The sequence below is a fragment of the Mustela nigripes genome, chromosome 7 (genome assembly GCF_022355385.1).
Source record: "Mustela nigripes isolate SB6536 chromosome 7, MUSNIG.SB6536, whole genome shotgun sequence".
NCBI classification, from domain to species: Eukaryota; Metazoa; Chordata; class Mammalia; order Carnivora; family Mustelidae; genus Mustela; species Mustela nigripes.
In genome coordinates, this window is record NC_081563.1 from 114,738,604 (window position 1) to 114,808,946 (window position 70,343).

Genomic DNA, 70,343 nt, shown 5'->3' on the forward strand with positions numbered 1-70,343 from the left:
TTATTGGCATTTGTATGTCTTCTTTGAAGAAATGTCTATTCATGTCCTTTGCCCATTCTTTTAGTTTAGTTTTAAAAGTCCTTTATATATTCTGGATATTAATCCCTTATCAAATACATGATTTTCAAAATATTTTCTCCCACATACTGTGAGTTCTCTGTCCCTACTGTTGATAATGTTCTTTGATGCACAAAAGTCAATTTTAATTAAGTCCATTTTATCTATTTGTTTTGTCACCTCTGCTTTTGGTGTGACATCTGAGCAATTATTTCCAAATCCAGTATCATGAAGCTTTTCCGCTATGTTTCCTTCTAAGAGCTCCATAGTTTCAGGTCTCACAGTTGAGTTTGTGATCTATTTTGATCATTATTGACATTGGAATATCAGTTGAGGCTGAAGAACCTCCATACTGTCTTCCACATACAAACTTGGCCCCATACAACCTTCTGTATATGGTATAAGGTAAGGGTCCAACTTTATTCTTTTGTGTGTAGATACCCAGTTTCCTCAACACCATCTGTTGAAGAGATTGTCCCTTCCCAGCTGCATGGTTGGCAGCTCTATAAAAATCATTTAACCCTTGGGGCACCTGGATGGCTCAATGGGTTAAAGCCTCTGCCTTCGGCTCAGGTCATGATCCTAGGGTCCTGGGATTGAGCCCCGCATCAGGCTCTCTGCTCAGCAGGGAACCTGCTTCCCCCTCTCTCTGCCTGCATCTCTGCCTGCTTGTGATCTGTCAAATAAATAAATAAAATCTTTAAAAAAAAAAAAATTTAACCCTAGGAGCCCTTGGGCAGCTCTTAAGTGTCCCAACTCTTGATCTGAGCTCAGTTCCTGATCTTAGGGTCATTTGACTGTGTGTGTGAGAGTATATTTAACTTTTTTAAGGTATGAAATATAGCTATAACTTTTAATGTCCTTAATCTGTTCATTTTGACATCTGTTTCTGTTGTGAGTTGGTTTTGATGGCTTGTTTTCCTCAATTTGGATCATGTTGCCTGCCACTTCATAGGTCTGCCAATCTTTGACCGGATGCCGGGCATTGTGATTTTTACCTTGATAGGTACTGGATATTTTTGTAATCCTGCAAATACTCTTGAACTTTGTTCTGTGGCAGTTACATTACTGGACATTGTGGGCAGATATCCATTTCAACCCTGATGCTTGTTCCAAGCAAGTCATGGCTTTGTGCTCCACCCCTGCCTACAACTCATTCAAGAGTGGACATGTTACCTAGTTCTGGCCAACAAGATACACATTCTGGAAAGTCTAGTTTCTGTGCAAGGTTTCCTCCATTTTAAGGGAGCCATGGGAAGTCACAATCAGCCTTCTCTGGAGTTGCCACTTCCTAAACTGACTCTTGGGGCTAGTGCCACCATCTTGGCACCAAGCTGAGGATGGAACCAACAGGAAGGATGGCAGATCAGAGAAGAAGGTCTAAGTCCTGGAAGACATCATTGAGCTGCTGAATCAAACCACCCCCAACCCCCTCTCACCTGTGGATGTTCACGCAAGGAAAAAACGAGCGTTTAAGTCAATTAAAGTTAGAATTTCTCTTAGATGCAACGGGAAGCATTGTTGCTGAGCCAGCCACCTGGTGGGCTAGAGGTGTAAATGCAGGAAGGGCACCTTGCAGGGACATTGGCCCCCTGCTAAGGAATTCTAAGTACTCCTTTAGATGAGAACCAGGCTGAGAAATGCAGGAAGCCGTGCCCAAGGCCACGAAGTGGGGAATCAAGAGCACACAGGCCTACCAGCCCTCCAGAGGGTGCCTGCTCCACCACAGCCCCATGCCCTTGAGATCCTGAGTCAGCAGTGATGGGGGGGACCAGGGGGACGGGGGCCTCAGAATTCACCCGCCCAAGTCAATGTTCAGTTCTGCTGAGCAAGGGCAAGCAGATACCAAAGACTTCCTTGAATTTCTGTGCTGAAATCATGTCCTTGGAGGAAAAAATCAAAGTCCCCCAAACTCTAATCAGGGTGGTTACAGGTAACAGCTAATTGCTCTAGTTTCGGGACAGATTTTTCTGATTGTAAAAACTTGTCCAAAGTTCCTCCCCTGGCTAACAGAACAGGGCAGAGTCCTGAGAGCAGAGGCGAGCAGCACCCTGGGGTCAGAGGCTCCTGTTGCTCTCCACCCCGGAGCAGGAAGCCCCTCCTCGCTCTGACCTCCTTCCTCCACCCTCGCGCAGGTGTAAGCCAAGCAGCCATCTCTCTGGAGGAGGGACCAGAAATGGGCACAGACACTGCCTGGAGAAGGGCTACGCTGGCCACACAGGGTTCCTATTCCCAGAGATAATCTTACACTGGCCCACCTGGAAGAGTGTCCTAAACCAGGAGCATGTAAAGTACTCACTGATTCCACAATGAGTTTCGGAAGCCCCAGGCATGCCCGGTGTTAGCTAGGTGAGGGATACTCAGCGGTGATTAGAACGAAGTCCCCACAAGGGGAGGGGAAAAGGCAGGTATGTAAGAATGTAATGTCAGATGGTTGTAAGTGCTCTTACAAAATTCAAACCACAGAAAGGGAGGGAGAGCTACAGGGCAATTTATTTATTTTAGAGAGAGAGAGAGAGAAAAAAAGAGCGAATGTGAGGGGAGGGGCAGAGGGAACAGGAGAGAAAGAATGTCCCGCAGACTGCCGGCTGTGAGCAAGGAGCCTGACGTGGGGCTGGAGCTCATGATCCTGAGATCACAAACCTGAGCCGAAATCACGAGTCAGACACTTAGCCGACTGAGTGACCCTAGCGCCACAGCAGGGTAGTTTTAAGAAGGGGTAATCAGGGAAGGCTTCCTGAAGAGGTGAAATAGTAACAGATGAGCTGAGAAACCGTAAGGAATGCATACTTGTATCTGAAGAAGAAGGTTCCAGGCAGAGGGCAGAGCAAGCAAGGTTCTGAGCCAGTTTTGAAGACCAGCAGGAGGCGGTGTCGCTGAAAAGTGACCTGGAGAAGGGGAGCCAGAGAAGGTGAAGTTAGAGACATTACAAGAGGCCAGATCATGAGGCTTTTTTTTTTTTTAAAAGATTTTATTTATTTATTTGACAGAGAGAGATCACAGTAGGAGAGAGGAAGGGAAGAGATCACAGAGAGAGGAAGGGAAGCAGGCCCCCTGCTGAGCAGAGAGCCCGATGTGGGACTCGATCCCAGGACCCTGAGATCATGACCTGAGCTGAAGGCAGCGGCTTAACCCACTGAGCCACCCAGGCGCCCCCATGAGGCTTTTTTAGGTTGTGAGGAGTGGGTTAGTTTTTCCTCTTCCATGTGATTGGAGTCTTTGGAGGGTTTAGAACTAAGGACATGACCTGACTCAGGTCTAGAGAGCCACTCTGGCTGCTGTGTCCATGTAAGCCCCTGGCGCATAGTAGGTGCTCACTAAACGTCAGTGGTTAGTATCACTGCTTTCCGCCTCATCATTGGGCTCTTGAGGTTACTGAGGGCAGAGATCAAAACAGTCATCTTGTATTCCTGGTTCCCATTCTGGAGTGGTTGCTAAAATATGTGGGTAAACAAATGAGTGACTCAGGACATGAAAGAGTGAGCAAGCAGGAGTGAGCTCTGAGGATGAGACTCCTGCCCCAGATGGGTGGCTGGGATCCATGGCTGCCACGGCCCCTTGCTGAGATAAGTCACAGAGTGAAAGAAGCATGGCGCTGGCCAGGCAGCAGAAAGATCCAGTCAGTACCCATTTTGGTAAGCGCCATCGTCCAGGGCCCAAGAACTTGCAGGCTGTGACAGGGCCCAAATGTGGCCTGCAGGAGTCTAAACGCACCTGCCAACCACCAGGTAGGTGCAGGGCAGGCAAATGACTTGGGGCACCAGTTTCTAGGGTCCCCAGGATGTTTAGAGGCTCACTCTGATTCCTTTGGGAGCATCACAAACAGGTGTTTAACACAAAAGAGAAACCCAGAGGAGGTAGCCCGGCCAGGCAGAAGTATTAAAAATTTGGGTTCTAGGCTGTACTTCGGAGGTGGCAGAAATTGTTGCAAGGAAGAGCAATCATGAAGGGCTTCCTGGAAGAGCTGCAGCCTGGGGTCAAACTGTCAACTAGAGAGCTGGAGTTGCAGACACTCCCCTCCCCTTGCCGCCAGCTACCCTGTGAGCTCTCTCCTACCCTGGAACCACATCTGATATCCCTCCCCACTATCCATGGGCTAATGCCTTGGCTTGAATATCCAGAAAATGGCCTACCCATCCAGCGTCGCCTCTTCCAAGTAGCCTATATCCAGGGTCCATGCTGTGCCCTGAACACATCAGGCATCTTTTATCCCAGTGCCTTTGGTCCTGCCATTTGCTCCCTCAGGAATTCCCTAGGGGCATTTTACCTAAATGGCTGCCTTTTCCTCAAGGCCCAGCTCCCTTGTCCCAACATCAGGGGAGTCTCCACCCTCCGATCCCCCATCACACATATTTGGGGTGAACTGTATGTCAAACTGGACTTAGTTGGGTCCCATCTCTTTGGGGTCATGGTTCTGTACCAGTTAGGCTTCTTGTCCTGGCGTCATTGTTAGCAGTGCCCCTTTCATTCCCAGATGTGCTCCAGCTGTGCAACAAATCACACAGAGACCCGTCACTGCCCAGCTGAAGGTCTCCAGTGGGAACTATGCCTTGTTCTTTGTTCTGTTGGGGCCTGGGATAATGCTGTGGGTATTATGGACACATCTGGAGAGTCATTCACTTGCACAAGTAATTTCTGAGGCATAACACGGCTAAGTAGCCAACGGATAGGTCACTGTTCTCCTGACTTGTCAGAGGAGGAAGGAGAAGAGAGGAAAACAAGACCATTTCAGAGAGTTACAGTGATATGGAGAAAATCTTGAAGGGGCGGGGAGAAGAGACAGAACGGGGTAAAGAAAGACTTTAGATAGGCAAGGTTGGGATGGCCTCTGGAGAAGTGGCATTTGACTAAAGCCTGAAAGAGGGGAGGGGGCCAGAGAGGAGAGTATCTGTAGGAAGAAAATTCTAGAAAGTGCAAAACCCCTGAGGCCAAAATGTGCTGCATTTGGAGGAGAGACGTTACTGGGGGTGAGTGAGTAAGGACATCAGTGGGCGGGGTCAGCAGGAGCCAGACAGGGGGCAAAGCCCAGGGCTGGGCTTTGTCAGCCATGTTAAAGAATAAGGACTTTTTTTTTTTTTTCCTGCCAATGGAGAGTTCTGGATGGAGGAATAATATCATCCAACTTCTTTTTTCCCCAGACTGAAAGGTTTTTATTTTTTTAACCATGCAGATAGGAGACAGTAGTGCCATGAATCTTCTTCTGATTGGACAAAACCATCCCATGGATATTTCTCTGTTTAGAAGCAGAGATCCAGCAATGCCCGCTACATCGTGGCGGCCAGGGCACAGAGTCATCAGGACCTTAGCAGATTTCTTTCTGGAGGCTATCCTCACAGAACATGCTAACAGCTCCCAGTTTTAAGTCCTACAGAACCACACAGGGCTGTATTAACAGGCCACAACAACCTGATCGCCACCACAAATGGCCACTGAAGTCCCCTAATGGCACGGCAGGGAGAAATTACATGGATGTTCTTGTAAATGTTCTCAACTAAAAGCAATAAGCAGGCCTGGACAGCTCAATGTTTCCACCGGGCAGAAACAGGGGAGGAAATGCATAGGATCTTACTTAAAAGCCGTGAAACGAAAAACAGCGTTCACTTTCCACTTTCACACCTGGACCAAGAGAACCTCTCAAGTTTCAGTGGTTGGTTAGTAATTCTTCTCATTTAAAAAACATTTTGATGAATCAAGAAAGTTCAGAAGAACCAGGGGACTCTGCTCCCTACATGCCATGGTCTCTCAGCCACTGGAAACTTCCCAGCTGCCTCTGCTTCCATTGCATTCCCCTGCAGAGAGCACCGGCCACCATGTTTCGTGTCAAGGCCTCCCCAGGTCCTGGGAAGCAAAAGACAAGGCCTTCCTCCCGAAGGAGGATCGGGGGAGGCAACTGAACTCCTCCACCTACACAGTCCCACAGTGGGGGCTGGACCTGGTAGAAGGAGAAGAAAGGAGTTGGTCTAAAAGAATACAGCACAGAACAAAGAACTAGCCCCGCCCCTGGGGGAGTGCCCTTGCTAAAGGGGGCGGAGCATGTGAAAGAGGTGGCAAAGAAGGGGGAGGCCCTCCCACGGTGTGCAGAGCAACCCTCCTTCTCTAGCGCCAAAAGGGGAAGATTCAATGAAAAAGACAGCCTGCTTAGCTGTTTTTAAGAACTTTGCTTCTTCAGTTGTTTGTTCTGAGCTGTCATTTTAAAGAAAACGAAAAAAATGTTAGGTCTGGGCAGGTGTAGACAGGTCCCACAACTGGAAACTCCCCTCCTGTACCTGCAGCCCGGCAGCCTAAAAACAGAGACTGAGGGTGCCGGTTGGGGGCCTGGATTCTGTGTGATCCCCATGACCTGGCTCAGGAAAATAGGCTTCTGGAAGGGACCCCCATCATGGCCCCTGGCTGGAGCACATGCCCAGAAATGCCAGCATGCCAGAGCTCCTAGGGAGCTGGGGGCTTTCTTGTGCCTTGCCAGGTGGTGGTTGGGGCCCTTACAGACCTGGAAGCAGGCAACAATGTTGGTGGCAGCCCTGGCAGAACTCAGGAAGGAAGGAAAATGGGTGGGTCCAGAGGTAGACGTGGACCACGAAGATGATGGTAGTGCCCATCTTTAGCACCTGCAGGTCCTTGGTAGACACCATGGCATGTAACAGATATGTGATGCATGAAACCACTTGGAAACAGAAGAGCTTGGGCATGGAGGCCACAGCCTTGGAGCAGAGTCCACTGAACGTTCAGAGGGGCCAGGGAGCCTGAAAGCTCAAGCAGATAGCAGGGTTATGTCATTGGCCTAAACACAGGTAGAAGGGAGTCTTAGGTAGGGGCCAGGTCCCAGCAAGGGGCTTAGCCAGACCGGAACCTGTGGAGCCTAGGAGGGGCCTCTGTGGGCCACCTTGCCAGGCTTCTCCTGGCTATGGGCGGCCTATCACCCAGCAGGTGGTACTGCAGGGGCTGGGGCCACAGGTCCCCTTTAATAATCTGGGCAACCTTGTCAGCGCCTGGGAGGCTGTGCTGCCAGAACCAGGTGAAGACGCTGCGGACCTGGCAAACCAGAACTGATACCACAGTCCTGAGGATCTGCGCTCATACTCTATGAGCACCTTGTTCCAGAAGTAGGGGTTGTTCCAAAAGCGAAACTTGAACTTGCATTGGGTCCTGGCGTGCCTGAGCTCCCTCAGCTCCAAATGCATCAGGTAGCAGAGCACGTCTTCATCACCACTCATGATCATGGCTGTCAACTGCAAGTGGTTCAGAAGGGCGGTGACCCAGGAGCCAGGAATATTCTGGATGACGAAACTCCTCGGGCCAGGTGCAGACGGTGGATGCGCCCAGACCTGCGCTGCAGCCACAGGTAGGCCCTGTCCGCCTGGGCACCTCTCAGCTCCCACTCGATGGCCTCCGGTGGGTGCACGGCTTGGCCTTCCAGGTTTAGGGGCCCCGGGCCCTGCTGCGCCGCGGCTCCCACCTCTGGCTCTTCCTCCCCCGCCCTCACACCCCCAGGTCCCCCAGTACTCCCCCTCCTCCGCGAGCTTCAGCTTCTCCACCCCTCCGCCTCTTCCATGAAGATGGCGCCTTGTCCCGTCGTCACTTCCTTGGCCTTCCCGCCGCCTCCCTCCCGCGAACCCCGCCCCTGGGCTCCTCAGGTCTCTGCAGCGCTGGCCCGGGGCCAGGCGGTTGCCCCGCGCCCCGGGGCAGACGGGGCAGTCCCGGGGTGGGAGGGGGGCGCCCGGGTGCCGCGGCTTTGCGGGCCCCACCGGTGAGGTCGGGCGACTGGCGCGTGGCGGCTCCAGGGCCACGGTACCCTCGCTGTGATCTCTTGCCGGAGCCTCTGGCCTGGCGGGGTTCAGGGGGCATGGGTGACACTGTGGGTCCCGCCAGAGGGGCAGCGGGGCGCGAAGTGGAGAGGCACGGTCTCCCCCCTCCTGGCCCGCTCCGTCCCTCGCGCCCCACTTCGGGGTGTGATTCGCAGGGGTGCCCCAGCCTGGCGGAGTGGCAGGGGGCTGCCCGGTGGGGATGCAACCGGGAGCGCCAGATGGAACTGGCCCGAGATTAGGAGGGCGCTGGAGGTGCCAGTGGGGTGAAATGCAGGGGTGTTACCAAGCCTGGAGCAGCTCAGAGTGAGTGCTGAGAATCAGGCACAACTCTGGTCTCGGACAGATAGAACTTTCCATCACAACCACCACACCAAGTGATTACTCTCCCGCCAAACCGCCCCCCCCTTCCCACCCCGCCTGCGGTGGGCAGTGGGCACCGGGCGGAGCCCACATTTAACTGCGGTTTGGGGGCAGCTGTAGGAAACTAGCAGCTTTGCACAGGACAAACTACTCAAACATATGCAGAAGAGGCGAACCAGCCTCAAACAAGGAGCTGCAAGTGATGGTAACTGATTGGCACATGGAGATACTGGAAATATTTATACGGAGAGAAACTTAGAGTACAAGGATCTTGGGCAAGGGAATGTCTCAAGCGCTGTGAACCTGGAGTAAACTGACACCTGTTTGTAGGAACTGTAGCCTCCTGGGCTTGCAGACCGCAAGGTGGATGTTTCTACTTGTCCTAGGCCCAGGCTTCTTTTTTCTAAGATTTTGTTTATATTTGACAGAGAGAGATCACAAGTAGGCAGAGAGGCAGATGGGCGGGGGGGGGGGGGGGGAGAGCAGACTCCCTGCTGAGCAGAGACCACCCCCCCACACCCAGTGCAGGGCTCCATCCCAGGACCCTGAGTTCATAACCTGAGCTGAAGGCAGAGGCTTAACCCACTGAGCCACCCAGGCGCCCCAACCCTGGCTGCTGCTTGCTCTATACCAGACATTTCACCTATGTGAACTCCAATCTAAATTGCAGGGAATGTGCTTGGATGGGATGAGCCGGGATGAGCCTGGATGAACCAGCCATGCAGCCCTGAGCCTGCAAACACATCTGCACTCCCATGGTCGTGCCTCCCAAACTCAGGATCTACGCAGGTCAGTACATCTAATGGCCCCTCTTCCTAGAAGTCACTGCCACCTCCTCCAGAGAGCCTTCAGCCTCTTCCTGCCCAATGAATAAGATAGCTCTGAGCCCCTGGGCCCACCATGGGGTGTACACTCCCAAGAAGCAAGAGAGCAAGGTGCGTTCCCTTGGGGCCCTGCTAGGGATCTGAAGGCATTGTGGTTGACACTGAATGTTTATGAAGTAAATTCAAGGCCAAAGAGATGAAGGGCCAGCCCAGTGCCTTTGTACACAAAATGCCTGTTACAGACGTTAACACTTATTGTCCCATGGACTCTTGGGCTGGATTCAGAGGTGGCTTACACTTTGTGGCTCTGGACACTGGCCCCAGACCACGGAAAAGTAAGCTCAATTTTAGCCCTGGATAGGAGGATCGCAGTACGAGTTACAGGGCCCGGGGTGGTGAGGACTACCTTTGTTAAGAGATTGGCCAAGAAGCAAAGTCAGAAGCCACGTCACTGTCTCAAGTTTGTCTACACCCAATGGGCATGCCCAGGTGTGAGCAAGGTCAGGTCCTAGCTCTGCCACTTGCCAGCTGTGCACTTTGGGCAGTGGATGGCATGTCTTTTCTTGGACAACCAGCACTCATTCCCCATCCTAACTGTAACCCCAATTTCCTTTGAGAAACGGTTCACTCCTCCTGTCTCATTCAGCCTTGTTGTCGCCGGCTGGTTTTGGGGAGAGCACAGAGCCCTATCAAAGCCAGTGAACAGGAGATGCCTAGTGGTGCTTTTGTGAATATAAGAAAGAAATAGAATTTCTTGCTCTTCCTGGTCAGCACTGTGACTGACAGGGATGGAATCATGGCAGCATTCTACTCCTACACAAAGGGAGCCACTTTGTAGAGCCTGAGGACAAAGTCATTTCTACAAAAGATAGGGTCGAGAGAGACAGGAATGCTAAAGCCAGCCATGTTTGAGTGGCTGAACCAATTCTAAAAACTGTGCTACTGTGCTACATCTGGCATTTTTCGTTATATGAAATTTCATTAAGCCACTCTGATTTTTCTGACCCTTGGGTCCAAGTTTAAGTGATAATGTGATGCCACTTACCTCAAAGACATCTCATTACGATCTTTCATTTCAAAGTCTATAGGTGCTAACGTGAAGGCCTGTTTCATCTGCCCTACACTCACCATTCCCTTGGGGGCTAGAGATGTTTGGAGTTTCTAGTTCCCCAGGCTCTCTCCAGCCCTTTCCCAATCAGACAGGTTCACAACTTCCAAACACATCATTCAGAAGTTTTTAATAAACAACTTCATTATAAAAACTTTTTTTTTGAAAATGTAATTCTGTAAAACATTGAAAAATCTACTTTAACAAAGATACGCCCTGTGCATTTTCTAATGGCACTTATATTTTACAATTAAAAACCTTGTTTTATATAAAGCCAAAAATACTCCAAGAGGTTATTCACTGTGTTTACAAAGTGCTAGAAGGTTTTTGTCTTGTATTTTTCTCTCTTTAAATAATCTGGCGTTACGAAAGAGTGGCCCCAAAGCCTTGATCACTGGGGGGGGAGGGAGGCGAATGGGAAGTGTGTTTCAAGAGTTCTAGTGCCAAGCAGGCAGAGGTGGAGGGGGCAGCTACAGAAGTGAGCTTGCATCTGAAGAAACTGAGCTGGAATACTTCTTCCAAACCCCTCCACAGAGGCACTAGATTATCACGGTGAATCTCTCTTCTGTTAGAACCAGAACACCCCTTCCCTTGCCGCAGACCCTTCTCTCCAGTGGTGAAGGTCATAGCCAATTCCTTCCACAGCAGGTTAGAGCTCCAGGAGAGGCCAGGGTGGGGTCCCAGAGGAATCTGGACTTTTCTGGCCAACACCTGCCTAAGGCAAAGTTTCTTATTACATAAATATCCTTGTTAAAAAGCAAAATATTGATCCTGTACAATATAAACTGTTAAAAAAAAAATCGTGCTTAAAAACAGCTCCTAGATAAGAGGGGAGGTAGAGGGAATGGGTAAAACAGCTACCAAAAAAAGGGGGGGGAACGGGCAGGGATTCAGACTACTAGGGGAAGTTTAGGGCAGTGGAAGAATTTCAACTTAGGACAATATCTACCAGCAAAAAAGTAATCACACCTGCTTCCCGGATTTCCATTAAATGCCATTTGTAAAAGGTGGGGTGGTTGGGGGGGGAACTCATTGGTGCTCCTTTTCCCACCTCTCCCCTTTTAAGATGTGCACAGAACCTTTGAGCTGACACAGCTGGGCAGGTCATCCCTGGCCCCCAGAAATGTACTCAGCCTGGACCAGCTATGTACAGGCTGGGAGGTGCCTGCCCCGTTCAGGGCAACTCATCGCTGACAGAAGTTGGAGGAGGTGGTAGGGAAAGGGGACATCACCCCTTTTACCTGGTCCCTGTTTGGTCTCTGCCACATGCCATGGCTCCTGTCCTGGGCAGACACCCCTTGGGCTCTCGTGGCCTCAGTAAAGGTACTGAAGTGGGTTTGGTACTGAGTGCAGGATAAGGCTATTCTTATCCTTCGAACAACCAGGCCAATAAGGCTTTTTTTTTTTTTTCCTCCTTAAATTTTGGGGAAGGGAAGTTTAAGAAACGGCTGGGTGACTATGGTCCAAAAAAAGGTGAAGGCAGATGTTCCTCTGTACCAGCAAAGTTCACAGTGATAGAGAAATTCCTTGTGTGTGGTGAGGGCACTGAAGGAAAAGAGGGGCAGGATGGAAAGGGGGGACGGGGCAAGGCCCTGGTTACAAGGCTTTAAATAGTCGCTCTGCCTGTTCTAGGAGTTTCCCAGCATCACTACTGGGGCAGAGAATTCAAGGAAGGGACAGGAAAGGACAGGCAAGAAGAGTGGACTCCTCTAAGCCTGAGACTGTCTATTCTGTGGCCGGAGGCCCACCTGCCTCTATGAACGAGGGGGGCAGAGAAGGTGGCCGGGAGCAGGTAAAGGGCTGCTGGGTCTAGTGATGAGGACCAGCGACAATAAGAAGAATGGCAGCACCGAGTCCTGCTGGGACCCTCACGTGCCATTTCCTGTAATACGAGTCCCAGTAACATGCACAGCATGTAGGAGGTGGCTGCGTACCACGGGGGACGCTTTTAAAAATAAACCTTAATTAGTCCCTGGGACTCACTGAAACTAATTTTTAGAAGCAAATCATCTAGTCTGATTCTAACCTTGCCAGACATTTTTATATCTGGTTTGTTTTGTTTTGTTTTGTTTTGTTTTAAAGGTATCCCAAGCTACCCTGCCTAAATCAAAATGTGCTTATTCACGCCACATTGCTTCCAATTAAGGACCAGGGAGCTACATTTTAAGGTTTTCACCTCAAAGAGTACTGGCCTGGGCTGAAGCAGAAGCCTGGGTCTTGGACCTGCTCAGTTCCTGATGAAAAAGCAAAGTGATTTCTAGAAGGGAGAGTAGGAGGACTGGGAGGAGGCTGAGGCAGTTCCTTGGTAGTTCGTCCTGAAACCCTCGTGGAGAAGCCAGCATGAGGCACGGCTGAGAGAGGTGCCCAGAAACTACTGGCTGCACTTGTAGGAGTTAACAGTAAAGAGGTAGAAGTGTGTTTCTGAATCAGAGTGGAGGTGTCTCATGAGGGTCCCACATCAGTGGTCCCGGAGCTGCCTCCCTCCCGTGAGTGGGAAGAGCGAAGCCCATCCAGAACTGAGAAATGAAGCAGGGATGGGGTTCGGCTGGGCAAGGGCTGCACTGTCTGGGGCAGGGAGCCCCACAAGCCAGATCACCTGTTGCAAGAAACCCTGCTAAGTATCGGGGCTAGGGGGGGGGGGGCGTAAGCAGAAGGTGGAATTTCTTTGATGGAGAGCGGAGAAGCCTATGCACAGTGACCCCGAGTCCACGGTAACTGCAAAGGAGTGGAGATAGAGGGGGCACTGTGGAGAAAAGGTTAGTATGGGAGCCAATGACATACCCACAGGTTAGGACTCAACTATCTGCCCAGCCCTAACTTCCTGAAAACTCTTCTTCCAACAATTCCACAACTTCCTGGAAAAGGGATAAATAGGAGACAAAATCAGGGCTTCACACCCTCTCCTTTGCTATCCACACCAGCTTAGAACCTGAGTCCCTCCTTCCGAGACTAATGATAACAGTTCATGATGTCTGGGGCAGGGGTCGGGGAGAGGGGGCAATGGGAGTGGGCAAAAGCAGCGGCCATGCCTTTCAGGCCTCCCCCTCCAGTTCAAGGGGAGGGGGTGGGGTCATGATGTACTTGGAGAAAAACAGAACTGCAGACCTGTGAGAAAACGGCTCCAGTCTTCTTGCCTGTCTCGCGGACACTGCCGAGGAAGGCAGGAACAGACACAGTCATGGAAGATGGCAGAGACTGAAGCAGTCCAAAGTCAGTTTATTTCCCCACAGGGGAAAAACGTGACCTCAAGTGAAGAGAAGTCAGCGAGACCCGACTCCGCCTTGTAAACAGGGCTCCAGTTAACACCAGGTACCAAATGGTTCCGGCTGGTGCCAACTGGAATGGACTGGTGGGAATGGACTCACGGCGTGTAAACAATGTTCACTGCAATCACTCTAAGGCTAACAGCTTGGCAAGGGAGGTGAATGGTGTGTCTGAGACGACTGTGTAAACGGTGCCGTTGCTGGACAACACTGACTGGAAGTGGAGGTGTCGGTACAGGAGGGACGGGGGCGGTGGGAGGAAGAGGCCCTCTCTCCTGCCCACTGGCTGGAAGCAGGTGATGGAGCCAAGTGACCCTTTCTCTGCAGCAGGGCCCGACCAACTGCTGTGGGGTCTGCAGGTTGGGACCAGGAGACGGGCTTCTTGGGCTATTTCTCTCGAGGTCATCCAAAGTGAAACCCTCTGTCTCCAAGAGACTGCCTCCTTCTCCGAAGAGAAAGCGCTTCTGACGTTTTGGCGGGGGAGAGGGCTGAGTGTGGCTCCCGATTCAGATCAAAAAAGTAAAAGTAAAAATACCTGAAGTTCTATGGTATGAGATCTTTTCATGGGGCTGGGGCTCAGGGCTCCTCCTGGAACTGATCCTGGAGCCTTGAACCCCCAAACCAAGTGCTCCATATAGATACTGGAATTTTTTCTTTTTGAACCCAGCTCTGAAAGCTCAGCTGCCTTCGTGGGGGAGGCAGACAAAGTGGGCACAGAGGCTCCCTGACGGAGCCCAAGCCTGGACCGAGGGCCTCCCTGGGGGCTACTGGAACGCCTGGTGGAAACGAGGCAGGGTGGTGGTGCTCAGGCCAGATGTGAAGACCGGAGGCAAGGAGTGCAGAGGTCCAAAGTTCAGCGGCCCCCCAGCTCCGGGGGAGTCTTGAGGCTGTGCTTGCAAACTGGTGAGCAAGGGCTGTGCCTCAGCCTGGGAGTAGCCCATGACCAGGCCTCCCGCGGGCCCCGGCGGGTTGCACGGGGGGAGGTTGAGGGGGAGAAAGCCCAGCAGGTGGGAGAAGTCCACGTTGGCGGCGCAGAGGGCCTCAGAGAGGCTGGCGGGGCTCCTGGCGAGCAGTGCCTCATCTAGGAGGGCCGCCGCCGCCGCCGCCGGCTGAGGTGAGGCGGGCTGGGGCTCAGCGGACGGGAGAGAGAGGCTTCCGGGAAGCTCTGCCAGAAAACTATCCACCTCCACTTTGGGCAATTTGTCAGGCAAGTATGAGGTAGATCCAAGCTGGTATTTTGGAGGAAGCTGAGCTGGGGAAGAGATGGGCGAGGATTCCAGTGGGTAGCTCATACCCACGGGCAGCGTGCCGTGCACCAGGGAGTGGGGCACGCCCGGGCTGGGCATGGTGGGGATGTGGGCGCCATACATGCCCACGGGCAACACGCCAGGGAAGGCCTTGGCCCCCATCACGTCCCGAGAGGCCATGCACAGCACGGGGCTCAGCTCCTCCTTCACACTGACCGTGGAGCTGCAGCTGAGTAGGCCTAACATGTCCACTGGCTCTGTCTTGATTTTGAGCAGCTCCTGTGAGTGGCTCTTCTTGACATGACGCGTCAGGTGGTCCTTGCGGCCGAACCGCTGGGCACAGTACTGGCACAGGAAGTCCTTCCGGCCCGTGTGCACCACCAAGTGCCGCCGCACATCCTTGCGAGTGTAGAACCGCCGGTCACAGTGGTCGCAGGGGTGCTTCTTCTCCTTGGCACCACCAGCTACGCGGCGTGAGTGGGCCTTCAGGTGCTCCAGCAGGGCCTGGGTACTCTCAAAGGTCTGCAGGCACACCTTACAGCTGAGGTCACCGCTGCTGGCGGCATGCATAGCCAGGTGGCGCCGGTAGCCTAGCTTTGTATTGTAATTCTTACCGCACTCAGAACAGTGAAGGGCCTCTTTGTTGGGGTCATGGGTCTGCAGGTGGTTCCGCAGATGGTCCTTGCGGTGAAACATCTTATCACAGTACATGCACTGGTGGGGTTTCTGGGCTGAGTGGGTGGCCATGTGCCTGGGGGTAGGGATGGAGGATAGAGGAGAAAAAGAAGGGAGATCACAAGGGCTGGCCACAACCGAGACATCCACTGGCAGAACTAGATACTAAAATTATGGTCGAACCATGTGATGGAATGCAATGGGGTCCCGTGCCAGTCAGTACCTAAATTCTATAGCTGTCCTCGCCCACCTGCAAAATCTCCTATGTACTGCTAGTCTTTGCAGCACTGTTAGTAGCAGTTAAGTCAGGAACGATCTAAATGTCCATCAATAGGGAACTGGCAAATAAATTATGGTAAGTTCATAAAATGACGCAACTTTAAAAAAAAAAAAAAAAAAACAAGGTCGCTTTATATGCCCTCAGGGAACAAGCTCTTAGGATATACGAAGTGGTAAAAAGCAATGGGACAGGGGCGCCTGGGTGGCTCAGTGGGTTGAGCCACTGCCTTTGGCTCAGGTCATGATCTCAGGGTTCTGGGATCGAGTCCCGCATCGGGCTCTCTGCTCAGCGGGGAGCCTGCTTCCTCCTCTCTCTCTCTGCCTGCCTCTCGGCCTACTTGTGATCTCTGTAATAAATAAATAAATAAAATCTTAAAAAAAAAAGAAAAAAAAGGCAATGGGACAGAACAGTACATGCAGAATGGTACTATACATAGGATAAAAACGGAAAATAGACAAATGTTTGTTTATATGCACTCAAAAATATTTCTGGATATACAAGAAAAAACGGAAAATAGACAAATGTTTGTTTATACGTACTCAAAAATATTTCTGGAAGGATATACAAGAAATTAACAACACTGGCTGCCTTTGCAGAGATGAGATAAGAAGCTGATGCGTATGATGGAGAATTTCCATTGTATGCCTTTTGGTATCTTGTGAATTTGTTTTGTGTGAATGTATGTTCTTTTCAAAAAATTTAAAATGGTACGATAAAAAAAAAAAAGAAATCTATCTAAACTTCCTGATCTAGAACAATCCCAAAATATAAGGGGCTGAGTCAAAAAAGGAAGTTTGGTAGTGTGTGTGTAATACAATCCCTTGTGAAAATAAAAAGGGAAGGAGTACATGTTTCAATGTCTCAGCAAGGATACACAAGAAAATAACCCCAGTGGACACCTCTGGGGAGGAAAATGGTTGCTTCCAGCATGAGGACAATTCATTTTTCACTGAATGCCCATCTGTACCATTTAAAGTGTTTGCCACATAAACCAGCAACACTTAAAAAACTGTTCCAATGGTATAGCACCTCAGTGCCCACCTTGGTTTACCTGCTCCCATCTGGAGGGACAGCAGCTCAGAGTGCAGGAGTTACAATCCAGAGCTCCACAGGACATTCAGAATCAACTCACCAAGACTTCAAGGGCCCACATTTACCAGGCCCTGTGTGAACTGTCATTTACCTTGTTCTCCACAAGAGGCCAAAGCATAGGACAGCCCTACCCACCAGTCAGTAAGCAGCAGAGGCTAAATCTGAACACGGTCCTTCTTGCAACCTGAGTTCACTTAGGTACGCCACCGCTGCCTCCGCTATAGCACCCAGTGATCCTTCCTACCTGTAAGGTAGCAAACAGCCATTACACTCATGCTATGTGTGAGTGCCCTGCCTGAGAGTTACTGTGAACCTCCTGGGACATAACTGACATGTAATGTATGAGAGGGAGGTGATAGGTGATCCACAGTCCATTTCCTTCATTTTACAAGTGAGGAAACTGAAGCCCTAAGTTTAGTAACTCACCTAAGCTCACACAGTGACTACAGTTGGAGTCCTGGCTCCTGCCCCCAGACCAGGACCTTTCCTGCAGCCTCCCATGGACACCCAGATGGTACCAAGAGGACAACCCAACTGGAGTCCACCTAAGACACAGGAACACCCAGAATCAAAGCATGATTCTTTCCTGAGGACCAGAGAACTGTCCTGAGGACAATCCTGGTCACCTACTACCCCATTACTTGTTTTAGTTCCTATCAACTGTTTTCCAGACAAAGAACTAAGGCTTCCTGTGGTCATCTTGTTCATGAATTTACTTGTTTGCTGTCTGTCCCCACTATTAAGATAGTGAACTCGAGGGCCAGCACCCTCATCTGTCTGGCTCACTGCTCGGTCCCCGGCACTGAATGCTGTGGCTGGCATATAGCAGGAGCTCAATAAATCATAGCCAGCTAGATGAACGGACGAAGGGGTGTGCATCAGGTAATCTGCCTCATTTGTAAAGGGGGCATCTTCCTGTTCTTCTGATGGAAAGGCAAGGATAAAATCTGAGCAGCTCCCCCACCCCCGCCAGGCTGCTCTGCTGTATCTGCTTTATACCAGCACTGTCACATTCCATGTCACTTTATATAGGGCTCTTGGGCTTACAAGTTTCAGATCAGCTGCTGACCCAGAGGGAAACCATGGAGTCTACAGAGACAGAAGGAATCATGTGAACAGCGGACTGGCTCAGAAGAGGCACTGCAGGACCAAAGAAGCTATGTGACCCTAGGTAAATTACTTCCCCACTCTGAGCCTCCACTTTAAAATTTACAGATTGGACCAGAGGGTCTCCTTTTCCTTCTAAAGTTCTAAGACTGAGTTATAATTTCTGGCTAAGAATCTCACCGCTAATTGACAAAGGTGGGGAAAGTAGTATTGCCAAACTGTTCAATCTGGTTTGTTCATGACTGGCTGGTATTTCCCCATCAGAGTCTAATGTCTGCCTACAAATATCAGTATTAGCTTTTAGTGAGTGACTTCAAGTGGTTGGCATTCAGGGTACACTTGTGGGTCAATTAACCTCTACTCTTCTGTCACAGATAAAGCCTCATATTCAGTGGAGTCTTTCTGGCTTTGTCCTCTGGAAACCCCACAGAAGGAATAGGTACGGGAGTGTCACCTACCTATATAGCTTGTACTTGGAGGCAAAAGCCTTGCCACAGTGCAGCTGAGGGCAGCTATACGGTCTCTGCTCTGGATGGGGGAGGCTGTGAGGCCTCAGCTTCTCCCCATTCGTGAAGGGCGTCCCCGAGATTTCACATTGGCACTTCACTTGACTCTCCGCCTCCCGGCCCCGAGGCCTGGGAACTAGTTTCCAGCCCACTTCCTCCTCCTGCTTTGCATCTTGAATCCAGGGGGGGACGCTGGTGAAAAATGTGGTCATGGCAAGACTAATGGCGAAGGGCCATGTTATTCAGAAAGCCTCCCCATCAGCTCCACACAGGCTCTCTGCTCTGTCACAGCCTCCAACGCAGCCTTCAGAAAACAATCTCTTCACCTGAAACATCAGAACACCTGGTGTTAGGGAGCCCAATACCATGAAAACATGGGCTCTGGGAGACAGATCCTGTTCTAATCCCAGCCCCTCCACCTCAGAGCCATGTGAATTTCAGCCACCTACTTACTTCCCTGAGCTATCTCCTCATTTACAAAATGGGCTTAATGATCTCCTAAATCATAAGAATGGCCTGAGGACTAAATGAAATAATGAAGAGAGAGCATTGAGCAGAAGTCTGGGCACCCAGTAAGTGCTTAATGGTAACTATTATTAGTAGTACTAACTAGGTGAATAGTAAGCAAGATAATCTGAGGAAGGAAAAGCCCTAACCTCCAACTATTCTCTTTCAACTTCACTTTTATATCCTTTCCACTAAATTTAGAGATAAGTAGCTCCTCTTCCTCTTTACCCTACCTCCCCCTCACCCACTACTTTCCACAATTCTCCTCCTCATGGAGGTGCTAAAGAGCAATAAAATGCCCAAAAGGCAACATGGAAGGAAGAAGGCTTTGCGAAGGAAGAAGGCTTTGCTTAGGAATTTTACACCCTGGAAAGTCAGCTCCAGAGCCAGATGTGTTTCTCAGTGGAGCATCAATGAGAGGTTCTGGCGGAGGAGGGAACAGAAGACTCCACATTTTCCCCTAAACCAGTACTGGTCTCATCCTACCCACCACCACCTCTCTGGGTGTCCCAAGCCAAGCTTCTTTAGCAAAGCCTGTCCAAGACCCCAGGTGCTGAGTGCCACCCCAACCCGTGCTGGCAGACCTCCATAGCACACATGCATTTCTCCATTATGAGCAGGTAGCATGCTTGCATTACAACTTCTCACCAAACTGATTCTTTGAAGGGTCAGATCACAGTTCTTTCATTTCCACACACTTACCATCTAGAAAAGGACTCTCAACTTTTAGGTGGGTGAATGAGTCACTGAATGCAAGTTGATGCAAGGTTAACTTATGCTCAGAAAGTTCGGGTTTAAATTGGGGTCGCAGCCCTTCCAAAGTGGGGAGCCAATATCTTGAAGTCTGATCCTTTCTCTTGCTGAGGCAGGGGGAGGGGAAGCGTGTGGGAAGGGGGAAAACTGGAGCAAAGATGACATAGCTTTTTTCCTGACATGAACTCAAAGGAAGAGAGGATGGGAGTTACTGTACGGACTGTCAAAAGGGGGACAACAGACCCATATTCACTCACAAACTCATCACAGATTACCAACTGCAAAGCAACTTGCTACAACAGGGGGATTCCTTTTGAAGAGGTCATGCCAAAAATCTGGTCATGAGGCTTTTCCATGTAAAGGGAGCAAAGAGGGTATCTGGGGATTGTCCATGAGAATCTGGGGAAGGCTCCAACCACACAAACAGCTGTGGGTCACAGAATGCTTGCTCAGCTCATTAGCACCTGCTGCTCACAGTGACCATTCATCCAACAGACTGGCCCTGAACGAGATGATGGGATCAGCGGGTTCATGCCCCAGAGAGCTTTGCTCATCATTAACATGAGCTACGTCCTGTTCAGGAACCATTCCTCTTGTTGAAGAAACACTGCAATATAATATGATAAACACTTCCCCATCACGAGTGGAGATTTGCCTAGAAAGATCGGCACAAAGGTGGCTGCACTATGCATGAGTCATGCGCTGGGGAGGGGTAAGCAGTACTAAAAACTAGTCCCACTTGAGCCTTCAAGTCATTGTGGTGTTATGTGCCTGCTTCACTATAAATCTCAAAGGCCTCTGACGTCTGCCTTTCATGGTTTAAGTTCTTCCTCCTTCTCAAGGGTGGAATTACCTGTTTATAATACCAGTGATTATTACGCACCTTGGAAGTGGGTAGAAAACAAGCACAAGTTTAAACATCTAGTTTGGAGGGGAATTTCCCCTACCCTCAAAGTCAAATTCTGCTTCTTACCCAAAATCATGCACCTCAGCCCCTGGAAAGTTGGGAATGGCAGCCAGAGGGAAGCAAGTCGCATCACTTTGGCCAGTGTGAGAGGGGAGCCTAGCCCTGGAAATTCCACACAACCTCAGAAAGAGAACAGGACGTCCCCCACCTCCCACACGTCCACCTCTTCTGTTCTCCTGAACAAGCACAAACAAGACACAGCAGTTTAGTACCCTGCTTCTGAAAGCGTGAGTAATGGGCTTCTAGGAAAGAGGCCAGTGGTGGCTAAGGAAAGCTCACGACGTTGTACTGACAGAACCAAAGGAAGGAAGCAGCCATGTGCTTGCCTTGATCTGGGTTTAATGGGGCTATGACTCTAAAAGGAAACAGCCAACACCCTGATCCTATTCCCCCCACCCTTTTAAAAAGGCACAGTGGAAGTCCTTACCTATAGTCACCAACAGCCTACTGGATAACCAAAGCTGCCGCTGTTACCTTAGGAACCCTTTTGGGAACCTAGTCTCTCTCCCTCTGTCCTTTGTCTGCAAACTTCTCTCCTCCAGGAAAGTTCCTGGGCCCCTCTCCTTCAGACTTCTTCCTTGGCAAAACTGAAAGAATTCTGCTTCTTTCAAAGCTGCTCTTCTGGTCTCACACTCTAACCTTAACAACTGTAGAGAAGCTGACGGAACCTGTTCCCATAAAACAAACACAATCAATCCCTCCCAGTTACTGGTATAACTCAGTATATTTTCATCCAAAGATTCCTCCTGGCGCCTGATCTGAAGAGGGAGGCAGCATGGAAAGAACCTTGGACTTGCTATCAGGAGAGCTGCCACTCACTGGCCGTGAAACCATGGGCAGGTTACTTTGTTTCTCTGAATCTCTGTTTCCTCAGTTTCTAACCTGAAGATTTATTCTCCTTACCTATAGTAGTCTCAAGGAGGATGAAGTGTCTGATCTAAAGTATGTGAGTACATGCAGTGCTGTCTCTGAGGTCTACACTGTGTCTGCCACTTTTCCGCACAGGGCCCGAGTAGTACTTCTTTTTTTCCCCTTTTAATGTTACTTCTCAGGCCTCTGAGTGCGTTTCCTTCCCTTCACAACATCTCCACAGAACGCAGCCTTCCCCTTTTCCCTCACAGTCAACCCGCAGCACATCCCCTCTAACCAGCCCCCGCTGCGCTCCCCTCCTCCACCACCACATCCTGGGCCACAGTTCTCTCACCTCAGGAATCTCTTCTATTACTAAGGCTCGGTACCCCAAACACAAATGCTTTCCGAAAACTAGAAGGCCTTCTCTGGAAGCTGAAAGGAGACAAACTGCTCCCTAGTCTATCTGTCCTGCTGTGTGCCATGATGCCTGCTGCCCTCTGACGAAACGATAGTTTTTTATGGTGTTACATCATCTCTATAGAAACTGCGTTCTTTCTCCATTATTAGCCTGTTTCCTCATCTGTAAAGCTAAAAATACTTACCTCACAGGCTTGTTGTGAGGATTATTTTAGTCAGGTATGCAAAGGGCACAGCGTAGTGCTTGGCGTGCTGTAAGTCCCCAACAAAAGGCAGCTATTATCTTTGCCTTTGTATTGAGTTGCACGTTCTTATCCCACCTTCTGCTGCGGCAGGAAATTCTCACAACCTTCCCAAAACTGTGGAGAAGCCTCCCCCACCTCCGCAGCAAGAGAAGGGTTAACCTCTAAGTGTTCTTAACTAGAGAGACCCATAGAGGATTAACAGCTCCACTTCAGTGACTACCCTAAAATAGCTTTTATCCCTCCAGCCCAAGAGCTACTTGGGGATCTGAAAAACTCAATTCAACACCTGCCGAGGAGGAAACACACCCGGGAACACACCCTGGAACGTTCCTTAGGGTGGACAGAATCTTCCCTTAAGCAGAACCCAAAATAGCAACTGGGAAATTATAAATAGACTGAGAGAAAAAAAAAAAAAAACCACACACACAAAAAAACCAGGTCTTGACCTGAGCACCAGAAACAAATCCAAATGACACACTGACTGGCTGGAAAACAGTGAGAAGGAAAGGGAGGAATGGGAAGAGCCGCCCCTCTCACTCCCTCCCTCACACACACTCCAAAGTGGTGGGAGAATTAAATTACAGGGAGGCCGGAGAGTCTCAATGACTTGCATCATTCCAAGAGACATCAAACAGGATTAACAGGGGTTGGATTTACTCTCGGGCTGCTAGTTCTTCTGTCACTATAGATGGGCCCTCTTTGCAGTCCCTTTGATTCACTCTTTCCTCCCTTCCTGCTGCCTCTCACTCCTGAGGAGGCCATGAGCAAATGGCTGCAACTCACTATAGCCCCATTTTCATTACCAGGAAACCTGGCTGGACCCCCCCCCCCACACAAAGGACTCCCCCAACAATGGAGTGGCCTCACCATGAGGGGGAGGGTTAGAAATCCAAGGCCAGTCTCTATCACAGTCCCAAACTAACAGGTGGAAAAACACACAAGCCAGAAGACAGGCTACTCTTGGAGGTGAAAGCACCAACAACTCCCCTACACCAGTTGTCCCCTTATCTTTCACGTTACAGGTGCCTTTACCCCACCAGCTGGGGCCAGAGCCTGGGACTGGATTTATAGGGAATAACCAGGTTCCTTGGGCAGCTTCTTAGACCACTCCACTGTGTGGAGGGAGAGGTTCAACTCCCCTGGAGCTGGGAGAGACAGGAGTAGATGCCTGCCAGAGAAGGGACAGAAATTCAGGGAGAAGTCTGGAGGAGGTCTCAGGGATGGGAAGGAAGGAAAAGTATGATAAAGAATTATTAGCAAGTGAACTTAGTCTCTAAGGGACCACCTCCCCCCACCCCCAAAAGAGATGGGGGACTACAAGGGCTGGAGGATTCCAGGAGTTGAAAACAGAAGTGAATTCTCTGAACTTTCAAAGTCTCAAAAAAGGGTAACCAGATAGATATCTAAGGTTTGGGAGTATGGTCACTGAGGAGGGAATTATAGATGGAGCTTACTGGGGTTCTCCAGAACCGGGTATTTGACGGAAGCCTCAAAATGGGTTGTGTGGTTCTGGAAAACGAAACAGAGAGTAAAAAGCGGAGTATTTGGAGCAGGAAAGGGGGTTATGTGGGTCCCGGTAGGCGTGTCCGAGGGGAGGGAGCAGGTGCAGCTTATCTGCGTCCCCCAGACCCCGGTCCCTCGTAAGGTCAGCAGCGCGTTATCTGGGTCTCCAGGGAACCTGGGGGTCAAGAGTAGGGGACCCTCAGGGCTGAGTCTCCAGGTCTCGGTAGGAAAGGGACCAGTGGGGTTTCTTCCGGTCCCCCGACCCAGGTATCGGATCCGCGGAGAGATTTCGTCACCATGGGGCCTATCGGGGCCCGAACTGGCGTGAAGGGGGCCCCCGGTCGGGGGTGTGGGCGACCGCGCCGCGGGGCCCGAGATGAGAGGCGCCGCCGCTCCGGGTGCCGGGTGCGCGGGCACAGCGAGACGGCCTCCCGCCCCGCTCCCCGCCGTCCCCCGGGGTCCTCGCCGGCACTCACCGCGCTCGGGGCCCCGCGCTGCGGGCCGGGCCGCGCTCGGGCTCCGCCAGGCCCGTTCAGGCCCCGGTAGTGGCGGCGGTCGGGCCATTGTGCGGTGCATTGTGGGAGCCGCGCGAGCGGGCGCTCGGGCCGTGGAGGGGGCGGTGCCGCGGGCTCTCTATGATCCCGCCCGCCTGCAGGCTAGAGCGGCCGGGGCGGCGCGCGGGCGGCGCGTGGGGACCGCCGGGAGCGGGGCGGACGCTCGCGCTCCTCCTTCTCTCCCCGCCTCCACATCGCGGCGCGCTCGGGCTCCGGAGCCGTCATGGGCGCCGCCGCGTGGGCATCGTCGCCCCTGCTGGTGCGCGTGTCTCTCCTGCTGCTGATTCTGCCGCTCCCGGGGCTGCCTGCAGGCTCCTGGGACCCGGCCGGTTACCTGCTCTACTGCCCATGCATGGGTAAGGCCTCCCGAGCCCTCTTCTCAAATGGGGAAACTGAGGCCCAGAGAGGAGAACGCCCTCTTCTGAGGCACCCACAGATATCTTGACGTATCCTGGAGAGAACCGCAGCGCGGGGCATGGCCTGCTCCTTGCCTCTCTGCCTCAGTTGCAACGGCCGTGAAGGGCCTCTGTGTCCAACCTTCCATTGGCAGATGAGGAAACCGAGGCCAGGAGAGGTTATGTGTCTTGTGCAAGGTCTAAGCCAGCCCAGAGTTCAGTAAACGGAGTTCGTGGGACAGGACTTAATGTCACTGACTCAGCCTTGGCTCTGGACGATTCTTTCATCCTTCAACAAATAGTTATAGGACCCCTGCTCTGTGCGCAGCCCTGTTTTCTTTTCTGGGGATACGGCAGTGGTAAGACAGAAAATACCATGCCCTTGTAGAACCTTCATTTTAGCTGGGAAAGACAGACAGTGGAAGATACAATGGGCAGAAGATACAGACAATAAAAGATAAAACATAAGTAAGTATACATAATGTCTTAGAAGAGGATGAACACTATGGGAAAATAAAATAGGAAAGAGTAAGGGAGGATCTAAAAGCTGCCATTCCAGATGGGATGGTGGATCGTCATTGTAAAAGTCATTCCTTAAAACCCTCCAGACTCCAGACCCTGCTGATTTGGCCCTCTGCCGGTGGTTACCACCACTCCCTCCTCCCCAGATCCCCCAGCAGCAGCCACTCTCATTCCCTCTTTATTCCTCAAACATTCTCAGGCTATTATTCCCTCTGACTGAAACACTTTCTTCCTCTTCACTCCTGCCAGGTCAACTCCTTTGCATTCTCATGTCTCAGCTTAAATGTCACCAGAAAGGGCTTTGCTGACCTCAACCCCAATCTCCACCTTACCGTTCTCTATCACCGACCTTTTTCCATTTCTTCCTTGAATTATCAGAATTTACCATTATATACTTGTTTACCACTACATACTTGTCCCTCTAGCTGGACTGTGAGTGCCTCTAAGGGAGAGACCTTATCCTTCTTGCTGAATCCTATATTCCAGCATCAAGCAGAGACCCTGGCACATTGTGGCTGCTCAGTATTTGTGGAATGAATGAATGGATGTCATGCTGGGGATAACAAAAATAATCAGACAGGGTTCTTGCTCCTGAGGTATTCACAGGCTGAAGTAAGAGCCAGTACAAAGACCAGGAAGTGGGAAAGGACATTTGAGAAAAAGTGAACTATAAATAGCTCCAATCCAAGGTGGGAGGCAGAGAAGGGGATTGAGTATAGCAGGCGGTTGGCGAAGTGATTCTGGTGAATGAGGCATTGGAGTTGCCCCTTCATGCGCAGATGAGTGGAGATAGAGGTGGAAGGGCACCCCTGGTTGAGAGAACAACAGGAGCAAAGGCACAGGGTCAGGATGGAAGGTGGGAAATGGCAAGGAACCTGGAGCGGCTGAGGCAGAAGGGTAGGGGCCTTGAGTGTCCGCCGCAGTAGGATCAGTCCAGACTTGATCCTATCTTCCCCCCAATCCTGGTTCTCCTTGGTGTCCTGGCCCTCCCCACCCCTGGCCCTGCAACCTTTCCAAATACTGCCTGCCCCATGCCCTCGATGCCCTAGGCCTCACCTCAACCACCGTATACCATCCAGGGCGCTTCGGGAACCAGGCTGATCACTTCTTGGGCTCCCTGGCTTTTGCAAAGCTGTTGAACCGCACCTTGGCTGTACCCCCTTGGATTGAGTACCAGCATCACAGGCCTCCCTTCACCAATGTGAGTACCTCCCACTGGCCTTATCCATCCTACTCCAATCCTGCTTCCTGTGGACCCCAAGGCCTTCTCTGGCCTTTACCTCCTGCTCCTCTGAACCTTCCCCAGTCACCCCGAACTCTCTGCCCTGGCTAACTGGCTAATTTATCCAGTGTCTTCTGTGTGCCAGGCATTGTTATGAGCACCGACGGAGAACTAGCTCTTTTCTCCATCATTACATTCCTATGAGGAAATGGGTTTCAAGAGGTTAGGTAACCTGCTCAAGGTCACACAGCTTGTGAATAGTAGAGCTGGAACTCAAGCCCATGTCTGTCTGACTCCAGAACCCGTGATCTAAACCTAAAGCTCTATTTCCACCCCTGGCTGGGCCCACCCTGCTCATCAGTTTGAAGGAGAAACTGAGGCATAGGTTAGTTAATACTGTGTTCAAGGCCACAAACCCAGGCAGTCTGGCTCCAGAGCTATTTCGCTCTGGAGTATCCACCATCATGGTGATACTCAACATTCTCTAATTTTTTGCTTTTTCTTTGTATCTTCCACTGACCCTCTGTGATCCCATGTCTGTCTTTGTTCACACTATATCCCCAGGGGCCTGGCAGTAGGAACTAAACTAATCTAATGCGCTGACTTTAAAATTTTTAATAAACTTGAAAAAACTACATTTTTATGTACAAAACTGTATTTCATTCTTACAGCCTTTTCTCTGGGTAGGTATTATTATTATTATTATTATTATTATGCATGCCTATATTTAGAGAGGTTTTTATCAGTTAGAGGTGAAAAGTCAGAGAACCTGAGATTGTAGTTTATCTTTGCCACTTAACTAGCCATGTAGCCTGGACAGAGTACTTGATCTCTTTGTGCCTCAGTTTTCTCATCTGTAGAAAAGGCTTCTAGTAATGGTGGCTACCTCCCATAATAAGTTAGCGATTGTAGCATGCCTTGAACTTTGTGTGCCTGTTTCTTAGAACCAGTAGTTAATCAATGCAGAGTGCTTAGGCTATAGGATGTCCTCTGTAACTGGGAGCCATTGATATGCTGATTTTTTTTTTTTTTTTTTTTTTTTTAAGATTTTGGGCGCCTGGGTGGCTCAGTGGGTTAAGCCGCTGCCTTCGGCTCAGGTCATGATCTCAGCGTCCTGGGATCGAGTCCCACATCGGGCTCTCTGCTCAGCAGGGAGCCTGCTTCCTTCTCTCTCTCTCTCTCTCTGCCTGCCTCTCAGTGTACTTGTAATTTCTCTCTGTCAAATAAATAAATAAAATCTTTAAAAAAAAAAAAAGATTTTATTTAGGGGTGCCTGGCTCAGTGGGTTAAAGCCTCTGCCTTTGGCTCAGGTCATGAACCCAGGGTCCTGGGATCCAGCCCCACATCAGGCTCTCTGCTCGGCAAGGAGCCTGCCCCCCCCGCCCCTCTCCGCCTGCCTCTCTGCCTACTTGTGATCTCTGTCTGTGAAATAAATAAAATCTTTAAAAATTTTATTTATTTATTTATTTGACAGAGATTACAAGTAGGTAGAGAGGCGGGCAGAGAGAAGGAGAAAGCAGGCTCCCTGCTGAGCAGAGAGCCCGATGCATGGCTCAATCCCAGAACCCTGAGATCATGACCTGAGCCGAAGGCAGACGCTTTAACCTACTGAGCCACCCAGGTGCCCCAATGTGCTGATTTTTTGCACTCACTATTATCGTTTAGACATTGTCTCTTTGTCTCCTTCTGCCTTGTTTTCTTTCTCTTGCCTTGCCTTCTCAGCCAAGGATCTTTCTGAGTCTCTATTTCTTGCTTTGTATGGGTTTCTCAACCTCTCCCATTAGGCTCCCCTTCCTCATTGGGACTGTTCTCACAGAGGCCACCAGGGACCTCAGAATTGCCAAATCTATAGGTCATTTCTTAGTCTTACAGCTATCCTCCCAGTGGTACCTGGGCCTGTGAGCCTCTCATCCCTACTCTCCTGTCTTCTAAGACATAGCCTGTTTCTGCTTTAGCCCTCACCAACTCAGCATTTTCTTCTTTGTGCTGGAAGTGGGGCTTCTCTCTCTCCACCCACTGTTTAAATAATGGGTGTGCCTTGAGGCGCCTGGGTGGCTCAGTCAATTAAGCGTCCAACTTTTGATTTCAGGTAAGATCATGATCTCATGGTTGTGAGATTGAGCCCCAAGTTGGGCTCTGTGCTAGGCGTGGAGTCTGCTTAAGATTCTCTCTCTCAGGGCTCCTGGGTGGCTCAGCTGGTTAAGCATCTGCCTTCAACTCAGGTCATGATCCCAGGCTCCTGAGATTGAAACCTGTGACGGGCTCTGCTCATCAGGGAGCCTGCTTCTCCCTTTCCTCTGCCTGTTGCTCCCCCTGCTTGTGCACACTCTCTCTCTGTCAAATAAATAAATTAAATTAAATTAAAAATTTCTTTCTCTCCCTCTCCTTTTGTCCCTCCTGCTACCCCCCACCCACTCCGGATATGCGCGCTCGAGCACGTGTGCGCGCGCTCTCTCTCGCTCATTCTCTCTCTCTCAAATAAACAAATAAATAAAAATAAAAAATAAATCTTCAGGGGCGCCTGGGTGGCTCAGTGGGTTAAGCTGCTGCCTTCGGCTCAGGTCATGATCTCAGGATCCTGGGATCGAGTCCCGCATCGGGCTCTCTGCTCAGCAGGGAGCCTGTTTCCTCCTCTCTCTCTCTCTGCCTGCCTCTCTGCCTACTTGTGATCTCTCTCTGTCAAATAAATAAATAAAATCTTTAAAAAAAAAAAAAATAAATAAATCTTCATGTGTCTCCTTGTTCCATTTGCTTATTAGCTATGTGACCTCAGATGAGTTATCTAGAGTCTGTCTGCCTGGGTTTCTTCGTCAGTAAACTGGAGATGGTTTATGTTCCCACCTCTTAGAATTAGATGAGCAAGTCCATGAAATGTGATGAGTACAGCACCTGGCACTAAGTCAGCACTCAATAAATATTAGTTGCTATTATTACCATCATTTTCTTTGCTGTAAATTTCTGTTGAGTCCTGTGGCTTTCACTGTTCTCTGCATATCTCCCAATCTTATCTATGGCCCAGACTCTCCTCTGATCATAAGCCTGTGTTTCTAATTCCTAAGCCCTTGAGTCTACTTGGATTTCCCAGAGATACCTCAGATTCACAAAGACAGAACTCAACTTGGCATCTTTCCCTCTCAAACCTGTGTCACTGCCTATATTTCCAGCCTTAGTTTATGTTACCTCCATTCACCTGGATACCAAGCCAGGAACCTAGAAGTCATTCTAGTTGAAAGAAGTAATCCTTTTACTCTCTACTCCATGTTCCTTTACCTGTCCTAAGCTGTCCATGCCCTCCGTCTTCACTTGGACTTAATGCTCAAAAATACACATTGAGTGAGTACTTGAACAAATAAAAGGACCATTGCAGTAACCTCCTTAGTCCTCTTCCTCCCCTAAGCTTACCATCCATTTGTTCTGTCCTCTTCCACTGGACTGGTCTTTCTAAAAGTCAGATCTCTTATTATTTCTGTTTAAAATCCTTCAGCAAGAGGTGCTTGGGGTGCAGTTGGTTAAGCATCTGACTCTTGCTTTCAGCTCATGAGATTGAGTCCTGTATAAGGCTCTATGCTCAACTTGGAGTCGGCTTGAGGTCCTCTCTCTCCCTCTGTCTCTTCTGCTCGTGTTCTCTCTTTCTCTTCCTAAAAAGTAAATAAATAAATCTTAAAAAAAAAATTAATAGGGGCGCCTGGGCGGCTCAGTGGGTTAAGCTTCTGCCTTCGGCTCAGGTCATGGTCTCTGGGTCCTGGGATTGAGCCCCACATCGGGCTCTCTGCTTGGCGGGGAGCCTGCTTCCCCCCCACCCCCCGCCTACCTCTGCCTACTTGTGATCTCTCTGTTAAATAAATAAATAAAATCTTTTAAAAATTTAATAAAATTCCTCAGCTAATAGATTTCCCAAATTCTGTTTGTTGAAATGCCAATGGCCATGAAGGAGGGGGGCAATGGTTAAATCAGTTTGGGAAATTATAGTCTCAATTTCCCATCCTCCAAAATTGGTGATTCAGAATACACATTAGCATATGGAGAAGTCCTGTAGTAAAGAAATCAGTGTAAAAAGGTAAAAAAAAAAAAAAGTCAGCGTAACACAGCATTTCCCAGGTCTGTTTAACTCCAGAACCTCTGCATTGCAGAACTCTTTATCCCCATGAACTAGTGGAATTTGCTTGGGAACCCTGACCTATAGGATAAAGTCTGAATTTTTATTCCATGGTACTTATTTATTTAAGATTTTATTTATTTATTTGTCAGAGAGGGAGAGAGAGAGAGCACAAGCAGGAGAGAGGCAGGCAGAGGCAAAGAGAGATGCCACCTTCCCGCTGAGCAAGGAGCCCGATGTGGGACTTGATCCCCAGGACCCTGGGATCATGACCTGAGCCAAAGGCAACTGTTTAACCCACTGAGCCACACAGGCGTCTCTATTCCATGGTGTTCTAAGAATTTTTTTTTTTAATCCAGAAAACTATAGGGATTAATATAATCACCATCCATGTACCCACCACTAGATGTGATCATCATTTAACATTTTTTCTTCTTTGCTTCATCTTTCTTTTTTTTTTTTAATAAAAGAAATAAAATATTATAGATGAAGTTGTGAAAAGCTAAAGTCTCACGTGGCTCCCAAGGCTACTCCCACCCCCTCCTCCCAGCCCCAGAGGCAGCCCTTGTTGTGAACTTAATGTCTTTAGTGTGACTTCTTTTGAGGTCTGTCTTGTGCTTCTGCTGTGGCATTGAGCGTTCCTGTACCCATCTCCCAGCGCAGAGTAGAAGAGCTGCAGGGAAAATACACAGAGGTAGAAGGAACATTTTAAATTCTTGGTAGATGCTGCAAGATCACATTCCAAAGTGATTGTTCCAGAATGTTCATTTCAACTACCAGCCATATGTAGCAGCCTGTTTCCCCGCTTCCTTTCTAACAATTAAAGTTAAGCTTTTAAATCTTTGCTGGTCTAATAAGTGAGAAGTGTTCTTGTAACGGTGACTTGCATTTTTCTAATGACTAGTGAGTTTGTACATCTTTTTTTTTTTTTTTTTTTAAAGATTTTATTTATTATTTATTTGACAGAGAGAGAAATCACAAGTAGGCGGAGAGTCAGGCAGAGAGAGAGAGAAGCAGGCTCCCGCTGAGCAAAGAGCCCGATGCGGGGCTCGATCCCAGGACACTGAGATCATGACCTGAGCCGAAGGCAGCGGCTTAATCCACTGAGCCACCCAGGCGCCCCTGTACATCTTTTTAATGTATTGGCTATATGGGTTTTCTTTGCTATGAGTTGTTCACTTCTGTCCTTTGCTCAGGTTTTCCCTTAACATTGTTTGTCTTTTTTTCATCTAGATCAGCAAGCGTTTTTGAACATAAGAGATGTCAACTATTGCTTCGTTAGTTTGCAGATCATTTCTCCCAGGCTTTTTTTCTCTTCTAGCTTTGGTGTCCTTTTCCAGAAGCTTTTCCATTGGCTTATAGCCTGAGCTCTCTGGGTCTTGGAGTGTATGCTTTTAAAGAATGTCTTTAAAAGAGTCAGTAGGATACTAAGGAGATGCCTCTCCTTTTGTACCTTTTCTTGTAGCTCCATGTGTCCTACCAGAAGTACTTCAAGCTGGAGCCCCTCCAGGCTTACCATCGCATTATCAGCCTGGAGGACTTCATGGAGAAGCTGGCACCCACTCACTGGCCCCCTGAGAGGCGGGTGGCATACTGCTTTGAGGTGGCAGCCCAGCGAAGCCCCGATAAGAAGACATGCCCCATGAAGGTAGGTCTGGGGGACCTTCTCTGCCTGTCCTATGCCCTCTAGGCCCCTGAGACACTGTGGCAGCACTATGTGGGGAAAGGCACTAGAAGGGCTTGGAGTAGAAAGACAGAGATTTAAGTCCCATTGCTGACATTCGTCATCATTGTCAATTAGCGCAGAGGATCTTGATTCCACTGAGCCTTTATTTCTACCTGCGAAATAAAGACAACAATCCCTGCTCCGTCTCATTCATAAATGTCATGAGGGCCAGCTACAAAAGTGCTTATAAACTGTAAAATGCCACAGGAGTAATAATAACTAATACTTTTTTTTCCAGACTGGGAGAGAAAGTGAGGGGAGGGGCAGGGGGAGAGGGAAGGAAGAGGGAATCTTTTTTTTTTTTTTTTTTTAAGATTTTTTTTATTTATCTGACAGACAGAGATCACAAGTAGGCAGAGAGGCAGACAGAGAGAGAGGAGGAAGCAGGCTCCCTGCTGAGCAGAGAGCCTGATGTGGGGCTCGATCCCAGGACCCTGAGATCATGACCTGAGCCAAAGGCAGCGGCTTAACCCACTGAACCACCCAGGCGCCCCAGGAAGAGGGAATCTTAAGCAGCCTCCATGCCTAGCACAGAGCCCAACTTGGGGCTCAGTCTCATAATCGTGAGATCATGACCTGAGCCCAAATCAAGAGTCGCACGCTTAACCGACTGAGACACCCAGGCATCCTTCTATGGGACTTACTACATGCCGGGTGCTATGCTAAGAGCTTTACACATATTAACCCACTTAATCTTCAAACTGTTCTATGAGGGAAGTACCATTAATATCCCCATTTTATAGAGAGGACAGAGTACAACATAGAGTTTCAATATTTTGCCCAAGGTCACATAGCAAATAAGCTTGGATTCAACCCTAGGTAATTTGGCTCCATTATCTACCCTCTTAACTTGTATACTTTCCCACCTTTCAGCAGGTAAATAAGAAACAGTCATGTTTTATGAGGAGAAATTTGTAATTTTCTGCCACTTTGGGAATAAAACAATCCCCAGTGTGTCTTTCAGTGCTTACACTGAAGTCTAGGGAGGATAGTTGAAAGAGCCATGAAATTTGAGAACGGAGGCTTGGCTTGTAGCCATGACACTGTCCTCACTTGCTGTGTGACCTTGGACAAGGGTCTTAGCCTGTCTGGGGCCTGGTTTCCATTTTGAAAATAAGGGCATTGTGTTAGCTGGTCCTGAAAGTCTCTAAAGGTCTAGTCCAAGATCTAAAGCCCAAATTCAAGATCCATTTCCTTCCTCTACCCAGACCAGTGCTGCAGGGTCAGTGGGATGCGGCATGTCAGTAGAAGAGACTCTGTCAGGCACTGCGAAGAACATTTGAAGGAAACCAGACTGGAGGCTGAGCTGCTCTCCTCAGTCCACAGCTCAGGATTTTTAAAGTGACATTCCTATTGGGCCATCCTATGAGGTGTTTCAACTGAAGTCTAGTCGACCAGGGTTCCCCCACCCACAATTCCTTGGCCCCATCCCCAGAAAGCTTTCCCTCCTTCTCAGTAAGTCCTTGATCTCTCTCTTTCTGCAGGAAGGAAATCCCTTTGGCCCATTTTGGGATCAGTTTCATGTGAGTTTCAACAAGTCTGAGCTTTTTTCTGGCATTTCCTTCAGTGCCTCCTACAAAGACCAGTGGATCCAGAGGTACTTGGAGGGGACAATGTTGCTGGGTTTAGGGGAGGGGCACGGGGCCCCTGAGAAGGCAGCACCTTCCTGGCCATCTCCTCGCACCGCTCTCCCCCTGCGCCACACCCTGATGTTTGAGAACAAAGGTACAGCCATTCTGTCTGTTGAACTTAGGATCCTGTGTGATCTTTTCCCATCTCAACGCCTGACACGGTTAGACGTTGACCTGCCACAAGGTTGAGCAAGAGTTTATCGGCCGATAAAGGATGTCATAAAAAGAATATGGTGCAGTCACATGGGTCTCGATTTCCTCCTCTAGGCGTGAGAATCACTCCCCTGTTACCTTCTTCTTCACAAGGTGAAAATTGGAAGTAGCTTCTTGAGAAAAGCCACTTCGGGTATAGACTGAGAAGTGATGTCATCCTGATAATAATTGGATGTGCTTTATTAATTGCACTCCAGTGAGCCCTATTAAAAAAAATAGGTTAGCAGGGCACAGGCACAGGCTGTGAAATATTTATAGGGCGTCTGTCACATATGAGACATAGTGCTCAAAGGCCAGAGGTGATACATAAAAATGAGGAAGATCCAGCTTCAGCCTTCAGGGAGCCACAGGCTAGTTATAATGATGCTAACGAACAGAGTGCTTTCGCCTTGATGCTATAGCCTGGCAAGAACGAACATGGGCTTGAAAGTCAGACTTGGGTTCAGGGCTGTGAGGAACGTAGGAATTCATACGTGGTCATAGATAGGCTTGGAGTTCTATAGACCAGGAGTAGACTGAGGTAGAGAAAGGAGTCTGTGCTTAGGATCAGACAGATCTGGGCTCGGACTCAGCCCTGTCCCTCTCTCTCTCAGGAGACCCTGAACAGCCTCTCCAGCTGTCTGGCCTGAATCTCCTCGTGGTTAACTGGAAGGAGCCCTGTGGCATCTGCCTCCTAGGGCATAGAGCGCATGGTTCATAGTAGGGGGCCAATGAATATTAGCTGTTAATACGATTATTCACATGCTTTATTTCATATAAAGAAAGACTTTGAGAAACTCCATGAAGTGGGTCTTGTGATTGATTTCCATTTGGCAGGTGAGGAAATAGTTCAGTGAGGTAAGAAAACTTGCCCAGGGTCATCCAGCTGTTGAGAGGGCGTCTGCAGGCCAAATGTAACTCTTTAATGTGTAATAAAACTGCTGTTTATTTAGTGCCTACTGTGTACCAAACACCGTTCTAAGCTTTCATTTCACTACGTAAGTCTTCTAAGGTGATAACTCACTGGATCCTTCCACAAGTCTGTGCAACAGGAGTTACTATTGTCTGTGCTTTACATGTAGGGAAATTGAAGCAAAGAGGAGTGAAGTCTCTTGCCCAAGGTCACATAGCTTGAAGTGGCAAAGCTAGGATTTGAACCCAGGCAGTCTGATTCTGGAGCACCCATTCTTTTTTTTTGAAGATTTTTTAATTTTTATTTTTATTTTTTTAATTTTTTTATAGAGCTCACAAGTAGGCAGAGAGGCAGGCAGAGAGAGAGAGAGAGGAGGAAGCAGGCTCCCTGCTGAGCAGAGAGCCCCTGCTGGGCTTGATCCCAGGGCCCTGGGATCATGACCTGAGCCAAAGGCAGAGGCTTTAACCCACTGAGCCACCCAGGTGTCCCAGGAGCACCCATTCTTAATCACCTTGGACAGTAGCTGTGCCAGTAACAGCTGCCAATTCCCCTTTGGGATTCCTGAGCTAATTCGGGAGCTACTGAGGATACTCAGTCAAGGCAGGTTCTACTCGTCCCTGTGGCTGATATCAGATGGGCATGTCCGTTTGATCACCTCCTTGTTTTCAGAAGCTGTGGTGCCTGCCATGAAGGAAGTAAACAGGTGATGTGTGATTGGAGGATTGAGACCTTGTTTCGGTCAGCTCAGGCTGCTATAACAAAATAGCACAGCCTGAAGGCTCAATCAACACGCTTATTTCTCATGCATCTGGAGGCTGGGAAGTCCGAGATCAGGGTGCCACCATGGTTGGATTCTGGTGATTTTTGCTTCCTGCCTCTATGCCGTGCCCTCACATGTTGGAGAGAGAGTAGGCTCACTTACAAAGCACTAATCTCATCATGGAGGCTCTACCCTTATGACTTCAACTAAACTTTATTACCTCCCAAATGCCTTACCTCCTAATATCATCGCTTTGGGGATTGGGACCTCAAGTATGAATCGGAGGGGTGGGGCGGGGGTGGGACACAAACATTCGGTCCATGGGAGACCTGAAGAGAAGGAGCCATCTGTGGGAAAAACTGGAGGGAAGGGTAGTTCTTCCTGGTGGAGACATGGAGCACAGACGCTCTGGAACAGGCTTGGTGTGGTGGAGGGGCCGACAGAAGGCCAGTGTGGCTGGTGTAGAGTGAGCGAGGAGGAGTGTGGGGACCGTTCCATCGTCTGTTACTGCATAATAAGCCAGTTGGGAGCAGTTCCCCAGCAGCGGGCAGTTATTTCCAAGTTGCCTAGGTTGGCGGTGCTCAGTGAGGCAGTCCTTCCGGTTTTTGGTTCTCCCTCTTTCCGGAATCCCAACTGTGCCATTTCCAACCATGTTAAACATCTCATTTCTTGGTATAAATATCCTTTAGAACCACAGATTTGGTGGGAGACTTTAAAATTTTTGATAAAGAAGAGAATTACAGGGGCTCCTAGGTGGCTCAGTTGGTTGGGTGACTGCCTTAGGCTCAGGTTATGGAACCCAGGGTCCTGGGATCGAGTCCCACAGTGGGGCTCCCAGCTCCATGGGGAGTCTGCTTCTCCCTCTGACCCTCTCCTCTCTCATGCTCTCTCTCATTCTCTCTCAGATAAATAAATCTTTAAAAAAAAAAAAAAGGATTACATTTACTCGTAATCCATTCCCCCCCTTCAAAAAACACTCTTAGCAGCTTGATGTATGTACTTCCATCCTCCACGTACTTTTATACACATCTGTACACCTGTACAGATTAGCTTAATGTGAAACTACTGGGTTTGGTTCATGATCGAGTATTACTTAACTGTCTCTTGTGAGGAGGAATTAATATCAATATTTACCAGATTAGAAAATACTGCTGGCAGGTTCAGTTCTAAACATAAACACAAGATTTCAAAAAGTGGTTACCGGTGTGTGTGTGTGTGTGTGTGATTTTGTTATTTTTGTGACCACTGTTTTAAGCGTACATTCAGTCCCATTAAGGACTGTGCCATGTTGTGTGCAGCTGTCACCACCTTCCATCTCCAGAACGTTTTCATCACTCCAGACAGAAGGTTTGTACCCACTAAATGGCTTCTCCCCGCTCTCCCACACCCCCCACCCCATCCCTCTATTCAACTTTTCTGTCTCTGATTTCTGTCTCTGCCTATTCTAGGTCTCATACAAGTGGAGGGATATGATATTTGTCTTTTTGTGTCCAGCTTATTTCACTTAGCATACTATTTTCCGGTCTTATCTGCATTGTGCTGTGTATCAAAATTTTAGTCCTTCTGAGGCTGAATAGTTCATTATGTGCACAGACCACATTTTGTTTAGCTGTTCATCTGTTGATGCACGCTTGGGTTAGCTGGGCACTTCTTGCTTTTGGTCTGATGTGGTCGCAGTCAGCTGTCAGCAGAGGCTGGAGTCCAGAAGCCCAGCTGGGCTGCATGTCCAAGAGAGCTCGCTCATAGCTAGCCGGTAATGCTGGCTGTCCTCCGGGAGCTCAGCTGGGGCAGTTGTTTGATGTGAGTACACTCGGCCTCTCCATGTGGCTTGGACTTCTGACAGCATATCAGCCAAGTTCTGAGAGGGTACAACCAGGGAGTGAATGTTTCCAGAGATGGGAAGTAGACGCTGCTGGCCCCTAGAACCTGGGCCTGGTGACTGGGACAGAGTCACTTCTGCTTCATACAGTTGGGAGGAACATAGAGCCCACCTAACGAGGGGAGATTTGAAGAATTAATCTTTTACACAGATGCAGAGCTTGGAGAAGTGGCAGGGGTCAGACCACATGGGGCTCTGTAGGCCCTGTAGGCCCTGATAAGCAGCCTGAGTGCTTTGTGGGAGGGAGCTGGAGATCGAATATATTCTAAACATTTTCTAAGATAGTGGACACTCGCTTGTTGTAGAAAGGTGTCCTCTGGGGGCAGGGGTATGGGTGTAGGGAGAATGGCATTAGAAAGGGCCAGGTTCTTCCCTGGCTTACTGTGGGACGAGGTATATTGCTTCCCTTCTCTGGCCAGCGTTCCAACTCTAAAATGAAGAGGGTGACCAAGGTCTGTGGTTTCTGTACTGTTCCTCAGTTCTTGAGAAGGGCCTCTGGTGCCATGAGGCTGGCAACGCAGGGCCAGCTAGGAGGGGCTCAGGTTCCTTCCCACCACCTTTAACCAGTAATCCTCTTGTATGTCAACAAAATGTTTGGATGGCCACAGGTCTATGTATATCAGCTTACTCTAAGCCACATGTTACAGGAAACCCCAAATAGTAGCAGATTAAGAAGATAGAAATGTATTGTTTTCTTAAGGAGGAGAAGTACTGGGTCTGCAACCCGCTCCTGGATGGCAGCTCCATTGTGTGGTCAGGGCTCAGGCCCCCCCCCCCCCCCCCCCCCCCCCCAGCCATGTGGTCAGGGCTCAGGCCCCCTCCCCCCCAGCCGTCCCAGTACCAGCTTTTATCTTCAGTGTCCTCTCACAGAGCCGATGAAACTTGAGCCATTACAACCTTGCCCCAGGCGGCTGGAAGGAAAAAAGGGCAGAAGAGGGGCACAGCCTCCCCTTTTTAAGGAACCTTTCTAGAAGTCCCATATAACCCTCTTGCATCTCGTTTACTAGTTCCTAAACACGTGGTCGCCATACCTTAACTGCGAGAGGTACATAGAAATCTCTTTCTTTGGGGGCTGCCATGTGTCCAGCTAATTCAAGGAGAAGGGGATAAAGAGGTATTTCTTCCCCACTTAGGTGACTTCTAAGAATACTTCTAGTTCTGCTGCTTCTGAGTCTGTGAATACCCCAGCGGAGGTTTAATTCGGTAGATACTGATCACACATCAAATGTTGAAAGGCCATGGGCCGTCATACTGAACCATTTTCGTGGCATGAAGTTAGCTGGTATTTGGAGCTCTTAGGAAATCCTGACGATCGCCATCATCATTGTCCTACTACATGAAACCCACTGCAAGTCTTTAGAAATTCAACTTCATGCTTTACAGACTTGGACATGTTGACCGTGTTCGCTTCTCTCGAAGTTCTCCATTTTGCACGAGTAAGCACAGCAGCGCTGCAGGGGGTACGCCCCTTTCTTCACACCCAGCCCAAACACCTCGTTCTATAGACACCTCTCAACCTTCCAAGGCCAGCTGCCACTCTCACGCCCTGGCTCCTACGGGAGGGCTCCCTGTCCCACTTCTCCTTTGTTGCCTTCGGCCCACTGATGCGCTCCACAGCCATCTCCCCTGCTCCACTGCCAGCCCTTATCGTTACGGAGCTCCCAGGCTGCAGGCTTCCTCCCATAAACAAGTGACATGTAATTAGCAGGGCTGGGACCAGACTGAGACCTGAGGAGCCATTCCTGCAAAGAGTGGGAGAGAAAGGTAGTCCTTCCTGATAGGGCCACTGCGACAAGGGCCTGCCTCCTTCATGTCCCTGCATCCTTCGCACTCAGTGTGGTGTTCATGCGCTGCCCCACACGTGTGCTCTGCTCTGTGCGCATGAGCAGATGCTGTGCGTAGAGAAACAGCTGGGCAGAGGCATCTCAGGAGTTGAGGGGTGGAGGGGAAGAACCCCAGATGTTCACTGCACCCAGCAGCAAGGGCATATGCCTTTTTCAGCTGGACAGTGATCCGGCTAAGGGCCTGACCTAGGGCGCTCAGGGGCGGATGGAGCTGCTGAGGCTTTCTTTCCAAACAACACCCTTAGCACTCCCTTTCTTTCCAAACAGCCAGCACTCTCCTCTCTCATTGGGTGTAAATGAACACATCAGTCTGGGCCTCCTGATGCTCATCAGGTCTGAGCTTATGTCCCAGTGGGGCAGCCACGTACTGATCCGGATATAGGGAGACGGGATAGACATTCCGAATCTAGAATTCTCCACAGGCTGCAGGTTCTCTCCAAGAGGTCAGAGAGCGCACAGTTCCTAATGTGTCCTAGTGGTTGCACCGCCTGGGGGATCACAAACTCTGGCTTTCTCCTTTCAAAATCTTCTGAGGTGACATTGGAAAGGAGTTTGGCTGAGGGCCCAGTGGTAGGTGTTCAGCTCATATGCGCTGCCTCTTCTGCTGACCCCTGACAACCTGGCCTGGTGTTTCTGGTAAGACCCATGAATCCTTCTCATTCCCTCAACCATTCATTCTAAAAGTATTAATTGTACCCATTGTGTGTTGAGACCTGTGCTAGAGGCTACAGATCAGAAACAGAGCGTGCATACTCTGCTTTTGAGGGTCTCACTGATGGCAGTGGGGGAGTTGAGAGTGAGGGACGTAGTTAAGAACAGCATGGGTGCCTGGGTGGCTCAGTGGGTTAAGCCACTGCCTTCGGCTCAGGTCATGATCTCAGGGTCCTGGGATCGAGTCCCACATCGGGCTCTCTGCTCAGCAGGGGCCTGCTTCCCTCTCTCTCTCTCTGCCTGCCTCTCCATCTACTTGTGATTTCTCTCTGTCAAATAAATAAATAAAATCTTAAAAAAAAAAAAAAAAGAACAGCAGCTTCCAGAGCAGACTGCCTGGTTTCACATCCCAGCTCCACCAATTCCTGGTTGCATGACCTTTCTGTGCCTCCATTTCCTCATCTGTAAAAGAATAACAATAGTGCTTACCTCACCGGGCTCCTGTGAGAACCAAATGCGTTCACACACATAAAGCAAGCAGAACATTGCCGGTCACGTAATAAGGCTCAATATGTGATTCCCATACGTGTACGTATAAGATTATTGTAATGAAACAAGTGTCGTGCAGAGCCAGGATGTCAGCGAGCACTTGCTTGTTGCTTCCTTGACACAAGCCCTGAACCAGTGTGTGTGTGAGCTGTGGTGAGTGGAACGGCCCAGGCCCCTACCCTTGTGGGCTGAGGGTGGAGCAGGGGAGATGGCTGTGGAGCGCATCAGTGGGCAGAAGGCAGCAAAGGAGAAGTGGGACAGGGAGCCCTCCCGTAGGAGCTGGGGCTTGGGAGTGGCAGCTGGCCTTGGAGGGTTGAGAGGTGTCTGTAGAACGAAGTGTTTGGGCTGGGTGTGAAGAAAGGGGTGTGCCCGCTGCAGCGCTGCTATGCTTACTTGTGCAAAATGGAAAACTTAGAAGCTAACATGGTCAACGTGTCCAAGTCTGCAAAGCATGAAGTTGAATTTCTAAAGACTTGCAGTGGGTTTCGTGCAGTAGGACAGCGATGGTGATAGTGCTAGTCAGAATTTCTTAAGAGCTTTCTATGTGCCCAGTACTGTTCAAAAGTCTTTGCCTGATTAATCCATATAATCTTCTCAAGAGTCCTGCGCATCAGGAGCTATTATTAGCTCTGTTACACAGATAAGGGAACTGCCGCACAGAATGGGTACGTCACCTGTCCAAGTTACCAGGTGCCATAGTCAACACGAGCACAAGGCCATCTGGTTCGGTAGCCTGGGTCCGTACCATTACGGTGTGTGAAAAGCACACAGAATAATACCTTTTTGTGTAATTAGTAAAAGTGTAGTCATGCATAAAGCCACCCTATCTTCTGGGAGGAGGAAGTAAAGGAGGGAAAGATGACAAGACAGACCTTTTATTTCAGTGTCTTTTTTTTTTTTTTTTAAATCTGAGACCTAGCAAAATATTAATATCTGCTAATTTGTGTCATAGGTAGGTGGGTTGTAAAGTTATTGTATTTTTCTGTATGCTTTGAGATATTTAATAGCTTTTCATTGAAATTTTTATTGAGGTAATTGTAGATTCACATGTTGTAAGAAATAATACAAAGACAAAAAAAAAGAAAGAAAAAAAAGGAAGGAAAGAGGGAAGAAAGGAAGGGAAAAAGAAGGAAGGAAAGAAAGGAAACAAAGAAATTCCCAGGTACCCTTTACCCTGTTTTGCCCAGTGCTGGCATTTTGCGAAACTGTAGTACAGCATCACAACCAGAATGTTGACACTGATACAATCTACCCATCGTATTCAGATTGTCCTAGTTTTACTTGTACTTACTTCTGCATGTGCACGTACACGTGTGTGTAGGTCTGTTCAATTTTACGCACATGTAGGCATGTGTAACCACCACAGTCAAAATACCCAAACAGTTCTGACTTCATGAGGATTCTCTGTGACCAATATATGACTACACCCATGTCCTGAACCACGCACGCGCACACACCACAGGCGCACACACCCCCGTAACCACTAACCTCTTCTCCACTTCTGTCCTCTTCTCCATTATGTCCTTTCAGAAATGCTACATAAATGCAATCACGCAGTATGTAAGATTGAGGGCTTGGCCTCCCCCACTCTGCATAGCTCCCTTGAGGGCCATCCCACATTGTCACCTGTCTCAGTGGTTTGTTCCTTGCTACTGCCTTGTCACATTCCATGCAGGGCTGCACCACAGTTTGGTTAGCTAGTCACTTCTTAGAGAAGTTGACTCCAAACAGCTTAGAGCTGTTTCCATTTTGGGGCTATCATGAGCAAAGCTGCTATGAACGTTTGTCTGCTGGTTCATGTGTGAATATGGGTTTTCATTTGTTTGGGATAAATGCCCAAGAGGACAATTGCCGGGGCATATGGTAACTGCATTCTAGTTTTACAAGAAACTACCAAACCGTTTTCCAGAGTGGCTGTGCTGATTTCACAATTTTAAGAAAAGGTCTTTGACTGACAGAGGGAAGGCAGTCCAGGTCAAGGCAGCAAGCATACAGAGATCTGGAGCTTGAAAGTGTGTTCAAGTTGACGGAACCATCAGGATGTTTCGTGTTGCTAGGACAGACTCTGGATTTAGCTGAAAAGGGAGCACAGGCTCTCTCCTCACTCATTCGCTCAACAAATATTCACTGAGCTCTGACATGTGCCAGACATTGCCCTAGGCTCATAGAGGTTCTGCCTTCAGAAGACTGTGTCCTACAGAAAAGACGGGGGAAGATAATTGCAAAGTGCATAGTGTGCAAGGGGGAAGGAGAGCCTTCGGGGGGTATGGCAGGCGCGTCCGCAGATGGCAGGTACTTTTCATGAGGGCAGTGACCATGCCTGTCTTGCTCTCACCTGGGCCCCAGCACACAGTAGGCAGTCTACCAATATATGTTAAATGTTGAGCGAATGTCCTCACCCAGTGTGTACACATTCCCTGTGAGCCTGATCTGTCCACGGCCCTCTGGAAGCTGTGGCATGTCCCAGTCCTGCCATGTAGGTAAAAGGGCAGAGGCGCAGTCCAGACACCCCACCCCAGAGTGAATTACCACCATAGACTGGAAACCAGCATGACATACAAAAGGTTGGAATGCTCTACTGTAAATTTTTAATTGTTAAGCAAGCAAAGAGGGTTGTAAATTCCGTGCGGCGGGACAGTATTGTATGTGGTGCCTGTTGTCGCTGCCACCACTCCTTATCAGCCTGTTGGGATTTCTCAGCCTCTCGAGCTTCTTGCACGTTAGAGGGGCCCCTCTGCAGGATCTGTGGGGCATGGCGCAACACCATCCTTTGTCCTGTGGGGGCTGCGGCCAGGCTGTCTGTGTGTCCTCTGTCTGACTTCCCCTCATTCTGTCTCATGCTTAGATTTTCTGCAAAGGAACATCCAGTGCTGGCCCTGCCAGGAGCCCCGGCCCAGTTCCCTGTCCTGGAGGAGCACAGGCCACTCCAGAAGTACATGGTGTGGTCAGACGAGATGGTGAGGACAGGAGAGGCCCACATCCGCACCCACCTCGTCCGACCCTACGTGGGCATTCATCTGCGCATTGGCTCTGACTGGGTAATTTCTCCCTTCCTCTCAGGGCTGGCTTGGACGTGTCCCCAATTAGGGCCCATGCCTGTGGGTGTTGAACCCTGAACCCACTGCACCAAGTCCCAGCCAGGACAGAGAGGTCTCCCTCAGCCAAGTCCACAGGGCTATGTTCCACGATCCCGCCTTAGACATATCAGAAATGTGGCTCCAAAGTGCTTGCTTGCCAGCCCTCATTTTAACAATTGCCATTTTCGTCCTTATTTTGCAGATGGATAAATAAACATCAGACTAGACTCCCAAGTCAGGCAGCCAGCCAGAGAGAGACCCACAGCCCAGGAGTCCTGTGGTCCAGCTCAGTGTTTAGCCAGTAGACTCTTTGTTGAAAAACAGGCTCTGGAGATTGGGTGGGGCCCCCAAGAACTGAAGATGTCATCCTCCAAATTTAGAGGCTGCTTAAATGTGCAGAAACCTCATTGGATTATCTTTTGTTTAAAAATAACAGGAGAACTGTAGACCGTCTCCTTAAGTTACATAAGAAAATGTATGTATGTGTATATGTTACAAATGGTCATCATTGAAGACTTGAAAAATACTGCAAAGGATAGAAATTAGATCAAAATCCACTCAGAGTCAATCGAGGAGGTATGGTTGACCCTTGAACAACATGGGTTTAGATGGCGTGGGCCCCTGAACGTGCCGATGAGGTTTTACAGGGAGGTGCTGTACGTGGGTTTTCTTTTCCTTATGACTTTCATAGTAACTTTCTCTTGTTTCTAGATTTCTTTATTATAAGAATACAGTATGTGATACATGTAACATATAAAATATGTGTTTATCAACTCTTTATGTTACCAGTAAGGCTTTTGGTCTACAGTGGGCTGTTAGTAGCTAAGTTTGGGGGAAGTCAAAAATTATACATAGGGTTTTGACTGCACGGGAGTAGGGGATGGCAGCCCCTAGGCCCTGTGTCGTTCAAGGGTCAACTGTAGTCACACATTTTTGCACTTGACTCCCTCCGTGCCTGCCTTCTATAAAGAAGTATATCTGGGCCCAGAATATCTTATGAGTGGTTTCAGCTAAACCTTTAAGTTTTCCATGTAACATGCTAAGAACATAAAAAGATATAAGGTGCTATTTTTAATAAAGCTAACAGAACACTAAACCAAACTTGGATAAGGTCAGTTCAGAAGAGTAGAGCTCTTTCTCACAAACATAGATGCACAGATACAAGTAAATTCCAGTAACCTATTAAAGAGCATATGATACAAGTAAACTTCATACCTGGAATACAACGAAATTCACTATACCAGTACCCAAAGAGGAAAAATCATATAATCATCTCAGTAGAGGCCAAGAAAGCATTTGATAAATACTCATTCATGATTTTAAAAAAAAGGCAACCTCTTAACCAACTGGGAATTGAAGGGACCCACCTTAAGTTGATAAAGCCTATCTCTCCAAAACCCACAGCAAACATACACTTCATGGGAGCTATCAGAAGTGTTCCCACTAAAGTCAGAAATCAGATAAGGCTGCCCATTATCACCCCCACGGTTCAGAATCCTGCTGGAGGTCCCAGATAATACAGTAAGACGAAGAAAAAAATACTTTGTAGAAAGCCGGTATGCCACTACACAGAGATAGCCACTGTTACTGTCTTGATGTATTTCCCTCTTCCCTCAATACTTTTTTTTAAAACATAGTTGAGCTTCTATATAGCCTTTTTCCACTCAGTGGCCCTTGCTTCTGAGGTCCCGGGCCCACTGCCATCTTTAACCCTGTCCCCCTGCAACCCTGCAGAAGAATGCCTGCGCCATGCTGAAGGATGGGACTGCGGGCTCGCATTTCATGGCCTCCCCACAGTGTGTGGGCTATAGCCGCAGCACGGCTGCCCCTCTCACCGTGACCATGTGCCTCCCTGACCTGAAGGAAATCAGACGGGCTGTGAAGCTCTGGGTGGACACGCTGAACGCCCAGTCAGTCTACATCGCCACAGATTCCGAGAGTTACGTGCCCGAGATCCAAGAGCTCTTTAAAGAGAAGGTGTGTATGGCCCCAACGGGGGTGTCAGGGGAAAGGAATTGAAGAAAGCTCCAGGGTGGTCCCACCACTCCCTCTGCATGCTTCATGTCCTCCTGACTTAGATGTCCACCTCTGCTCTGGTTCCTATTCTTCCTTCAAACCCCGGCCCAAACATCTTGGCACCTTCTCTCCAGATTTCCCTGCACTCTTGTAGCTAATATGTCCCTTCTGGAACTGTCACGGGATTTTATCACATCTGCTCTGGAGGCACTGTCGAGTCTGTGTGAGGCCAGAAACACGGCCTTCTTCCCAAGAGCGGTGGCTCCTTAAAGGCAGAGTCCAAGGCTGACTCACTGTTCTGTTCCTCAGCATCTGGTGGCCTTGCCTACACCAATGTCTAGGACAGTACCTACCTTGGTAGATGCTCAGCAACTCGAATAAGCACATAAAGAGTGGGCCTTCGGGAGAAATCCAGCATAGCAGAGAGATTAAGGGCCTGGACTCTGGAGCCAGAGAACATGGGTGCTGCTCACTGTGCCGTCTTGTGCAAGTTACTTTACCTCTCTGTGCTTCTGTTCCCTCTTCTGTAAAGTGGAACCGAGAGCAGTCCTATCTCACTGGGCAGTTGTGAAGATCAGATATGAAGGAACTAAAACAGTTTCAGGACAAAACAAGTCCTCAATAATGTTAGCGATCACTGATAGTAGGAGTAAGTGACTGACGAATAAAGGGAAGGCTCTTTGTGCTTAGTAAGGGCTCAAGGAAGTGGCAAATAGTATATATTCAGTGAGTGGATGTGTTTGGTACCGTATCAGTGGAGGGTAGGTAACAAGTAAGTATGTGTCAATAAAATGACTGAATTAATGGTAAGCATTTAGTACGATTTCATGGGTGAATGAAAGCTCTAAATGCTTGCACAGACCTTAAAAGGTTTGTTTTCTAGCAGTGAGAACCCATGGCTTTATGTGAGGGGCCCTGTTCTCCCTTTACCCCAGACACAGGCTGGAAGCCCTGTCTTGGAGAAAAGGTGCTGATGCCAAGCATCCTGGCCGGCCTCCCTCCCACCCACTCTGTAGAAGACCCTCAGAGCCGGGAGCCCTCGGGGCTCCTCAAACCCAACCCCTGCATAATCTAGTTGAGGAAACCAAACTCCCGAGAAGGGATAGAATTTACCCAAGAGGTCTCAGAGCTAATTATAGTGGGCATGACACAGAGCGCGTAAGTTTCAGAGAGTAGGTGGAATTGCTCGGGGATTTTGGCCGTGATTAAACTAGTATTATTTCTTTGCTACCATCCACATAGCAAGATGATGATTTTTGTTACATCAGAAATCTCTGTGTGACAGCAAAGCACTTTCAGCCCCAGCTCTGCCCACACCCCCACCTCTGTACTAAGTTGAAGCATTTGGAGAGTCCCAGGGAGTTTTTTTGTGAGTTTTTAGAGTTGATATATTTGTTACACCTTGAGCCTCTTGCCATTTTCTCTTTCCTTTTCGTGTGCCACGTTCTTGCCTTTCCCCACTCCTCAGCCCCTTTCTCCGTGGGCTCAGAGCCTTTCGTTGCTCCTCATTTAAGCTGGGGCCCTGCCGAGCTGGAGATACTGATAAGTAAGATGTGGTCTTGTCCGGTACAGCTCCCAGTCTAGACTCAGGAAAAGAGACTTTGCGCAGAACTCTAATATATGCTGCATGAGAAGTCCAGGAGCTCACGTAGGGGCAGGGGCTCACTCATTCATTTGTCCAGTCAGTGGATGTTTATTCAGGCTGGTCCCAGCCAGCGGTGACCAGACGACTGCCACACCCCTATCCCCATTAGATGCAGGAGACCAATCTTAATCAGAGTAGAAACTACAAACTGAGATGGGTGCTCTAAAGTACAGGAAGGTGGTTCTGGGAGAATGTAGAGCATAGGACTCTGCCCTAGATCAGGGTCCACAGAGGTGAGACTGGGGCTGCAGAGTGAGGGTTAAGTAAGAATTAACCAGACAAAAAGATGAGCACTCCAAACAGAGGGAGAGTACATGCAAAGGTCCTGAGGCAGGAGGGAGCCTGGTGGGTAGTGGCGAGAATAAGAGGTGGAGAGGTGACTTGAACAGGGCTTTGTATCCCCCATTCAAGATTTGTCATCTTCATGTGAAGAGCAGCAGGGCATCATTTAAGAGTGTTTAACTTAGGCCTCCTGGATGGCTCAGTGGTTTGAGTGTCTGCCTTTGGCTCAGGTCATGAGTTCATGTCTTTCTTTGACTCAGTGAGCCCTATGTGCTTCTCCCTCTGCCTCTCCCCAGCTGCTGGACAATACTGCTGCCAGAATGCCCGACCCCAGGCCTTAATCCTTTCTGCCCCACTTTTTGTGTGTGTCACTTCCACACAGGGGAAAAAAGCTGAGGAAGGGTATGACTGCAGGCCTTGGCCAAACTGGTTAGCACCCTGGTGAAAACTTTCTGCCCTTCCTCCTGCAGGTTAAAGTGGTGAGCCTGAAGCCTGAAGTGGCCCAGATCGACCTGTACATCCTTGGCCAAGCTGACCACTTTATTGGCAACTGTGTCTCCTCCTTCACTGCCTTTGTGAAGCGGGAACGGGACCTCCAGGGGAAGCCGTCTTCTTTCTTCGGCATGGACAAGCCGCCTCAGCTGCGGGATGAGTTCTGATCCTGGCTGGAGCACATAACCGGTCTGAGCTGGTCCCACTTGCCAGGCCTCACAGCCAGCAGTGCTGCCAGCACTGATTCCCAAGATTACAAGCTCTTCTCTCCTGCCAGAGACAGAAAAGCACCCGGGACTTCTGGAGGAGAACTCCATCTCCCAGGGTACAGGACTTTCAGGCGTCTGGAGCCGGAGCATCTCTACTCCGTGTGTGCCTCCTGCTGTTTCTCCTGGGAATTTCGCACACTGGCAAAGCAGTCCAACCTCTGTCTTTTGGTCTGCCCTGCTCTGAGCAGCCTGGGGGGGCTAATCTCTTCAGTGATTTTTTTATAGAGAGAGCAACAGAGATTCTTATAGTTTTAATATGAGATCATGATTACCCAAGAACTCTCCCTCATTTTTAAAAATCAGTGAAGTTCATTAATGTAGATACCTAAAGTGACCTTGAATGAGGATGAGGCCAGGGGTGGAGTGGTTGTATTGACCCTTTTTCCAGATGACCCAAAGTAGCCCTTAGACCAGGCCAGAGCCACCCCTACTGCCTGGCCAGAGCCATTGTCAACCCATCTTCCGAGGCCATTTCCAGGGTTTTGGGGGCATGAGCGTGTATCTCCATTGTGAACACTATGCAAATGGAAGTTATTGATCAGGCTGCTGTGCAGTGCTGTGCAGACACAGTGCTGCTCACACACCACATTCCAAGCAAGGAGCAAGGGCCATTGAGTCAGACCATTGTGGTGTTGCTGTCAGAGTCTCCTCGTGATTGGCACCTGCCACAAACCTGGCTCCATCGAGATCTTGGCGTACCCAGGGGCCAGGGCTGGTTGGCCTGGCTGGATGGCCTGGCAGCATCCTTCCGAAGCCTGCCTCTCCCCTTTCATCTGTCTCCCACAGGGCCTGGTTGTAGAATTTTGCCATTAAGTTGCTATCCAAGACCTGTCCATTGAGCCTCCCTCCTGGTTCTGGAGCCCTCAGGCTGTATTCTCACCAGGGCCTGTTGGCTAAGCCTCTGACCAGGTGGGAGATGCCCCTGACCCAGAAGCCATCAGATTCCCAGTCTTCCCCTTCCCGTCCAGGGGAATCTCTGAAGCCATCAGATTCCCAGTCTTCCCCTTCCCGTCCAGGGGAATCTCTGCCAACCCCATGAGGCTTAAGGTATTAAGTTGTGAGTTTCTCTGTTTCTCAGGTGCTGGAGTTGTGATAATCTGTGACTCCCAAGACTGTGTGCTGTTTTGGCCTTGTGGTTCTAAAATTCACGTCTAACACCTGCTGGTCTCTTCCCCACCACGTGACTTTTCTTAGCCTTCAATCCTAGAAAGGTGGAGGAAACTGATGCGAGCCAGGCCCAGAGGTCCATGCAGGGCCTCCCCCTCGGGTTCCCTTTGGGAAGAAACACTGTCTCCGTCAAGGCAGAGTAGGCTAGAGGTAGCAGAGCAACAAGGATCTCAAACACTAAAGGTGGCATTTGCTGCTCAGAGCTGCTGCCCAACTGGAAATGGAGAAACTAGAGAAAGGGCTTTTGTGTTTTTGTGTTCTAAATCCTGGGTGGACTCAGAGAGATGGCTTGTCTGTCCAGACTTGTTTGCAGGCTTCATTCAGAGGTGCGGCAGCCTATGCACCCCCGCCTCCGTGGGGTCGTTAGGAAGGTCTGGCTCACTGGCTGATTTTGTTTGCTGAATTTATTTGCCCATCACAGTTTCACACTAGGCACACAGTTTAGAGTCTGGGGGCTCTAGTGGGCTGTCCAGACCACTTTCGTTAGCACTGGCAGTGATAACAGGTGTATTTCTGAGCAAGAGGGTTCAGTGGTGTAGTCAGATTCAGTTGTGTCCATAGGCGAGCACTTTGACCCAGGTGCCTCACCTATAAAAATGGTGATAAACCCGACAGGGTATTTGAAAGGCTCCCATCAGATAAAGCAGGCATAAGAGCACTTTGTAAACTGGAAAGAGCCAAAGGCACGTATATGACTGGTGATTAATTTGAGGGTCTCTTGTCGCACACCTACTCTGTGCCAGGCACTGTGCTTGTTAAATGCTTTATGGAAATTGAGTCCCAACTCCAGCCCTCGGGAGTGGAAGCTGTTACTATCCTTCTCCTTCTGCGCAAGGAAAAACTAACACTCAGAAAATTCTCATCATTTTCTCAAGGCTACATAGCTGGTGGTGTTATGCCGGCATCTGCCCTTCCAAAGCCATGACCGTTAGCTACACATTCTACCACCTCACAGGATGCACTTTACTGTGTGTGTGTGTGTGTGTGTGTGCGCGCGCGCACTGGGCTCCTGCTGTCTATGGGTTTGTCACTGCCAGGAGGTCTTGGGGAAGGAGAGATCTTGCCAGGAAAGAAAGCCCACATGAAGCTTACAGTTTTTCTGAGTAGTTATTTAGTCCACCATTCTTTGATTCAAATGACCTACTATGTGCCAGGCACTGTGCTAGGTACAAGGATTCAGCAGAGAATCAGAGCACCTTTGTTCTCAAGGGATTTGCATTGTATTAAGTATATGACACAATGAACAAAAGTATCAGGGAGGGTACTGAGTAACTGCTATGGAGAAAAATAAAGGGTATGAGTTGAGAGAGGGAGCAGTGCTGGTTTGGATGAGGAGTTCACGTTAGGCCTCTCTGAAGAGCCAGCAGGAGGAAGGAGGGGACCACTTATTCAGGTACCTGGAGGCAGCACATTCCAGGCAGAGAAAACAGCAGGTGCAAAGGTCCTGAAGTTGGAGTGTGTGAGTGAGTGAGTGAGTGAGTGAATGAAGCATGGCAAGGAAGCCAATGTGGTTGGAGTAGTCAGAGTAAGGCAGGGAACAGAGCAGTAGATCAGAGCAGGCAAGGTCCTATATCTTGGAGGGCAGTGATAAAGTCAAGATGTATTTGGAGAAATGGGAAGCCTTTGCAGGATTCTGAATGGAAAAGGGTCATGATCTGTTTATAGTTTGAAGGACACCCCCTCCCCTCAGCTGCCACATGGTAAAAAGATGGGAGGGGTAGAAGCAAGGATGCAGGCCAGATCGTGGGGCTCACACGAAGGTCATTGCGTTGAAGATAGTAGAAAGTGGGCTGATTCTGGATATATAAAATTATTTTTAAAGTTCAAACTTTTTTATTTTTTTAAGATTTTATTTTTAAGTAATCTCTACACCCAACGTGGGGCTCAAACTTACAGCCCCAAGATCAAGAGTCGGATGTTCTGACTGAGCCAGCCAGGCACCCCATTAAATTACAATCTTTTTAAAATATAGGAGTCTTTGTATAGTTTTAATCATGCAGCATAAACAGTTTAATGTCTTGTTTTTTACTTAATAGTATGTCACATTTTCCATGTTGGTATATGGCCTGAATAAATATTTTTAATGATGAGATTCCAGTGATGAGTGTCCCACAGTTAATTGTCCTATTAGGAGAACTTAGTATGTTCCCAACTTTTTCTCTATTATTATTTGAGTAATACTTTTATTTGCACTTCTTTTTTCTGTATCTAAAATGTTCATTAAGATAAATTCCCAGAAATGGATTTTAGATCATCAAAGACTTAAAGATAAAATATTATTATGGAAGAACTCAAATCTACATAAAAATTGTGAGTAATGAATTCCCGATTGAACGATCCTCAACACTTTACCAGTCTTGTTTCATTTACCATTCCATCCCCAAGTCCATGTGCTAGAGTCTTCTAAAGAAAATCTGGATAGGTTTTGAAAGATGAGCCAGTAGAATTTGCTGATCCACTGAGTGGAGGCTAGGAGGGAAACAGGGAAGTCCAGAGTGTGCTAAGGTTTGGGGCCCAAGCAAAGGGATGGAGTTGTCCCTGATTTGTGAACTCTGAAGCTGGGCCGCTGCCTCCAAGTTTTCTCAGAGGTGGTCTCCAGAGGTTCCTTGGAGAGCTGGTTGACAAGGCAGATTCCAGGGAACCGCCTCCTGAAGAATCAGAATGTTTTGTGGGTACTGCTCAGGTATCTGCATCTTTTTTTTTTTTTTTTAAAGGTTTTATTTATTTGAGGGAGAGAGAAAACGCAAGCAGGGGGAGGAGAAGAGGGAGGGACAAACAGACTCCATGCGAACCTGGGAGCCTGACGTGGGGTTCAATCTCACGACCCTGAGATCATCTCCTGAGTGGAAATCAAAAAGACCCTTAACCAGCTGAGCCCCCAAGTCACCCCCCAGGTACCTGCATCTTAAGAAGCACTTATAAGTGATTTTGATGCCCAGTGGCCCAAGACCTACTTATCTTGGAGGAGTAGGAGTAGACCTACTCAGACCAGCAGCATCAATGTCACCTGGGGCAGCTTATTAGAAAGGCAGACTCCCAGGCCCCACCCCAGACCTGGTGATTAAGAAACCCTGGGAATGTGACCCAGGAATATTTTAATCTCTCCAGGAGCTAAAGTTGGAGGAAGGATGTAGGCACTGTGATCAGACAGCAAGCATTCTTGGAGGGCCTTCTCTGCAGGCCCCTCCCTGGCAAGCCTTGAAGCTTCTACCAACCCTAGTTAGAAGGGAGCTTTAGGTACCTGGTAGTGTTCAGTTTGGTTTGTAACATTTTTTTTCCCTCTTAATTGTGTGTTGGGGGAAATGTAGAACTAGAGAGAATTTGTTTTATTGGGTTTCACTGTTTTAGGATGGGGCCGATTTTATATAAGTAAAACAATGGGAATTCCGTTTTTTAAAAATGAAGTAACTACCAATAGAGGTAGGTTATATATTAGGCAGAATTGGAGAAGCTGGTATGCAATGGAACCAAAGCTGGGAAACACTATCCTGATAAATCATAGATCCTTCAGAAACACGAAACTGGGGCGCTTGGGTGGCTCAGTGGGTTAAAGCCACTGCCTTCCGCTCAGGTCATGATCTCAGGGTCCTGGGATCGAGCCCTACATGGGGCTCTCTGCTCTGCGGGGAGCCTGCTTCCCCCTCTTTCTCTGCCTACCTCTGCCTACTTGTGATCTCTTTCTCTCTGTCAAATAAATAAATAAAATCTTTAAAAAAAAAAAAAACGGAGGGGAGAGGAAGGGAGGAAAGAAAAAAGAAGAAAGGAGAGAAGAGATAGAGTGAGGATGAAAGAGGTGAGCTCTCATTTCTGTGTTCCGATCACTTCAAAAAAGCATAGAGAATAAGAGAATAATAAGATTTCCCTGGCCTGAAATAAAGATCCCTCTTCCTCCTCAGTTTTCTCTGTTTCATTAGTGGAGTTGACAGGGCGGGGGGGGGGCGGGGGGGGAGAAAAAAAAAAACATAGCCTGAAGTCAAATCCTGCACTCTGGATTATGTTGTCAGAAAATTAATTCAAATTATAACTTGAAACCTGGTTTATTTCAAGGTTGAGATGTTTACCTTGAAATTAACATTATTTAAGGACAAGCAGGTTTGGTTTGTTTTTAAGTCTAATCCTTTATTGATCATCAGCTCAGGACACCAAGCCCAACCAGGTAAATAGCAGTATGGACAGGAACAAAAGGCATTCCCTGGAAACTGCCTCCTTCCCCAAGTACAGTGACTCAGCACAAGTGGGGAACAATGCCCACCGTGGGGGGTGGGGGGTGCAGAGAAGGAGCCTGGGAAGAGGCTCATCTCTCTCTCTGAAAATCTGTCTCTCTAAAAAATTTCACATGGATTGTTTTGGGAAGAGGGGATATTTCCCTTTTTAACAATGTGTGCGGTGTTTTCAGAGGTACAGGGCACTAGCAAAAAGAATTATCTTTTTGTTTTCTCAGCCCTGCTAACAATGCCAAAGAGGAAGTCTCAGTTCGTCGCCAGCATGTCATTAATTTCTCCACGATTTGCTAATAATCTGTCCTGGTAACAGAGAGCAGACCTCAGAGTAAGACATTAGTTAGCTTGAATTTAGCGACACTGTTTTGCTTTCATTATATTGATGCTGGAGATGCTTTTGTATTTGCGTTTTTGAATTTTTTTCATTTACAGATGTGGTTTACGCTTTCCTTCTAAGAAAGGTATTTAGTTTACAAAAAGCAAGTCGCTTTAGAGAAATACATTAAGTAAAGGATGTGGGGGGGATTGAGAAGATGAAATCTGGGAGACCTCACTCAGCCTCGCTTCTCTGCTAGGCCCTCAGAACAAGCCCCACGGGGGCTGTCAAGGCGGGAGAAACAGGTACTGAAATTACTGTAAGAGAGAAACTCTACTGTGCGTTCATACCCCACCTACCCTTCACGTCTCCACACTGTGGCCAAGGCTTTCTCTCTGCTTATATCATACTCATTAGTGTTTCGACATCTTACTCTAAGAAATTTTCCTCTCCTGAGCTGCCATAATACCTGGAAATTGTGGTCATAACCAATATGTGTCATTTACCACTTGCCAGCCTGTGTTTAAGCACTTTATATAAGCTAAACCATCTAGTTCAAATAGCCCCGTGAAGCTGGTCCTCCCAGTATCTCCATTGGACGGGTAAGAGCACTGAGGCACAGAGAGGTAAAGCAACTAGCTCAAGGTCACACAGTTTATGAGTGGCAGAGTTAGGACTTGAACCTTGGAAGTAGAAGATAAGAGCTGGGGTCCTGAACCCCTGAGCTGTGCTGCCTTATCTGAGGTTACTTATGTGAGGACATTTGCTTCTTGGTTTCCCCAGCTAGACCAGAGCTTCCCCAAAGAGCAGGGACCATGCTTGATGTATCTCCCTACACCAGCATCTGACCTGGTATGCAGCTTTGAAGAGTGCTCATTGTGTAAGGGTTGAATGAAGGAAATGCAGAGAAAGTAGTCTGAGAAGCAGGGATGACTTTTGACCTCGTGCAAGATTCACGGAGAAGGTTAGAGTTGAGTTGAATGATGGATGTGTTACCAACAGGTGCACATGCGAAAGAGGAAAGGGGATTCTGGATGGAGGAAACCATATGAGCAAAGGTACAAAGAGGAGCTCACAATGTGTCTAGTTTAGTTGGATTGGGGGAAGAGTGTGGAGAGTTCTTGAGGTTGGAACATGGCAGGTGGTGCTCAAAGGCCAGAGTGAAGAACTTGTATTGCTGGGAGCATCAGGGACCCAGTGATGCAAGGGAGTGGCACCAGCAGAGATGGGCTTTGGGGCGGTTGATGTGACTGTGGGTTTAAAATAACCTAGAGGTGGGGCGCCTGGGTGGCTCAGTGGGTTAAGCTGCTGCCTTCGGCTCAGGTCATGATCTCAGGGTCCTGGGATCAAGTCCCGCGTCGGGCTCTCTGCTCGGCAGGGAGCCTGCTTCCCTCTCTCTCTCTCTCTCTGCCTGCCTCTCCATCTACTTGTGATTTCTCTCTGTCAAATAAATAAATAAAAATCTTTATAAAAAAAATAATAATAAAATAAAATAACCTAGAGGAAAGACTATAAAGTGAAAACCAGAAAGAGAGCTGAATTTGTGGGGAGCATGAGCAGTGCCGTGCGGGGATCCAGGGATGTGGAGATGGGAGATGAAGCAGCACAGGAAGGTTTGAGCCGTGTGTGAAGGGCCTAAAATGCCAAACTGAGAGGTGTGGGTTTTATCTTGGAGAGACAGAGGAGGCTCTGAAACCTAGTGTTTGATAGATTTTAATCAGGGCTTGTCTCTGGGTCAAAGGCAAGTCAATAGGTGCTGGTGGAAGGAGGGGCTTTTCAGGGCTCACTGAAGGGGTCCCCACAGTGCCCTTTTAGGACAATGCCGAAAGGCAGAGCTCTGGCTGTATAGGCTATTCAAAAGTGAAAAAGTACAAAAGAATATACCTGTAGAATGAAAAATAAATGCCTGCTTTAGCAGACATTTACCAGAACATCTACCAGAACGTTCCCCAGAGGCAAATGCTGAATGTCTTCCAGAAATTTTTCATGCTATCTCTAGAGATACCTCCATATGTATATCCTTTAAAAAAAAAACAAAACACAAAATCATACTCTCTGGCTTTTGCTTTTTTCATATGACACACTTAGGAGTTTTTTCAATATCAGATATGCAGCTCTTTTTCATTCTTTTTATCCTCTTCCTAATATTCCACAACGTGAATGATGGACCATAAAGCAGTTAGCCTATTCTGAGATATTTAAGTTTGATGTTTTGGCCATCAGGAACAAAGCTGTCATCAACAGGCACCATTTCCCACGTGGGCAAATACACCAGCAGGGTATGTTCCTGGCAGTGGAATTTGTTGGTAAGGTGCCTTAGCTTGTCTTCACAGGATGGTCTGGGTGTCCTCACAACACGGGCTGGCTTTCCCCCAGAGTGAGTGATTCAAGAGACCAAGACAGAAGCTGCGGTGGCTTTTATGATCTGGCCTCTTCAGTCATACCCGACACTTCTGTTGCGTTTATTGGTCACACAGGCCAGCCCTCTTCCATATGATGGGGGTCCACACAACGGCAGACATATGAGTAGGTGAGGATCACTGTGGGCCATCTTGGAGTCTCACTACCACAGGTTTGGTTTTTTAAGATTTTATTTATTATTTGAGAGAGAGAAAGAGAACATGAGCAGAGGGAGGGCAGAGCAAGAGGGAGAAGCAGACTCTCAGCTGAGCAGGGAGCCCGATGTGGGGCTCCATCCCAGGACCCTGGGACCATGACCTGAGCTGAAGGTAGACACTTAACCAACTGAGCCACCCAGGCGTCTCTACCACAAGTTTTTTGTTATTTCAATTAACGTAGAGTAGAAATTCACTACTTTTTTTTTTTTTTTGATACTTAGGCCTACGAATGTTAACACATGTACATTTGCGTAACCACCACCACAAACAGGAAACAGAACAGTTCCATCACCGCTCAAAAAACCCTTGTGTTTCCCATTGTAGTGACACACTCTCCCCACCCCTAACCTGTGTTAACCACTGATCTGTCGCTATAATTTTGTCCTTTGGAGAAGGTCACCTAGATGGAATCATATAGTATGTCACCTTTTGAAATGTCTTCCTTTACTCCGAATGATGCCATTGAGACTCATCTCAGTTGTAGAGTGTCAACAGTTCATTCCTTTTTATTGCTGAGCTGTGTTCCATTGGATGGATGTACAACACTCTGTTTATTGATTTACTCACTGGAGGGGTCATTTCCAAACTGAGAGAGAGGGTGAACAGAGCTGTTCAAAGCATTCATGCACTGGCCCCTTTCTCCTGTCCTTCTGCTACTCTGATGATAGGTGTGTTAGACCTTTGGATTTTGTGCCACAGATCCTGTAGACCCTGTTTATTTATTTATTTATTTCCCAACCTTTTTTACCTCTGTTGTTCAGACTCAGCAGTTTCTACTGACCTAGCTTGGAGTTCGTAGATTCTTTCTTTCTTGTGACATCTCCATTCTGCTGTTTAGCCCTTCCAGTGAGCTTTTAAATTTTGGTTGTTGTATTTCAAATACATAGCTGGTACATATACAGATACCAAATGGAAACTTTTTAAAAAGATTTTATTCATTTATTTGACAGAGAGATAAAGATCACAAGTAGGCAGAGTGACAAGCAGAGGGAGAGGGAGAAGCAGGCTCCCCGCCAAGCAGGGAGCCCAATGCAGGGCTCAATCCTCGGACCCTGAGATCGTGACCTTAGCCGAAGGCAAGCCGCCTAACTGGCTGAGCCACCCAGGCGCCCCCCACCATGGAAATTTTAATATATATCTTCTATTTACTAAAAAACTGAAGAAAGCCCAGAGTCTTCATCCTTATTTCTTGGAGCTTTGTTTTTGTTTTGTTTTGTTTTGTTTTGTTTTAAGTAGTCTCCAGGCCCAACTTAGGGCTTGAACTCATGACCCTGAGACCAAGAGTCACATGCTCTACTGATGGAGCCAGCCAGACCCCCCTTAAAATTTACCATTTTCATTATTTTAAGTATACAGTCCAATGACAATAAATGCATTCACGCTATTGCGTACCATCACCACCATCCACCTCCAGCCTTTTTTCTTCTTTCCAAATTGAAACTCCATCCCCATCGAGCCCTGACTCCCCATCCTCTCTCCAGAGGATTTTTGCAGCGGTTCCTTTAAGGGCTTTTTCAGATCATTCCAGCATCTTGGTGTTTGCATCTTTTTCTGTCTTTTCTTGAACGAGCTGAAATTTTCCTACCTCTTCATACTGGAAGTAATTTGCCCTCGACATTTTTAACATTATGTTATGAGCTCTGGGTTGCATTTAAATCCTGTAGAGAGGGGCGCCTGGGTGGCTCAGTGGGTTAAGCCGCTCAGGTCATGATCCCAGGGTCCTGGGATCGAGCCCCTCATCGGGCTCTCTGCTAAGCGGGGAGCCTGCTTCCTCCTCTCTCTCTGCCTGCTTGTGATCTCTCTCTGTCAAATAAATAAATAAAATCTTTTTAAAAAAAATAAATAAATCCTGTAGAGAATATTGATTCTTTTGTCTTTGCAGGTAATTGGCAAAGTGGGTTCAAGCCGCAATCTCTGCCTGCCTTCTCTGGGTTGTGGTTCCAGTGTCAGTCCTCTTTTCAAACCCTGTGTGATGCCACTTGCATCTGCCCCTTGGGAGTGCCGCTCATTGGCCACAACTCAGGCAATGGTCTAGTTTGTGATTCAGTCTCTCAAAGTCTGTGGTGAGCTGCTTAGGCTAGATCCACTCTGCATACCTAGGGGGTGAGCCCAGAAATCCATAAATAATTTTGTGGGGTCACTTTCCCAAACTCCTCTCTCCTTGCCAACTCCCTGTGACTTTGTGGTTCCCTGAGGCTTCATCTACCAGACTCTAATGCATATTTCCCACAGCTACACCCACATCTGGAGCCAAAGCTCCAGTATGAGTATGGGCTTATCCCACCATCTTGGGACCATCTAACCATTCAATTAGAGCGGAAGGTTCTTCTTCCTCATAGTTTCAGGTTCCTGTCTGCCCCTGCAACTACCTCCACCACCTGGGAGGCCTGGGGGCTAGGATAAAAGAAAATGAGGAAAAGAAATGGAGATCTTCCTCACTCTCTCTGAAGGGTAGGAGACCTCATTCTTCATTCCTGTTTCTGGAGCCAGAACTAGAGAGTATCTCCTGACACTCCCTGCCCATGTGCCCATGCCCAGTCCTAGGTTCAAGGCTGCACTGACACAGCCCAGGGAACATCAGAGGAAACAACAGGTGTAAACTTACTGCTAGATTGGTGGTATTTCTTCCCTGGTCTGCCTGCTACTGTTGACTTTCCGAGGCCTGACTTAACTGCTCCATGCCTTCTGTCCAGAATTTGGAGCTACCTTCAGCATCAGAGGTAGGATGGAGGCTGTTCACCCATCTTACTGGAACTGGGAGCATGATCCCAGTTTCATCCCATCCCAGACTGATGTGATGAAACCTATAGGGTTTGAAACCTATATAGGTTTCATCACATCAGTCCCTCTGGCTGTCAAGCACATAGTGGACCGACAGGGCTAGTTGAAAGCAGGGAAACCTGTGGGATTGATAGGGGAAGATTCATAGAGATAGATTCATAGATTCATTCATTCATGACCCCTGGTTTGAGTCTTACAGATTGGCAGTTGTTTTCAGAAGGGCGGGGGGGGGGGGTGCGATAGAGCATGCCAGGCAGAGGAATCGGCATGAGCGATGTCTTAAGGGAGTTTCAGAGCAGATCGGAAGTCTGGGTTGAAGGCTTTAGGACTGAGGCAGGGCGAAGGGGGAGTACCATGGGAGAGAAGTCTGGAGAATAGGCTGGAACCACAGGCTGAGAGGTGAGTGGTTGGTTTCTGATTTCTATGGGTTGAAGAAAAAGGCCAGGTAATGTTTTCCACTAGTGTGCACAGAAAGGAAGCCCCCACCCCCAGACCTGAGACAGGATGTGGGGATGCACGTGGGTGTCAGGCCTTGGCAGGGAAAAATGGCATCTAGGCTGAAAAGGCCAATGGCTCAGTTCCTGTGGAGAAAAAAGGGCACAGTTTTATAGCAGCTGAAAGGGAATGCCACACTACTACAGGCTTTCTTGGGTCAGACGATCTGTGAGAGGGACCAAAGGCATGCCCGCTTCCATACTCAAGATAATAAATCTAACATTTCCCAAGGCCTTACTCCAAGTTAAATAGGGGTGGGGGAGAGGATGGTGGACCAGGTGAGAGTTTAGAGGTCAAAGTGACAAAGATTTACTACATCTTTTTTTTAATATTTTTTGGAAACTTGAACCACATATAGTTATATATTATTGCAATAACTATACTGTTGCAATTAACTCAGTAATTGACTAAATCCGGTGGCTTAAAACGATGAACATTTATTATTTCATGTAGTTACTGAGAGTCAGGAATCTGGGATCAGCTTTGCTGGGTGGTTCTGGCTCAGGGTCTTTCATGAAGTGGAACCAAGTTTTCGGCTGGGGTAGCACTCATGGGAAGGCTTGCCTGGGGCTGGGAGGGCTACTTCCAAGATGGCTCATGCACATGGCTGTTGATAAGAAGGTTCAGTTATTCCCCGTGTGGGCCTCTCCACAGACCTGCTCATGATACAGCAGCTGCTTTCCCCAGAACAAAAGAGAGCAAGAGACTGGGACAAAGCTGCAGTGCCTTTTAGAACCTAGTCTTAGAAGAGCACACCAACTTTTCTGCCGTATTCTACTGGTCATGCAAGACGTTGCAGGTCAGTATGGGAGAGGACAATACAAGGATTTGCATATAGTGGGACTATACAAGGATTTGCATATGGGGGGGAGGTCATTGAGGGTCACCTTGGAGCTGACTACCGCTACATGTGAATGGATCACTACCCATTCAAGTTCTTTTGTAAATTTAAAGAGATCACTGAGAGATCGTTATTGAGAAAAAAAAGCAAATTGTCTTTTTATATAATCTTACTTAAAGAAAAAAGAAACACAAAACCTATATATTTCTATTACACATACATATATAAATGTATAGAAAAAGATCTAGAAGGATCTAACAGTGTTACCTTTGGGGAGTGACATGAAATGAAATGTCACAAAATGGAAATTACCACTTTTACACATATTTTTCTTTATGGTTTGGATCATTGGTTGACTGTTCCAGTTTTCTGTTGTGGGAGAGCAAACCACCCCAAACCTAGTGCTATAAAACAACAATCTTTGTATTCTGCTCTTAGATCCTATAAGTTGGAAATTTGGATAAGACACAGCAGAACTGGTTCGTTTCTGCTCCCAAGGGGAAGACTATGACAGTGGGAGGTGAGTGACTTCATTTGTGGCACATGAGCTCAGGTAGGGCCACTGCTCAGAATACCCACAGATGCTCTTAGTGTGGCACAGATTCCTCACAGAATGGAAACTGTGCTCCTAAGAGAAAGAAAGAGAAAGGAAGCATCTGGAGAAAAGATATTTCAAGAGAACCAGACCAAGCTATGTATCTTTTATGCCCCAGTCTCAGAAGTCACATAGCATAACTTCTGCCATACTCTACTGGTTAAATCAGCCACAAGCCCACTCATGATTGAGGAAAGAGGACATAGATTTCCTCTCTCAACAAGAGGATTGCCAATAAATATGCAGTGAGGAAAAAAAAAAAAAAACCCTGCTATAGTTAGTTTTGTTATTTTTTTAAGGTTTAAAAAAAATTTTTTTTAAGATTTCATTTATTTGAGAAAGAGAGAGCATAAGCAGGGAGAGGGTCAGAGGGAGAAGAAGGTTCCCCACTGAGCAGAGAGCCCCCATGTGGGGCTCTATCCCAGGATCCTGAGATCATGACCTGAGTGGAAGGCAGATGCTCAACCGACTGAGCCACCCAGGCGCCCCCATGGTTAGTTTTATAATTTTAAAGATTTGTTTACTTATTTGAGAGAGAGAGAGCGCACACATGGGAGCAAGGAGAAGGGCAGAGGGAGAGAATCCCAGGCAGACTCCCCACTGAGTGGAGAGCCTGATGTGGGGCTTGGTTCTACAATCCTGAGATTATGTCCTGAGCCAATAGCAAGAGTTGGACACTTAACCACCTGAGCCCCCTAGAAACCCCTCGCCAGGGTTTCTAATTTTAAAATCTACTTCAGGTAAAGAGTGGGAAATAAAACTTTAGGGGGTTGCCTTTCCTGAGGCTCCCTTTCCTGGGAGGACCTAAGCACAAACTAGTGCACTAGCACAACTAGTGCTTCTAAGCACAAACCCAGACTTCTAGGTCCTTCTGTTCTTCAAGTCCTTGAGCTCAAGAATTTCAGAGAAACTGAGATAACTTAACAGTTATGACTCCTACAACTTACAAGCTGTACAGGTTATACAACTTAAAATTCTTTTTGTTGTTGTTTCTTTTCTGTTCGTGGAACCAAGCCCTTTATGTAAATATTTATTATAGATTTATCTGTTCCCCATGCCTTGTTCCAAAAAGGATTTGAGGAAGCTTATGAGAATTCATACAGCATAATCATATGATCAAAATACAGAAATAGATCAGAAACCAAGGTGAAGGGAAAGTTGAAACAGTAAGTTGAGACCAGAGGGGAAGTTGGTTTTTAACAATATATGCTGGAAAGTCTTAAGTAAATATTTGGCCCTGCGGGGATAGAAGGGACTGTATGTTATGTGACCCAATTCCCCAACTGGACCTTGAAATCCCTTTTCAACACACCTACCGACTAGCCAGCTACTCTCAGTTTGCACACCTCTGGTGATGGGGAGCTCAGGATATTCTCAAGGCAAACCCAGCTATTAGAAGGTGTGAACCCAGGAGTCATACATAAACTGAAATGCTTCCAGGAGCCAGACAGGCAATAAAAATAAATATGGTGGGTCTATGGGGGGCAGGGGAACATATGACCAAGTGGAATACACACATTGGTTGTTATCTGGGGCAAATGTAACTCCCTCCAGCTAACGACTGCCACGTGGAAATCCAGGTCCAGTATGGCCAAGTCCTCGGGTATTTCAAGAGAAGTTGGACATCCCAATGTATATGGAAAATATGGTTTTTAAATATTGGCAATTAATTCTTTATAAGACAGTAGGCCAAATGAAACACAATTGCAGACAGATGCTACCTATTGTCCACCATTTGGTGAGTCCAAAAAAGGCCAAAGTTGTGGGCTCTGAAGTTGAGTTAGCACAGACTGACTGTGGCTCTGTCCCTTACTCATTTGGTAATCACTTCAGCCTCAGTTGTCATCTGTAAAATGGGGATAATAATAGGTTCTGCCTCTTAAGCAGATAGATACGTGATAAGAAAGATGGTAAAGTCCTTACCGCAGCGTCTGGCAGATAGGAAGCGCCCAATAAATGCAGTGCTGTGAGCAAACAGGGAGGAAGGGGGGGGAGGGAGAGAGCAAGGAAGGAAGGAAAAAGAAAAGGGAAGGGAAAGAAAAGGAGAAGGGAAATTCCCTTCCCTTTCCCACCCAGGCGCCCCTGATTTAACTATTTTAATTGTTTAATTATTCACATTTTCCTCTTAGGTGCTGGAACATGCAACATATTCCTATATCCAGGTGGAGGTGATGAATGGGTAGGGACAGAGATGTGCTGTGCCTGTGTGTGTGCGTGTGTGTGTGTGTGTGTATGTGTGTGTGTGTGTATGAGGGGATCTGGGGAGAGGGCATTCCAGGCAGGGAAAACCCCCCAGAGCAAAGGCACAGAGAACCCTGTGAGGGGCGCCTGGGTGGCTCAGCGGGTTAAAGCCTCTGTCAGGTCATGATCCCACGGTCCTGCGATAGAACCCCGCATCGGGCTCCCTGCTCAGCGGGGAGCCTGCTTCCTCCTCTCTCTCTGCCTGTCTCTCTGCCTTCTTGTGATCTCTGTTTTCAAATAAATAAAATCTTAAAAAAAAAAAAAAAAGAGAGAGAGAGAGAGAGAGAGAACCCTGTGAGCTGGTGGAGCCAGGCCAGAGAGAAAAGAGAAAAACGGCCAAGTGAGGTGGGTCCACATCAGCAGGAGGAGCTCGGGCCTGTCCCTCCGGGAGGTGAGGAGTCCTGGGAGAGGTGTGGGCGGGGCAGGTCTGCAGGGGTGGGACAGGGATAACTGAGAATCGTCACGGATTGCCAGTCACTGAATGTGCTTCCACGGGCCGTACCTCAAATCAGAGTAGGGTTTGTGTCTCCTGTCCACAAGTCTGGGAGCCTCTGGGGAAGGGGAGAATAGAATGTTTTTGTGTGTGTGTGTGCCCTAGAGACACACCCATTATCTGCAGAGGACATGAGAGAGTGAAGGGCCTGCACTGGAACACCTGGCTGTGTGCAAAGAGGAGAGGGTGGACTCCGGGATCAGTTTGCCCATCTGTAGGATGGGGATGTAATAGTGCCTTCATACTCGGGAATTGTGAGGACTGACATTCTTGATTCATTGTAAGTGCTCCATAAATATCCTTCCTGGAACTTTCAGCTCTCCCAGTGCCCTTCCCCTTTGTCTCCTTGCCATAGGCCACCACCTTGTATCTGTGGATTATCTGTCCCACCAACCCTTCTGCTCTTCTCATTTCATCCCTGATTCCACTTTCCTACTGATCAAAAATATGCCTTTGAATTTCTTTCCTTGTGATGCTCTTTGGGAAAAGCCAAAAAGATCACATACAGCTAATAAATGGCAGAGATAGGTCTAGAGCAGCTCATAAACTTTGATGCCACTCTGTGCTCCTTGGGGCTAATACTCACTGGCTGTGAGACATTGAGACATTCAGTGTCTTGCCCAAGACCCCACAGCATCAATGACGGAGCTAAGATCCAAACCCAGATCCGCCTGGCTCCACACCGGGTAGTTCTCTCTTATGCTGAGTCCCCCAGTTCTCATACGGAATCTTTAATTGCCCTTTAGAATAACCACCATGCTCCTCCCATCTGGCCATTAAGTAATGAAGCATTTTACTACAGCACTTCACTATCCACTCTCCTGTAGGAATTCTGTGAGGTCATCCAGCAAGCGTCACGTCTGGGTCGTGGAGGAAGAAACCGAAGCTCAGAGAGGGAAAGAGACTTGCCCAAGGCCACACAGAACTGGTATATCCAAGACTCCCTGTGCTTCCAGAGCCCTAGCTCATGCAAACTCCGCATCTTAACCACCTTCAGGTGCCTTGTAATTCCTACAATTACTCGTGCCCACCCCAAGGTTTTTTAAGTAAACATTTCCTGATGGGTGGGCGGCTACCAGTGTCAGATGTCAACTTTATGCAGAGACTGGGCCTGGTTGTGAGTGGGGCCAGAGATGACCCTGCTGCTCAGGGGAAAGAAAGGGAAATAATAGTGTCCTGATGGATCTTCATGACCTTCCAGGTGATGGCCATCCCAGGAACTGTAATCACCAGCACCAGGATGGTGGGTTCGCTAATGACAGATTGCATTATGATCACAGTATCTACTTAGGTTCTCTTTTTTTAGAGATTTTATTCTTTCACTTTTAATTTCTTTAAAATATTTTATTTATTTATTTGACAGAGAGAGATCACAAGTAGGCAGAGAGACAGACAGAGAGAGAGGTGGAGAAACAGGCTCCCCACTGAGCAGAGAGCCCGAATACGGGACTCGATCCCAGGACCCTGGGATCATGACCTGAGCTGAAGGCAGAGGCTTAAACCACGGAGCCACCCAGGCACCCGAGACTTTATTCTTTTAGAGCAGTTTTAGGTTCACAACAAAACTGAGGGGAAGGCACAGAGAGATTGAGCACACACACTCCTTGTCTGTCCCCATATGTGTGGCCTTCCTTGTTAGCAACATCCCCAGAGCTGTACCTTTGTTGTAATTGATGAACCTCCACTGACACATCTTATCACTCATAGACTATCCAAGTTTACAGTCAGGTTGACTCCTCGTATTGTACGTTCTATGGATTTGGACACATGTTTAATGACGTGTATCCATCATTATGTTATCATACTGAGACGTTTCTCTACCCTTAAATTCCTCTGCGCTCTGCCTATTCCTCCCTTCCTGTACCCTACTCCTGGCAACCGCTGATCTTTTTGTTTGTTTGTTTGTTTGTTCAGATTTTATTTATTTATTTGACAGAGACAGACACAGCGAGAGAGGGAACACTAGCAGGCGGAGTAGGAGAGGGAGAAGCAGGCTCCCGGCTGAGCAGAGAGCCAGAGGCTGGCTAGATTCCAGGACCCTGGGATCACTAACCACTGAGCCACCCAGGTGGACCACTGAGCCACCCAGGTGGACCAACCACTGATGTTTTACCATCTCTGTGGTTTCGCCTTTTCCAGAATGTCAGAGTTAGAATCATACAGTACCGTTTGGTTTCTTCACTTACTAATAAGTTTCCTCTGTGTCTTTTCATGGCTTAATAGCTCATTTGTTTTTAGTGCTGAATAATATTCCATTATCTGGATGTGCCACAGTTTATCTGCCCAGTGAACAACTCCCCATAACCCCCTCCCCACAGCCCTTGGCAACCACTGCTCTGCAGTCTGTCTCTGTATTTTAACTACTTTAAGTACCTCCTATACTTGAGTTACCAGTAGTTACCTTTTTATGTCTGGCTTACCTCACTTAACATAATGTCTTCAAGATTCATTCATGTGATAGCAAGAATTTCCTTCTATTTTATTATTTATTTTAAAGCTTTATGCCCACCCTGGGGCCTGAACACACTACCCTGAGATCAAGGGTTGCATGATTTACTGGCTGAGCCAGGCTCATACCCCTAATCGTCTTCCTTTTATTATTTATTTATTTATTTATTTATTTATTTATTTATTAAGATCTTACTTATTTATTCGACAGAGAGAGAGCAAGCGAGCACAAGCAGGGGGAGCGTCAGGCAGAGGGAGAAAAAGAAGCCTCTTCTCTTTCTCCCAGTGAGCAGGGAGCCTGGCGCAGGGCTCGATCCCAGGACCTGGGATTGTGACCTGAGCCAGAGGCAGATGCTTAACTGACTCAGCCACCCAGGTACCCCAATTTCCTTCTTTTTCAAAGCTGAGTAATATTCCATTGTATGTCTATATCACATTTCGTTTGTCCTTCCAATGGACACTTGGGTTGATTCCACCTTTTTGCTATTGTGAATAATGCTGCTATGAACATGGGTATATACAAATATATCTCTTTGGGACCCTGTTTTCAGTCTTTTGGGGCATATACCAGGATATGAATTTCTGGATCATATGGTAACTCTATTTTTAGTATTTTGAGGAACCACCATATTGTTTTGCGCAGTGATTGCACTGTTTTACATTCCCACAAACAGTGCATGAGGGTTCCACTTTCTGTGCATCCTGACCAACTCTTGTCATTTCCTGTTTTCTGGAAATAGCCACCCTAATGGGTGAGGTAGGATCTCATTGTTGGATCTGCATTTCCCCTGATGATTAGTAATGCTGAGCTTCTTTTCATGAGTTTATTCACCATTTGTAGATCTTCTTTGGAGAAACGTCTGTTCAAGTCCTTTGCCCATTTTTTAAAAAAGATTTTTATTTATTTATTTGACAGACAGAGATCACAAGTAGGCAGAGAGGCAGGCCGAGAGAGAGGAGGAAACAGGCTCCCTACTGAGCAGAGAGCCTGATGCGGGGCTCGATCCTAGGACCCTGGGATCATGACCTGAGCCGAAGGCAGAGGCTGTAACCCATTGAGCCACCCAGGGGCCCCTACCCATTTTTTAAAAATTTATTTATTTATTTGACAGAGATCACAAGTAGACAGAGAGGCAGGCAGAGAGAGAGGGGGAAGCAGACTCCCTGCTGAGCAGAGAGCCCAATGCGGGGCTTGATCCCAGGACCCCTGGGATCATGACCTGAGCAGAAAACAGAGGCTTAACCCACTGAGCCACCCAGATGCCCCAATATATATTTTTTAATAGTCTGCTGTGTGTTGCTATGTGCCAGGCACTGTGCTATGCCTAGAGAATACAGTAAGACAAAACCCAGTCCTGGGACCTTGATTCTGGTCCTAGTTCAGCCACAGGCATCTAGGACCTCCTTCAGGCTCTGAGATGTTAGTTATTGTTTTTTCTTCATCCCCCATGATTTATGGTGCCTGATAGCTGGGAGAGCAATGTCCCACCCATTCTCTGGGTTAAGTTCTCACAGCAGACCTCCAGGGGGCAAATAGGGAATGAGATCCAGAAAGGTGAACTAACTTGCTCAAGGTCATAGAGACAGTTAAGTGCCCGAGGAGGAAGCAATTAGCAGCCAACTCCCATCTGGTTTTCTTCAGAAAACTTCAAAGAGCTGAATTTAGAAGGCATTAGCTTAGTGAATTTAGAAGGCATTAGCTTGATTCTCAGCCGGTAGAGCCTCCCTCAGGTCCCAGAGCCTCATCCACACTGAACCTGGGCACTTAGCCAAGTGAGAACCATCCAGGTTGTCTCAGGTGCTTGGCCTCTATCCAAGCCTGGCATCTTGTTTCTTCCTGAAAGGGGCTCTGGGATGCCACCTCCTTGTGTTCTAATAAATCATTCCCTTTACGGTCTTTCTTTTCTTTTCTTTTCTTTTCTTTTTTTTTTTTAATTTGAGATATAACTGACATAGTATTATATTAGTTACAGGTGTACAGCATAATAATTTGATATTTGTGTATGTTGCAAAATGATCACCACAATAAATCCAGTTAGCATCCATCACCACACACAGTTTTAAAAGTTTCTTATAATGAGAACTTTCAAGATCCACTCTTTCTCTTTTATAGAAAGCATTAACTATAGTCACTGTGTTGTACATTACCTACCCAGGACTTAGTCCTGGGTATAACTGGAAGTTTGTACCTCTTGGCCCCCGTCACCCATGTGGCCCACCCTCTACTCCCCACCTAATGCAATTACTAATCTGTGCCCTGTATCCATGAGCTCAGATTTTTGCCGTTGTTTGTTTTTGATTTTGATTTTTGGTTTCTGCATGTAAGTGAGATCATAGGGCATTTATCTTTTTCAGTCTGACTTACTTCACTCACCTTTGTAGTCTTTTTACAGGATCCCCTTTCAGCCCTCTTCCACAAGTGGTATTAAATTTCTAAAAAGATCAAGCTCTCTTTGCCAGCAGGACTCCTTACATTTGCAATGATCATTTCCCTGGAGGATAGTATGGCCCTTCACCCAATCAAGGAAGGAAAAAGATCCACCATTTACGGAACACGTACTAAGTGCCAGGCATGGTCCCACACCATATCTCAGTCAATCCTCACAACAAACGCAAGCGGTACCCTTAATAGCAGATGGGAAGCTGAGTCCCAGAAAGTTCACATGACATGCACTGGGTTACTCAGCTGTCTGGTGAGAGGAGGAGCTGGGATTCAAACCCAAGACCATCCAGACCCCATAGTCCAGGCTTGTCATTTTCCATAGCCCAGAGCTGCACCATCCATTTAAACTTAAATGAATCCAAATTGAGTAAATTACAGTTCAATTCCTCAGGAGCACTAGCCACATTACAAGTGGTCGATAGCCACACGTGGCTGGTTGGCTACCGTGTTAGACACTGCAGACATAGATCATTTCTGTCACTGTGGAAAGATCTTTTAGACCACTCTGCTCTCAAATGTCAGAGAGAAGAGAGCAAATTGGGTGATTTTCTCCTTGCGAGAGGAGCCAGACCATCTGTCATTTGTCAACCCTGTGAGGAGCCCATCAGAAGTTATTTTCTCTAGGTGAGGTCATAATAAAACTGTTCATGGGTGTCTAGGCTAAAACTTGCCTTTCTCCTGGTCTGGTAGGAGACTGCAAGCTGGCTCCATTCAGTCCAACCCAGGCTAGGTACCAGCAGATCCCTTTCTTCACTCTCCTCCTGCCCCCAAGTCCCTAACTGTCTAGTGCTCTCCTCTGTCACAGAGCATTTGGGATGCCTCCAGCCATGAAAATGGGATGTCCTCACAGGATGAGACAGATGAGGACTGAGCAAGATTTCATGGCATGGTGGGGTTCATTCTGGTGGGTGGTCACTGGTGTCACGCCTGCCACTGGGGTGAGTTGTCCTCACTGAGTGACAGTGAGGGGGAGGACTGATGGAGCTACTTGATAAGGGGATGTCTGGTTGTAATGAGCTACCTTGCTCCTGCCTAGCAACAGAACTCTTCCCAGTGTTTGGGAATTCTCACTTTGTAAATGAAGGTAGAGTCTTCCTGCCACCATAGAAGAAGCCCCAAATGTTTGCCTTTATAGCTTCTACTACAGGTAGGAGATAGATACATGATCAAAGCTCAACCTATCAGAGCTTGGGTTACAAAGAAGCTGATACTGTGGAGAATCCTTATGGGGAGGGTGAGCAAGAGTGGTATTGAGACAGTACCCATGGCCAGATATCTGTGGTGACAGCTGGGCATCCGGTGTCCTCACCAGCCTGGCCAATGACCTCTCTCATTCCTGGCTGCTTCTAGAAAATTCTGATTTTGAACTTCCCATTACCCTTTTAATGAATCCCATTTCTGCAGC

The 70,343-nt window shown here is 48.1% G+C and overlaps 2 protein-coding genes and 1 pseudogene across 3 annotated transcripts; 1 reads left to right on the forward strand and 2 right to left on the reverse strand.

Annotated features, from left to right (window-relative positions):
* Window positions 1–6,888: 6,888 nt before the first annotated feature.
* LOC132022426 (putative testis-specific Y-encoded-like protein 3) lies at window positions 6,889–10,156 on the reverse strand (annotated as a pseudogene).
* Window positions 10,157–10,260: 104 nt separating this feature from the next.
* Window positions 10,261–24,160, reverse strand: PLAGL2 (PLAG1 like zinc finger 2). 2 transcript variants are annotated; one of them, XM_059406768.1, is made up of 3 exons: window positions 24,042–24,158; window positions 18,274–18,647; window positions 10,261–15,412 (listed from the first exon to the last, which is right to left on the reverse strand). In XM_059406768.1, the coding sequence occupies exons 2-3, from the start codon at window positions 18,531–18,533 to the stop codon at window positions 14,179–14,181; spliced, it is 1,494 nt and encodes a 497-aa protein (XP_059262751.1). In that variant the 5' UTR covers window positions 18,534–18,647; window positions 24,042–24,158; the 3' UTR covers window positions 10,261–14,178. The 2 variants fall into 2 exon arrangements, with proteins under 2 accessions (XP_059262751.1, XP_059262752.1); XM_059406769.1 differs by lacking the exon at window positions 18,274–18,647 and having other exon boundaries at window positions 24,042–24,160.
* Window positions 24,161–24,242: 82 nt separating this feature from the next.
* Window positions 24,243–51,539, forward strand: POFUT1 (protein O-fucosyltransferase 1). Its single transcript, XM_059406770.1, has 7 exons — window positions 24,243–24,475; window positions 26,116–26,237; window positions 31,820–32,002; window positions 33,565–33,677; window positions 43,345–43,537; window positions 45,311–45,553; window positions 47,990–51,539. The coding sequence occupies exons 1-7, from the start codon at window positions 24,343–24,345 to the stop codon at window positions 48,176–48,178; spliced, it is 1,176 nt and encodes a 391-aa protein (XP_059262753.1). The 5' UTR covers window positions 24,243–24,342; the 3' UTR covers window positions 48,179–51,539.
* The last annotated feature ends 18,804 nt before the right edge of the window (window positions 51,540–70,343 follow it).

What these genes read in the sequence shown, in the direction of transcription:
- PLAGL2 (XM_059406768.1), bottom strand. Translation starts at nt 18,533, where the DNA reads ATGACCACATTTTTCACCAGCGTCCCCCCCTGGATTCAAGATGCAAAG. An exon ending in TCCAAGTACAAGCTATATAG is followed by an intron (nt 15,413 to 18,273) that starts GTAGGTGACACT and finishes CCCTACCCCCAG; the next exon opens with GCACATGGCCACCCACTCAG.
- POFUT1 (XM_059406770.1), top strand. Translation starts at nt 24,343, where the DNA reads ATGGGCGCCGCCGCGTGGGCATCGTCGCCCCTGCTGGTGCGCGTGTCT. An exon ending in AAAGACCAGTGGATCCAGAG is followed by an intron (nt 33,678 to 43,344) that starts GTACTTGGAGGG and finishes TCTCATGCTTAG; the next exon opens with ATTTTCTGCAAAGGAACATC. An exon ending in AAGAGCTCTTTAAAGAGAAG is followed by an intron (nt 45,554 to 47,989) that starts GTGTGTATGGCC and finishes TTCCTCCTGCAG; the next exon opens with GTTAAAGTGGTGAGCCTGAA.